This window comes from Lepisosteus platostomus, chromosome 3 (assembly GCF_059453375.1).
Source record: "Lepisosteus platostomus isolate fLepPlt1 chromosome 3, fLepPlt1.hap1, whole genome shotgun sequence".
Lineage (NCBI taxonomy): Eukaryota > Metazoa > Chordata > Actinopteri > Semionotiformes > Lepisosteidae > Lepisosteus > Lepisosteus platostomus.
In genome coordinates, this window is record NC_142613.1 from 37,386,171 (window position 1) to 37,457,580 (window position 71,410).

General features: G+C 39.8%; 5 protein-coding genes across 6 annotated transcripts in view; all 5 read left to right on the forward strand.

Annotated features, from left to right (window-relative positions):
- Positions 1-15,296: 15,296 nt before the first annotated feature.
- On the forward strand, positions 15,297-17,291 carry LOC148674833 (uncharacterized). The gene is made up of 5 exons (XM_088627180.1): positions 15,297-15,639; positions 15,884-16,035; positions 16,508-16,633; positions 16,756-16,911; positions 17,072-17,291. Exons 1-5 carry the CDS (start codon positions 15,369-15,371, stop codon positions 17,240-17,242), a joined length of 876 nt encoding a protein of 291 aa, XP_088483306.1. The 5' UTR covers positions 15,297-15,368; the 3' UTR covers positions 17,243-17,291.
- Positions 17,292-18,470: 1,179 nt separating this feature from the next.
- LOC148674834 (uncharacterized) lies at positions 18,471-20,457 on the forward strand. Its single transcript, XM_088627181.1, has 5 exons — positions 18,471-18,756; positions 19,001-19,152; positions 19,673-19,798; positions 19,922-20,077; positions 20,238-20,457. Exons 1-5 carry the CDS (start codon positions 18,486-18,488, stop codon positions 20,406-20,408), a joined length of 876 nt encoding a protein of 291 aa, XP_088483307.1. The 5' UTR covers positions 18,471-18,485; the 3' UTR covers positions 20,409-20,457.
- Positions 20,458-21,512: 1,055 nt separating this feature from the next.
- Positions 21,513-23,561, forward strand: LOC148674835 (uncharacterized). The gene is made up of 5 exons (XM_088627183.1): positions 21,513-21,912; positions 22,157-22,308; positions 22,782-22,907; positions 23,026-23,181; positions 23,342-23,561. The coding sequence occupies exons 1-5, from the start codon at positions 21,642-21,644 to the stop codon at positions 23,510-23,512; spliced, it is 876 nt and encodes a 291-aa protein (XP_088483309.1). The 5' UTR covers positions 21,513-21,641; the 3' UTR covers positions 23,513-23,561.
- Positions 23,562-34,844: 11,283 nt separating this feature from the next.
- LOC148674836 (uncharacterized) lies at positions 34,845-42,110 on the forward strand. Of its 2 annotated transcripts, XM_088625511.1 has the most exons (4): positions 34,845-40,611; positions 41,023-41,148; positions 41,291-41,446; positions 41,606-42,110. In XM_088625511.1, exons 1-4 carry the CDS (start codon positions 40,384-40,386, stop codon positions 41,822-41,824), a joined length of 729 nt encoding a protein of 242 aa, XP_088481637.1. In that variant the 5' UTR covers positions 34,845-40,383; the 3' UTR covers positions 41,825-42,110. The 2 variants fall into 2 exon arrangements, with proteins under 2 accessions (XP_088481637.1, XP_088481638.1); XM_088625512.1 differs by lacking the exon at positions 41,291-41,446 and having other exon boundaries at positions 34,848-40,611.
- A 23,609-nt stretch (positions 42,111-65,719) lies between these two features.
- The window catches only part of hsp90ab1 (heat shock protein 90, alpha (cytosolic), class B member 1), an 8,427-nt gene continuing 2,736 nt past the window's right edge, over positions 65,720-71,410 (forward strand). Inside the window, exons 1-8 of the mRNA XM_088625513.1 lie at positions 65,720-65,878; positions 67,693-67,836; positions 68,185-68,391; positions 68,531-68,690; positions 68,969-69,102; positions 69,417-69,716; positions 70,260-70,425; positions 71,203-71,393. Coding sequence (XP_088481639.1) covers positions 67,693-67,836; positions 68,185-68,391; positions 68,531-68,690; positions 68,969-69,102; positions 69,417-69,716; positions 70,260-70,425; positions 71,203-71,393 — 1,302 coding nt within the window. The 5' untranslated portion in view covers positions 65,720-65,878. The remainder of the gene's footprint in view (positions 65,879-67,692; positions 67,837-68,184; positions 68,392-68,530; positions 68,691-68,968; positions 69,103-69,416; positions 69,717-70,259; positions 70,426-71,202; positions 71,394-71,410) is intronic.

Here is a 71,410-nt window from a genome sequence, read left to right on the forward strand (position 1 = left end):
TCTGCTGCACCATTTCTTTTTGATGTATTGCACTGCTTAACGTTTGATCGATAAAAAGGTGTGAATTAGTACTTAGTCTCAGCATCACCTTCCTTATCATTGTGGAAAGGCAGTACGTTCTGCAGGCGGTGTGAGTGGGTGATTTATCTAGGGCTAGGATTGCTGGCCTGTGCGTGCTCAGCTAAAAGACAACACTACTGTGTGAGGCTCATGCGACTGTTCAGATGCTGTGTGGAAGTCAATGACTACAGATTCAAAAGTTGTTTTAAAACAATAATGAATGTACGGAATAGAACTAATGGTAGCAGTCTGTTAGTTGTATTGAAAGATGAAGATAATGATGTTAGAAATAACCCCAAAAGTGTATCCTGGCTTGCACCTGTTGCTTAAAGGGATAGACTCCAACTCCTTTGTAACCCTGCATTAGATAAAGCAGTTAGAAAAAAGAACGGATGGTGTAAACAGATAGGTCTCATTGTGACTCCCTTTCTCCTGTATGCTCTACTTATTTCAAGTAAAACTTGACATAAGGAAGCTTGTGCAAGATGAAAACTTATCTCCGAGATCTGGTCCATGTTGTAAATTATGATTTTTTAGAGCTATGCTAATAAAATATTCTGTTATAATATTGTTTCTTACAGTACAGTATATTAGGTTGTCTATTTGTGCCTTACAGGTATACAGAGTATGATCATTAAGATGAAAACAGTACATTAAGTCTTTGCTCTTGCTCTATTTGGATAGACTCCAGAAAAGCAATGTTTGTTTTTTGTATGTAGTTCATTTTTGTAGTCTTTATTTTTTTCAGACTATTAAAAACAAATATGGATAAATGGATAGTCCATTCAGGAATACATTTGAATGTGGAGCATGGAGCTTAATATATTTTAATACAGAGAACTTACAATACATTAAACTGTAAAAAACAAGTCAGCTGCAGTGCTGTGCAACAGTAATATTTGATATTCTAAAACGCACTAAAATATTATTAGAAACAGCATTTTATCTTCACTGCTAGTCAGAAAGATTAATGTACAGTATATAATTTACACAGTACTGTATAACTAATGGAAAATAATAACTTGATTAAGTTAACTTAACTAGATTTAATTATAACTAGATAACATATAATGTGTCATTGTTTTATTTAGCAGTGTTTTTTGCAATTAATGATATTCATTCCATATGGGCAGCCCTTCATAACTATCTTCACAATGGCAATGAATTTTATTGAAAAGAAAATGAATTCCCTTTGTTAAATCTGAAAGTGGGAAAATATTTATTGTCAGGCACAAAACAAACATGTGTGTGGTTACAGTACATATTGTTGGATTACTCCATTTCTTATGAAGTACCAGATAATTTTATGATAAATTATAGGTCCTCAAGCAAGGTCTTATTACATAACCTTAAAACTGAAATTTTGAATAAAAATAATAATAAGATTATTGAATTATCATTGATCAAATTATTGTTGAATTTACAAAAGATGCTGTGCATTTCAAAACAGGAAACAAATATTCTTTAATATCTTTAATATGCCACTCTTTTTGTATAAAACTGTTCTTCTGGATTGGAAGTTATGCTGTCTTTTTATTTTCCAAGAAAGTCACATTAGTATGTAGTATGTCATCCACATCCCTGTTCATACATGTATTTTCAAAGCACTTTCTGTAGACTTTGAATTAGAAAATATTAAACAGATTTCTCAAAATTAAATGCATCCAACGTCTGGTTTGTCTCCATTTATTTTGTTCTTAAAACCTGCAGGTTAACAGCTTGAATATTTTGTGAGTTTCAGTACAGTTGCAGCCCCACACACATTCACTTATATAAGCCACTTTACTCAACCTCGCATGATCTCTGTCAGAGAGTTTTTTATTGGCTTGGAAGATAAAACCCACAATGCATGTTCAACAGTATTTTATGCTGCAGTTCACTGACGATTTAAATAGGCAGTATTCAGTAGCCTACATTTATATGACCGAATGCAGACAAGTAAATACTGGCAACTGAAAAAATGCAGGCAACTAAATACTGCCTATTAGCTCCAAAACCAAAAATAAAAATATCTCAAAAACATAAAGAAGTCTGTTCATTGAGAGCAAGACTTGTATGAAGGCAGATTTATTCAAGCTCTCTCCAACTCCTTGAGGATTGCTTACAGAAAGCAGTTTTTAGGTCTTTCCTTAGTCTCAATATGATTCAAGACTGGGCTGCCCAAGGACATTCATTTTCATATTCCCAGTTACCTATTCCTTATTACTTTCTTATTCCCAGTTTTAGTTCTGAAACAGGTTTTCCTCTATGATTTCCAGACCATTGCACCATCTATGATCCCATCAGTCTTGACAAGCTCTGCAAATGAGAAGCAGAACTACTGTATAACAAAACGCTGCCAACACTTGTGCTTGACATTAGGAATAATGAGCACCACTTGGCTGCTTTGTTGCAAACCCCTACACATTCTTGTTTTTTGTTCCATCCAAACCACTTTGTGCAGTGACCAAAATATTGTAGACCCTTGGACAATGTCTTTCCCTTTGCCACAGAACTCTGTCTCCCTTTCAAAGAAACCATTGACTTCACAGTGGCATCCTTAAACCACTCTCTTCCTTGCTCAGACACAGATCTAGGTAGTGTTATTGATTGACTTCCTCATGCTCTTCTTCAAGCGATATTAAGGACCTTTGAAATGTTTTTACCCTTATCCTGATCTGTGCCTTTATTCGACTTCATTCCTGAACTGTTTTGGAAGCTCCTCGGTCTTCATTGAATCTGTGTTTGAAATAAACATCCTAATTGAGGGACCTTACAGAGACAGGTGTATTTATCATAAAAACATATAAACTACTATTGGTGCACACAGAAAGAGGCCAGCTACTAATTGTGTTAAATTAAATTAATTTGTGTACCTAAATTAAAGTTTATCATGGCAACAATTGAATACTCATGACACTTTTTCCATTTTTTTTTTAATATTAATTTGATATATACTTCTTTTGTATTTACTGTGTGTGGTGTAGGTTACGTACTGTATATAACAAATATTAAGTGCTAGTTTAATGTGTTATAACTGAACAGTTTAAAGCAACAAAATGTTAACAGTGCTGCAAAGGTCTGAATGCTTTTCAAGGCACTGTATACAACACTACATAAGTCTTAGACCATTCAAATTGTTATTCTTTTTTGCTCAGTTAGATTTGACTGGTACATGTAATGGATGAACAACAGCAACATTTCACACTGGTTGTTCATATGTGGTTTATTTTATGTTGTTGTGAACAGATTTTTTAAGATTCTAAGCAATGTGATCAAAGATTGTTAAATGACAAGTTTTGTTGCTTCTCACCCAGACTTTGCTGTATTAATAACAATGTTTTTATAATAATTCAAAATAGTAGTGGAACCTAAAACCTAAAAGTCCATTTTAAAGCTCATAACATACTCATAAAGTATTTAAAATGTACTGCATTCTGAACTTTGAATGTAAGATATTTGAGTGTTCTATGTATACTACTGTATATCCATCCTTAAATCCCTAACAAAACCCAAAATGTACCAGCTCTATATTATATTGTCAAGCAGAATCCATGCAGAATCTGTGGAAACCTTTAGTAGATAAACAGGATAACATGTAGACTCAAACCTTTAACAGGTTTTGTCATGTTTGACCGGTCTACTACCACTTAGAAGTTGTATCATACAATGATAAAAGTATAAATATCACAAACTGTTCAAAAGCTTTTAATCATGGGGTGCAGATGGAAGAAGTTTGAGACGGGAGCTGCATCACTGTGCGTCAGCTGCAAAGGGGAAAAAAGAAGGGTAATTCCATGTTGAAATGTAGAAAGAAAAAACTGTTGAGCCTTTTTCAGGGCTGAACGAGAGAAAGGAAGGCAGCCGGGAAACAAAGCATTGGAGAACGAAGGTCAGAGTCAGTGTGAATGGGAACAGAACAGAGAAAGAGTGTCCAAATGAAAGGAGATCTGGGAGAGGGATGTGAAGAGCTTTAATCTGTAATTCAATGGAAAGGATCTAAAAAGAAATCTGTTTGCAATTGAAAGGGGATAGGTGTGATCCAAGTTTGAGGATGATCCAGGGTTCTGATGTTTTTTCTGGAGTAGGATTTCTGAAATCCATATAAAACTATACTTCCAGAGAAGCCTTTTTTTTTGTCTTTGCTCCTCACTGCTCTGACATGCTCCTAGAAATGTTCAGCTAGTATTCTTCCTGTCACGCCCTCTGCAGCCAGAGGGTGCTCCTTCTCTGCCCTGTCCCTAGTTTCCGGTCTGCTGTCCTTCCTGTCCCTCTCTTTCCCTTGGGCTATATATTTCCGGGTCTTGCACTCCGTCCTTGCTCAGCATTGACGTTCGGATGTCCTGAGACCCGCCTAGCACCAGGGCGCCCCACGTCTGCTCCCTGAGGGCATAGGTTTCTATACGGCATTCCTGAACTCTTTGCACTAATGAGCCCGGGCCTTTTTCCCGTCTCGCCGCTACGCATATGGGTCTTTTTCCGCTCTCCTACTCCCCACGGTTAGTCCCTTTGGACGTCCGTGACACTTCCTGTCTTGCTGCCCAGTACATTTCTTCTTTCTCATTTTTAGCTTGGAGTTATCCTAAAGTGATTCCTAAGTCCTATGAAATATAGCTGGAAGCTGGGCATACGGGTACAGAGCAGGTGCTCAGCTTCAGGATAAACTTATCACAGACCTGCAAATGCTTTCACAGGCTAACCTGTAAGACTCTGCGTTATGAATAAGCTTTGGTCATATCCCGGATAGCACGATATGTTTTCTTCAAGGTAAAAAAGTTGATTACAGGAAGAAACAAAAGTGAAAGTCCTGGCAGAGACGTGGTCTCAGGGTGTGTGCGAGTATCTTGTCTTCACCTCTCCCAGGCTGGTACGGAATTCTGACAGTAGGTTTAACAACAAGCAATGCTTCTTTCTTTTAAGTGTAGTCTTCTGAAAATTCTGTTTACTTAGCTTGCAGCTACCAATTTTCTAATGCACACTCCATAGCCCTAGAGTTATATGTGCACATCAATCATTTTCCGCAGTCAGGCATTTCTCCTTTCATCCATCCTTCTAAAGAGGCACCTCCGAATTCCTTCTCTCACTCCTTCCGTGACAGCACGTACTACTCTCACTCTTTGCCTTTGCCCTCTGGCAAGAGGGAAAAAAAAAGTTATTTATCAGGACACAATAATTCAATTCTAAGGCTCGGACCTCATTTTTGGTTTAGGGTGGCAGAAGGAAAGATTCCAAGAGTCTGCCAGAAAAGGAACATTAACCCTGCTGCACAGAATATTTTTGCTTTTGTTGTGTTTTACTTTGAAGAAGAAGCAAAGCCCATCTGTTAAATGGAGATAAGCACTTCTGAATGGATGGAGCCAGATGGGCCACATTTTTCCTCAAATAATTCCTCCATTTAAATACAGCATTTATATATTTGATTTTTATGAAGTACAAAAGTGTACGTATATTTCAGTTTTATTCTCCACTTGTACATGATTAGTTCTCCTAAATTAATTCTTGGACTGTGATGAAAGATGTCCCACTCCTCCAGTGAAAATGCTAAACGTGCTGATTAACCACTGGGATGTTAAAGTTCCTGACTGACTGAAATTACTGACATTCCAATTTTCTTCTTCCCCATTCACCTTTATCATGGTGTTTCATCTTAATTATTAATAATATCTTTAGGCTTTTCTAAATTTGTATTATGTAACTGATCATAAATAAGTTTTGTTGTTTTTTTTCCAAATATTAACAAAAATATGTAAGTGCATACATGTCTATTTAAACTTGCAACCACTGCAAAGGAGAAAGCAGTAAAAAAGCCATTCATGATGTACTGTACCATATGATACACAGTACATGCTGATGCAATTCTCATTCTACAATATTAATTGTGTAAACAGCCATTGAGTATTTTAATGTAATTTTAACTGCTGGTATTTTAATTAAAACTATATCCTAAAATAACTGATTTACTGTATATAAATAAATGAGTAATATCAGAGCTGCACAGCAATGTTTTAGTAATGCTCTCATAGTAGTTTGGGATATCTGGGATATCACATTTTATTTTGTTGAATAATCAAATGTGTTATTGCCCACCTGTGATAATGAGCAAATAAAGTACTGTATAATGAAACCTGAAAAAAGCAAAACTGAAAGGACATCTATGAAGGGTTACCATCTGGCCAGATTTCCTTTGTACAGTACTTGCTATATTCCAATGAAGTAAATTAGGTGTTTTTTAAAGACGTTTAGAAGTGTTTTTTTTTCATGAGTTTCGATCCTACATACACAAAGACAATATCGTTCCAACATTATAATATTACAACTAATAAGTAGATTATATACTATAGGTGAAAGATATTCTCTATAAATAAAACAGTTCAGCACTTATTGCAAGTTTACTTTTGAGAAGAAATTGTATTGAAGTTACCAGAGGACGTTTGGGGTTAATACACTATTTACGACTTTCTTTTTTATTCTAAAGCATGTATTGACATGTAATTAACAATTAAGTGGTTTGCTGGCTTGGCAACAAAATTTATTTTCTATGTTTTTATTATTACATATTAATAGGTGTAAAGATTGTGGTGCAAATTGATCATCTGTAATCAATTACTGGTCATTTGTCCACACGTGTTGAAGACTCACAGACTGATGCTTCAGAGCTTGAACTTCTAACAACTATCACATGTCTGCTGAGAGAAATGGACAATAGCCATGGCAAACAGAATAAGCTCTGCCAGATTCAATTTAGCATGAAGGGTTTCAATGCCAATGATTGACTTGACAAAACCTGGCTCTTAAGTACCCTGTAGTGCTGAAAATCTTTTGGACACTTTTTAAATTCCTTTTTCTTTGACAATTTTCTTGCTTTTTGCCAGTAATGTACTGCTAGATTTGGAGAAAATAGTAACCTGTAGGGAAGTCATTCCCTGACTGAGAGCTTGATTACATCCCATTTTGCTTTTCTAGTTTTAAATGGTCTGAACCACATCATGATTTTAATTTGTAATGCATTTCGAGGCACCAAAGCATTTCTCAACTTTATTTGGAAATGCTACAAGTCTCTCTCAAATGGTAGAGTTGGGCGTTTCTCTTTGTCTTTGTCAGCATATTGGAGTCCAGAAGGTTTTGCTTTTAGTTTTCGACTGGAGTTGTTGGAGAGTAAACTATTTGATCAAATGAAGAATGGCACTCAGAAATATAAAATAATAGAATTGGGGTGATGTCACACCTTTGTTTGACTCCCATCTAGACTTTATATAGCTCTATAATGGATTCGTTACTGGGGACATATGCTGCACTAATTAGGGGTACTAATGAATTTGGATGTAAATCCATGCTTCAGAAAGATCAGAGTCAAAGTATGCCTTGGTGAGGTTGCTGTCATTTCCTAAATCTGGACTGTAAAAAGAAACACATCAACTGGATCTCTTCATGAACTCAGTTCATACTGGGATTCGGGGAGAAGCTCACCAGCAAGAGAAAAGAGACAGGTCAGGTGATTAACGATGATTAACTTGTAACGATCTTGCCCCCCCCTCCCCCACGGACAACAGAGAGAGCCCTTTGCAATTTCAATAGCTGGATTTTTCTCCTCTCTTGAAGATTATGACATTCACGACATCCCTGAAATCATTCAGGATCACCCCTGTAGAAACCAAAAAATTTGAGCCTGAAGTGTTCGTTCGTCCAGCCAAACTTTATTGTATGCATACACGGAACCACAATAAGCACTACAATAGTTATAGTACCTATCGTAGCTCAAAGTGGATATGATCCTACAGAACTTATATATACACGTTTCCCCCCCCTCCTCCTCTTCCCTCCTGTCTTTGATGTAACCGAAGGAAATAGAAACCTTCCTTTGTCATCAGGAGTTTAGTGTAAACATTCACCATTTGGGGGTAAGTACAGGGGGAGAAAGCCTCGGTGATCAAGCAGGCGTGACGGTTACAGAGCCCCTGTGATCAAGCAGGTGTGATGTTCATCATGTAAAAGCCATTAGCAGGCTCCATCAATCCCCCCTTGGAAAATAGGAACATAGCTTCATTTTTCAACAAAAATGCGGAGTCTGCTAACTTTACTTCATACTTGTGTACTGTCCTAACATTTGTATTGGTGGTGATGCGGTGACATAAAGCAGTGATCATACTCTTAATACATGTGATTATAACAATTATACACACAAACAACACTACTCCTAAAAACAAAACATAAAAATAGTCTTTATGTTGTGGATTCCACCGGAGGTTGGGCACGTCGACAGAAGGAGACATGAATCCACTGGTCCTTCCTCTGGACCTTCACAGTCTGTCATCAGCAGCATTTGGTACGGCCCCTCCCACTCAGCCTGAAGCTTCTGGGATTGTATCTTTTTAATCCATACCCACTCTCCCGGCTGTAGGTCGTGGCCTCCAGGAATGGTCTTTTCCCAGGCCACCTTCACTTGGTGGGTGGTGAGGCCATTGGTCTGTGAAAGCAAATGACAATACTGCAACACAGAATTAGTTAATTGTCTCAGATCATGCTGGTGGGCAACAAAAGTATCAGTGAGATGCATTGGCCTCCCTGTGACAACTTCAAAAAGGGTTTAGTCCTGTGGTCCGGTTGGTCCCAGCTCTCAAACTACTCAGCTCCGCGAGGAGGGAGTTCATCCAGGAGACCCCTCACACAGACTACTTGGTGAGTCTCTTCTTGAGGGTTCGATTAACCCTCTCCACTTTCCCTGAAGACTGAGGATGATGGGGGCAGTGTAGATCCCACATCACTCCCGGTGAGGCAATCACCTGACACCTTTCTAGTGAAGTGTGTCGCTTGATTAGAATCCAAGCGGCAGGGCAGTCCCCACCCGTTGGGAAAACCGGCACACCATTTGTCTCCAATTTCAGGCAACAAAAGGCATTAGGCAGTGAGGGCATGCAGGGGATTCGGTCTGCTGGCAGCGCCACACCTCATCATCCTGCAGTGACACATTTTTTCCCACCAACAGTGGTCTCAGACCTGCATTCCCAGGGCTGCTTGCCTGGCAGCCACATCTGCATGGTCGTTCCCCCGAGTTACTGGAGATATTTCTTTATTATATAATTTACACTTTATCACAGCTACTTCATTCAGCAGCTGCAAAGTTTCTAACAGTTCAGTATTCTTAACTGGAGTCCCTGCCTTGGTGAGGAAATCTCTATTCCTCCACAGCCATCCAAAATGGTGGCACACCCCAAATACATATACTGTACAGTATACAGTAGGTTTAAATTGTTACTGTTTTTCCTTTAGCATATTTACAATACAAGTTTCAATCATTCAATCATCTCAACTCGGCGTGCTGTGCTGAGGCAGTGGGGGGCATCTTTCCAGCTGTTAACACATCAAATTATGTTGTAACAGCCCAGCCTGCTCTCCATTCTCCCCTCATGCACCAGAGAGGACCCATCAGTAAACAGTTTTAAATCTTCACGGTCCCCCCACCCTTTGGCTACAGTATCTAATGGTCCCGAATAGTATCCCACGGATGGTGCCAACCTCCATGCTCCTGCGTCAGCACAGCTGCCCAGAACCCACTTTCCACAGTTACATACAAAAGAGTGGTCCTCCATCTGAGGAAACCCCAGTCTCAGCACCTGTAAAAGAGCTTTTTTTTCAACTCATTAAAGGTGGTTTCTGCCATCTACCCACATACTCTATACCACACCGCTGAGCAGTAAAATAAGACAAGCATGACAGTTGTGCTCCTGTATCCCATAACGGAGAAACAGACATCCCATAGTAGTACATTTTAGTTTTAGTTTTTACATTTTGCTCAATGGACTAGGACAGACTTAAGGAGGCTACAAGGGAACACCTTAGGTAAACAGATCTCTCAAAGGACTGTTTATCCTCCCCAGACAAATTTATTGTTATAGTGGGGAGATACTTTTTTTTCTGTTCTTCCCTATCAGATGAACCCCAGGACAGGTCCCTGCTTTTCTTCATCCTGCATGTGCTTTCTGCAGTTTCTCTTAAAATGACCTGTATTTTTTACAATAATTGTGAACCAGAGATCTCCCTGGTCTTATTTATTTTCTGAGATTCATCCAATTTCTGTGGAATACACCCCATGTGAACTGCTCCCACCTTAGTGTACACATATCTCTCCATCTGTCGGCAGAGTTTAACCAGTTCTGCAAATTTCACAGTGGTGCTATCCACCAGCCATGATTCTGAATCTACATCATGTTAGCAATTTCTGGTTTCAACCTATTAAATAAATGTGCTTAATTACCAATGAGGAATTACCCCTTTAATTAAACTTAAAGCTAAGCAATATAAAGCACAAATGCTCACCACTGCAGGTCTGTACTCTCCCCATATATTTCAACTTTGTTTCAATTAATTTTATACAAATAACATGTTTAGATAACACATTTAGGTCCACCTGTACTGTGCTGGTATTTGTACTTATATGTTTTAGATGCTTTTATATTTTCTAGTCCCTTAAGTTGCTTTTTCATTTCCTTTGGTCAAGTCTCTTTAGTTAAGTCTCTAGCCAGTCCGGCTGGGTAGACACACTCGCACCGTCAGTTACTATACCAAAACTTCACAGTTACACACTGAGGTCTTTCACACACACACACATTGTATGTGAATATGCCAACATACAGTACAAGTTCATAAGACACACATACACATTAAGAATACACCTGAAGAACACCTCTCACACCTGAAGAAGGCTCCACAGCCAAAACGTTGTGTTCTCTTTCTTCTTTTTTTCAGCATGGAATAAACCTATTACTTGTTCCTTTACACATTAAGAATATTTTTTTCCGTATTACATCCTTAAGGTCTTAGATGAGGTTTTATACTTCGTGAACATTTTAGTTATAATTTAATTATAACGCGTTATATATTTTTTTGCCTTTACATGTATCTCCTTTAACAGCAGTATTCAAACACCTTTCCACAAGCTGCAACATCCCACACACCCTCTGGCAGACCTAATTTTTTCCTCAATTTTTCTTCAGTTTCCTTCAACCTTTTTTTCTTACTCACATAATCTGATAGCTGTACTATCATCTCATCACACCACTTTTTATCCACTTTTTTTCCATTCTGAAAACAACAATGGAACAACAATGAAACAATAAAACAGTAATGAAACAATAAAAACACCGAAGTGCACCTGGGCTTTCCAACAAATAACACGGACACTTGCCGGGAGAGAACCGGAACTTACAGCACCAAACAGAAAATGCCTGCCCGGGACAGAATCGGGCCTTACAGCACTTACCCACAACTGCACCGGTGCCTCCCTTAGGCCAGGGAACTCCTGCTGGCTCGGCAAACTTACATTTAGGCTGTACTCCTTGGACAAGGGAGCCTCCCCACCACAGCACAAGAGAGTCGGGACTTTTGGAAAGAGGAGTCCTTACCTCTGATTTTGTGCACAGAATGCTGTCTCGGGTGCTGGGTGGGAAAGTCTCATGTCGTTGGAGTACTCTGCTCGCAGTGCCAAATTGCCAAATCACCCCTTCATTCCAAATGTGTAAGGTGGAGCATGGGGATGTACAGTTATGTTAGTTCCTGTTCACTATGCCTAAAACTTATAGCAGGAATTATTTCGCCTCCTGCTGTTTTGTTGCCCTTCATCTGCATGATGGCTATTATGACATTGTTAAGAGTTCCAAGATCAGATTTAATTAGGTATTCTAGGATGGAATTGAATATATTGAGATAGTGAATACTAGAAATGTATTATGAATATATTTTCATAATGCTCCTTCCAATATACCCTTCCTTATATAAGGTTCTGGATACCTTTCCACAAAATAGTATTAAACATATTTTGATCAAACTAATCCAAGTTTCTCTTTTTAGGTATTGAGGATACTTATTTTGAGGTGATCATAAGTAGAATGAAGTCTTTTCATTTGTTCATAGTTGAGTCTTGAGAGCCTTACTCCAATGCATTCTTCAGTGAATTATCTTTTGGAAGGATTCTTCAGTTCTGTGACATTGATTTTTCAAAGGCAACGTACTGGGATTAAGTTTGTAAGACAGAAATGAATTGAAATAATTAGTCCAATAACAATGAGGTCCTGGCATTGATCTGGTGATTTCAGTCACATACAATGATATAGTCATTCGGATGCGAACATTTGGTACAATGCTCTGTACATTTGATAAGCAGGAAAATGTTGTTGAAGTTGACATTTCCAGCTTCTTCCTTTCAATTTGTGAAAGGTGATTGTGTGTGGATAGTTTTTGGTATCTGTTCCATTTCTGAATTGCCAAATAGAATTGGTCTGTCCCCCTACAGGTCAGTTTGCTCTTCCTTTGTTTTGTCATGTGAATCTAGACAAAACTCAAGGAAAACATAGGTATATCAATTCCATGCTAATTTGAGAGGATTTATAAGATGCTGTTTGATTCCACCTTGGAACTCATGAAGGTGGTTGATGGTTTCATTCTTGTTAGCAATCCCAAATTCTAGAATTTGATGTTTTTCTTCTGATTTGCTCTTCCAGAATAAACTATGGTTATCTCCACCTTCCCTTCTGCAGCTTAACAGGTGCCACTCAGAGCAACAATGTTGATGTTATGTCTCTGGATTTCTCAGGCCTTTTTCAACCTCGTTTCAATGGCACGGAGACCAAGATGATTAGAGGTCTCATTCTGCTTATGGCCTCATCAAAATTTTAAAATGTTTTGGATGAAACCTCTTCTTACTACTGTTCTGGCATTAATGACTTGAGTACACAGGAAACACCCTTATATTCTTCTAAGTACCATTCTCATTTAGTGTGCATTATATACTTGTTGTATCTAGTTCCCTTTTGATTTAGTGCAAAACATAATATAATCATTGGGGCAGTGGCTCTGTGGCTAAGGTGTGCCTGTGATTGGAAGGTTGCCAGTTCAAATCCTGCAGCTGGCAAAAGAATCCTATTCCGTTGGGCCCTTGAGCAAGGCCCTTAACCCCAACTGCTCCAGGGGCGCTGTATAAATGGCTGACCCTGCACTCTGACCCCAAGCTTGATCCCTGTCTGTGTGTCTCATGGAGAGCAAGCTGGGGTATTTGAAAAGACAAATTCCTAATACAAGAAATTGTATATGGCTAATAAAGTAATCTTATCTTATCTTAATGTAATGAAAATGGGCTTGTTTACTGAAAGTACCCCATTTTGTCTCTTTTAACTCACAACTGTTTTACCTTTACTACACTTAAATATTATATAAACCAGTATAAAACTAAGATTACCTAGGTTTTTTTTCCAAGGTTAAATTTTAAAATGAAACTGAGGTTCAATTTGCACTCATATGGAAATATCTAAGTTCAATGCTTAGTCATAGCGTCAAAGAAGCTTTTCTGTGTGGGTAGTGTAGACCAGGATGTGTTTTTCTTCACTGAGTCAGACCAGAATCAAAAGATTAAAAAAGGTTCCAGGACAAGAAAGGATAGATTTTTTTAAGATTGTGGCTCTTGATAGGACCTCAGCAACTTCAAGGTGTCTTTCAGTCACAGCAAACAGGAACAAAAAAAAAACCAACAAAAATTAAATTCATAAAACAAGGGTCAGCAAAATACAAATAACAAAAGACTGGGTAACAAAAAACAAAACAAAATAATAAACCAATTGTGGGTTACCACCACTGTTCCTCCTATATTGCACAGCAAACTGTCAGTCAAATGCTCTCAAAATGCCCCTTTGCTCTGCTTCTCAGCATCTCTTTCATATGCCCTGGTTCTAAAACAGACAATAAAACATAAAAATAACACAATACATGAAACAAACCATATCCATATATGCAGAGAGCGTAAATGACATGCATACACTAACACTACAGGAGAGTAGTACAATTCATTATAGGCATTTATCAGATCAAAAATTACAAATGGCGCTCTCTTCTGTCCAGGCTTGCAGACCTATAATGGCCTCTAGTGTGGGTCCTTCTTTTACAAGGTCTTTGCAGCACCAAAAAACACTGGACTGCTACTGTAGCTGTGCAAAGGAAAGTCACAAAGCATTTACTGCTTCAAGTGTATCAGCGACTGCTCTGTCACACAGGGTGAGTGTGTGTATCTTGGGGTGTGGGAGAATCCAAGGCTTAAACCCAAGTGACCACAAGGAGAGCATTCAAACTCCACAGGAGGGCGCTAGCACTCAATACAGAATTGAACCAAGGACCCAAGAGCTGTTAGGCATCAACGTTATAGTAGCATTATAAACATATACATTTGAACACATTCTTACTACCTACATGTGTAAATCGAATCTGCTTTGAGATGTGCACTGTTGATGCCATTATAATTCCTGGCAAAAGTTTCCAAAGCCCAATACCAACAATTTCAAATTCTACTTAATGAGATAAAACATCTATTATTTTCAATATTTACCAGCTTAAGTGTAAATGTATAGATATGTTTTGTATTTGTACTCTTTAACTTTGAATTTGTATATTATGTTCATACAATTTCTAACAGCTTCTTTCCATTCAGGTAGAGCCAGAGCCTATCCAACAAGCAACAGGCGCAAGGCAGGATACACACTGGACATATTGGACAGGACATTCATTGCAAAGCATACAGACACAAACACACTCACACATGATCAACATTCCTAGAAGCCAATTAACTTACCAGTATCGTTGAACTGCAGGAGGAAATTGGAGCACTATTACACTAAACTGGATACAGTTACAATACGATGATCATGCTACAGTAATAAGTGGTCAGCTATATTATTACTGCCCTGCATCCAATACTTAATAAAAATTGAATTTCTTTATATAATCTCAATATGTGAAATATAATCAAGCTTCCATATTTATATCGTCACCTTATCAAATAGTGGTCTGACAACACAAGCAGGGCTACAGTCTAATCAGCTGTTCAGTGTAGAGCACACAGAAAAACGTGGAGCAGGAATTCAGAGACAGCCATTAACCCAGGCAGAACATGCAAACTCTACACCAAGTGTGTTCCATGCCAAACACAGGCATTGTGTCTGACAGTGCATGAATCACCACAACAAGGAGTCAAATATTATCGCTCAGTTAACAGTATGAAGCACAACTCGAAGTAATTGAAAGGCTTTTGAATATTTAATACTGAAAGGGTTGCTGCAAACAGTGAACAGTGATATAAACAGATTAATGAAGTTATGACATCACACTAATGCTTGGCAACATGAACGCATCAGAATGTTATTCCAGGTGACAGCGGAATTCTTACACTATCACAAGCCTATAAAAGGGGGTCACCCTCTTACATGTGAGGATTGGTCACATTTAATTGTGGACAGCCCTGCACTTACCTTCTTTGGATTACAAAGTAGGTCTTTCGTTAGCTTCTTTGCTCTATGGGTCAATGTCAGAGTGACCCAAGGGGGCCACAGGCCTGGAAGGCCAGAGGCCCACCAGTTACCTCCCCAGGTGACCATGAATGTGCCTGGAAAAAAAGGAAAAAGAGAAGGCGTCCAGGAAACAAGAACAAAAACTGTTTCGCTTCTTTTTTTCTTCACATCATGGCCCTGTGTGTCTGCTGCGGTGGAGTCACCCCCGGGCCTAATTCCAAAACCCGCAACCGCAAAGAGAAGACCACGGCTACTCCTGCCACCCCAGCTTCTACTGGTAAGGAGCTTTTTCTATTAGCCTGAAAGACAACAATCCTTTTACAAGACTTCTGATAACAGATCTGACTTTGATATGTTTACCAAAGGGTAACAGAAAATACAATGTGACTTAGTGTGTCATCTGCATCAATCCGTTTACATTCTGAAAAGTGGGGTTCAGGAGACAAGCCGGGTGTGAAGCACCTCACAGGAATGTATCTGAATATTTCCAGTCTGTTTCTTGATGGTCATCTGAATTACAGACTCTGATGTGAAGACACCCCCCAGCCCCCTATCAGTCTCGAACAAGCAAGCGGAACCGACTGGGATTCAGCCTAACAACTCCAGCAGCCCCACTCCAGTGACAGACCCTGTCTCTGCAGGACATAAAGACCCTGAAAAAGGACACACAACTGTGAGTCACATGGGCACTGTGTGAACATTGCGGGTGTGATCCAAGTACCCTGAGAAACTAACAGGTAGAAAAGGAGTAACAATTAGAAACTAATAGTTTTCTAGAAATAGAAAAAATACATTTTACATTCCTAGTGCTTGCAACTTCTGCAATGTTCTTAATATGTCCCTTAATGCTTTAAACTCCAGAGCCAAAATTGCTTCAGATTGTCTAAGTCAGTGGTCAAACTGAAAGGTAGAAAACTGGCAATAGCTGCCCCAATGAGGTCAATACCAGTGATGTCCTATATTATTTCAAATTGTTTAAGAAATTATCAATGAAAAGGACAAACTTTGTCTTCAACACTTGAAGCTCTTGAAAAAACAAGGGTTCATATGAACAGCTAGAGAATAAATAAAAAACATGCCTATGCTATATATATATCTATGAGATGTACACCTTACCCATGGGCCTTCTTTCATAAAACACACAGCCAGTTGAACAGTTTCCAAAGCCAGTGTCGCCAGAGGCTCCAGGAGCTAATGAGAGACCCCCGACCACGAAGTGGGCTGATGTTCCTGTCAAGAAGACCATCAGGCCAGTTACTGCACCGCCTCCAGTGAGTGAGAGAGTCACAGTGCTGCCGGGACTCCCTGCTACTGCAAGTCTGTGTATCGTTACTGTCTCTGCCAGAGAGTCTGTGTGCTTTTTTACATATGTGATTTTTTTTTTTTATCACAGACAATTGAACCATTTCAAATGTTACCAACACAACCGTTGCCTCTAGTTGGTAATGACATCCCAGCCCCAGGACTGATTGGCCTCTCAGTGTTGAGGAACGGAAACAGACCAAAATCAGAGCCTCTTCAACTACAGGACACAGGACCCTCTGCTAAAGTAAGCCCCTTTATTAAAGCTGTCGATGCCATAGGGTTCTCTTGGAAGAGAGCGGGCTGTTGAAATTGCCATGTAAAAAAGGATGTGGAAGAAAGCAGGTTTCCTATTGACATTCCCCTGTCAAGCAATGTCTTCTCTTGTCTTCCTGGTCACTTTGCAGATAGATTGGCAGCTTCCAGGAGTGCCTATTCCTTCCCCCTCCTCCTGGCAAGAGGATGGCGAGGAAGATGAGCTGCATGTCTCCCAGGAGACTTTCAGCAGCACGGACTCCTCTGAGGAGGGCTCGTACATCCTGTGGGCTGAGGTCGGCTCAGAAGAAACAGAGCTGTGAAAGAAAACACGTGCCTTGAAACCATTTAATAAAAGAATCTCAAACTAAATGTGTATTCAGTTTTTTTTTTCATTATGAAACATCTCTCTGTAACTGTGTATTCACGCTGTTATTTATGCATTTATTGTTGACTGAGAGTATCTTCAAGCTACTGAGGATCAAGTCATTTCATACAGGGACACATTTGGCTCTTCATCTCCAAGTGTTCCCTGATGATGGCGAAAACATTCTGTAGTACCTCTGTAACACAGCAGGCGTATTTGACAGAATCCACAGACAGGGCTTGTGTATTCTTGGATAATCATGTTTATAACCAATAACACAAAAAAGACAAATCCTTGTTTTCATTTGGGTTCAAAGGTCATATAATTACCTCTGGCCTTCAGAGATCCTGTCAGTTACTTACACATTGCTGCTACAGATTTTAATAGCTGACTGGACAGCACTTTGATTTAGGTATTGGGTAAGCTATATAAGAAAGGATCCTAGTTTTGTTTGAGGGGAAGTTTTTTGACTCTCTGTTTCTTTCTTTGTCATAGATCCCCTCTTCCTCACGAAGAGGAGGAAGAGTTTTCTGGCTGTACATTTCTGACTGTATTTCTTATTTTTGCTTCTAGAACATTGTACCAAGCAGAAGAATCCACATGTAAGCTTCAGGGGAGGTTATCTTTAGTATATATACTGTATATAAGTAGACATTATAACTGGAGGTTGTTTTCACCATTCTTACAGATCCAGGAATATCCTACAGCAACTGTACAAGCACATAACAATGAAGCTGAATTATAAGAACTACTGAAATAATTATCTTTGAAATTGTAGTTTGTATTTCAGGGGATTCCGCTGGCAGAAGAAAAGGCAATGATGCCTTGACACAGGAGATGATGTTTGCGGTGGAATCACCACAACAAGGAGTCGAATATTATCGCTCAGTTAACAGTGTTAAGCACAAATCGAAGTAATTGAAAGGCTTTTGAATATTTAATACTGAAAGGGTTGCTGCAAACAGTGAACAGTGATATAAACAGCTTTATGAGGTGAGTTATGACATCACACTAATGCTTGGCAATATGAACGCATCAGAATGTTATTCCAGGTGACAGCGGAATTCTTACACTATCACAAGCCTATAAAAGGGGGTCACCCTCTTACATGTGAGGATTGGTCACATTTAATTGTGGACAGCCCTGCACTTACCTACTTTTGGATTACAAAGTAGGTCTTTCGTTACCTCCTTTGCTCTATGGGTCAATGTCAGAGTGACCCAAGGGGGCCACAGGCCTGGAAGGCCAGAGACCCACCAGTTACCTCCCCAGGTGACCATGAATGTGCCTGGAAAAAAAGGAAAAAGAGAAGGCGTCCAGGAAACAAGAACAAAAACTGTTTCGCTTCTTTTTTTCTTCACATCATGGCCCTGTGTGTCTGCTGCGGTGGAGTCACCCCCGGGCCTAATTCCAAAACCCGCAACCGCAGAGAGAAGACCACGGCTACTCCTGCCACCTCAGCTTCTACTGGTAAGGAGCTCTTTCTATTAGCCTGAAAGACAACAGTCCTTTTACAAGACTGCTGATAACAGATCTGACTTTGATATGTTTACCCAGGGGTAACAGAAAATAAAATGTGACTTAGTGTGTCCTCTGCATCAACCCGTTTACTTTCTGAAAAGTGGGGTTCAGGAGACAAGCCGGGTGTGAAGCACCTCACAGGAATTTATCTGAATATTTCCAGTCTGTCTCTTGATGGTCATCTGAATTACAGACTCTGATGTGAAGACACCCCCCAGCTCCCTATCAGTCTTGAACAAGCAAGCGGAACCGACTGGGATTCAGCCTAACAACTCCAGCGGCCCCACTCCAGTGACAGAACCTGTCTCTGCAGGACATAAAGACCCTGAAAAAGGACACACAACTGTGAGTCACATGGGCACTGTGTGAACATTGCGGGTGTGATCCAAGTACCCTGAGAAACTAACAGGTAGAAAAAGGGTAACAATTAGAAACTAATAGTTTTCTAGAAATAGAAAAAATACATTTTACATTCACTTAGAATATACTGTAGGTTTCCAAACCACCAAGGCAGGCCTAACAGGCTCCTAGTGCTTGCAACTTCTGCAATGTTCTGAATATGTCCTTAATGCTTTTTACTCCAGAGCCAAAATTGCTTCAGATTTTCTAAGTCAGTGGTCAAACTGAAAGGTAGAAAACTGGCAATAGCTGCCCCAATGAGGTCAATACCAGTGATGTCCTATATTATTTCAAATTGTTTAAGAAATTAGCTATGAAAAGGACAAACTTTGTCTTCAACACTTGAAGCTCTTGAAAAAACAAGGGTTCATATGAACAGCTAGAGAATAAATAAAAAACATGCCTATGCTATATATATCTATGAGATGTACACCTTACCCATTGGCCTTCTTTCCTAAACCCACAGCCAGTTGAACAGTTTCCAAGGCCAGTGTCGCCAGAGGCTCCACGGGCTAATGAGAGACCCCCGACCACGAAGTGGGCTGATGTTCCAGTCAAGAAGCCCATCAGGCCAGTTACTGCACCGCCTCCAGTGAGTGAGAGAGTCACAGTGCTGCCGGGACTCCCTGTAACTGCAAGTCTGTGTATCGTTACTGTCTCTGCCAGAGAGTCTGTGTGCTTTTTTACATATGTGAATTTTTTTTTTTTATCACAGACAATTGAACCATTTCAAATGTTACCAACACAACCGTTGCCTCTAGTTGGTAATGACATCCCAGCCCCAAGACTGATTGGCCTCTCAGTGTTGAGGAACGGAAACAGACCAAAATCCGAGCCTCTTCAACTACAGGACACAGGAGCCTCTGCTAAAGTAAGCCCCTTAATTAAAGCTGTCGATGCCATAGGGTTCTCTTGGAAGAGAGCGGGCTGTTGAAATTGCCATGTAAAAAAGGATGTGGAAGAAAGCAGGTTTCCTATTGACATTCCCCTGTCAAGCAATGTCTTCTCTTGTCTTCCTGGTCACTTTGCAGATAGATTGGCAGCTTCCAGGAGTGCCTATTCCTTCCCCCTCCTCCTGGCAAGAGGATGGCGAGGAAGATGAGCTGCATGTCTCCCAGGAGACTTTCAGCAGCACGGACTCCTCTGAGGAGGGCTCGTACATCCTGTGGGCTGAGGTCGGCTCAGAAGAAACAGAGCTGTGAAACAAAACACGTGCCTTGAAACCATTTAATAAAAGAATCTCAAACTAAATGTGTATTCAGTTTTTTTTTTCATCTCTCTGTAACTGTGTATTCACGCTGTTATTTATGCGTTTATTGTTGACTGAGAGTATCTTCAAGCTACTGAGGATCAAGTCATTTCATACAGGGACACATTTGGCTCTCCATCTCCAAGTGTTCCCTGATGATGGCGAAAACATTCTGTAGTACCTCTGTAACACAGCAGGCGTATTTGACAGAATCCACAGACAGGGCTTGTGTATTCTTGGATAATCATGTTTATAACCAATAACACAAAAAAGACAAATCCTTGTTTTCATTTGGGTTCAAAGGTCATATAATTACCTCTGGCCTTCAGAGATCCTGTCAGTTACTTACACATTGCTGCTACAGATTTTAATAGCTGATTGGACAGCACTTTGATTTAGGTATTGGGTAAGCTATATAAGAAAGGATCCTAGTTTTGTTTGAGGGGAAGTTTTTTGACTCTCTGTTTCTTTCTTTGTCATAGATCCCCTCTTCCTCACGAAGAGGAGGAAGAGTTTTCTGGCTGTACATTTCTGACTGTATTTCTTATTTTTGCTTCTAGAACATTGTACCAAGCAGAAGAATCCACATGTAAGCTTCAGGGGAGGTTATCTTTAGTATATATACTGTATATAAGTAGACATTATAACTGGAGGTTGTTTTCACCATTCTTACAGATCCAGGAATATCCTACAGCAACTGTACAAGCACATAACAATGAAGCTGAATTATAAGAACTACTGAAATAATTATCTTTGAAATTGTAGTTTGTATTTCAGGGGATTCCGCTGGCAGAAGAAAAGGCAATGATGCCTTGACACAGGAGATGATGTTTGCGGTGGAATCACCACAACAAGGAGTCGAATATTATCACTCAGTTAACAGTGTTAAGCACAAATCGAAGTAATTGAAAGGCTTTTGAATATTTAATACTGAAAGGGTTGCTGCAAACAGTGAACAGTGATATAAACAGCTTTATGAGGTGAGTTATGACATCACACTAATGCTTGGCAATATGAACGCATCAGAATGTTATTCCAGGTGACAGCGGAATTCTTACACTATCACAAGCCTATAAAAGGGGGTCACCCTCTTACATGTGAGGATTGGTCACATTTAATTGTGGACAGCCCTGCACTTGCCTTCTTTTGGATTACAAAGTAGGTCTTTCGTTAGCTTCTTTGCTCTATGGGTCAATGTCAGAGTGACCCAAGGGGGCCACAGGCCTGGAAGGCCAGAGGCCCACCAGTTACCTCCCCAGGTGACCATGAATGTGCCTGGAAAAAAAAGAAAAAGAGAAGGCGTCCAGGAAACAAGAACAAAAACTGTTTTGCTTCTTTTTTTCTTCACATCATGGCCCTGTGTGTCTGCTGCGGTGGAGTCACCCCCGGGCCTAATTCCAAAACCCGCAACCGCAAAGAGAAGACCACGGCTACTCCTGCCACCCCAGCTTCTACTGGTAAGGAGCTTTTTCTATTAGCCTGAAAGACAACAGTCCTTTTACAAGACTGCTGATAACAGATCTGACTTTGATATGTTTACCCAGGGGTAACAGAAAATAAGATGTGACTTAGTGTGTCCTCTCCATCAACCTGTTTACTTTCTGAAAAGTGGGGTTCAGGAGACAAGCCGGGTGTGAAGCACCTCACAGGAATTTATCTGAATATTTCCAGTCTGTTTCTTGATGGTCATCTGAATTACAGACTCTGATGTGAAGACACCCCCCAGCCCCCTATCAGTCTCGAACAAGCAAGCGGAACCGACTGGGATTCAGCCTAACAACTCCAGCAGCCCCACTCCAGTGAAAGATCCTGTCTCTGCAGGACATAAAGACCCTGAAAAAGGACACACAACTGTGAGTCACATGGGCACTGTGTGAACATTGCGGGTGTGATCCAAGTACCCTGAGAAACTAACAGGTAGAAAAAGGGTAACAATTAGAAACTAATAGTTTTCTAGAAATAGAAAAAATACATTTTACATTCCTAGTGCTTACAACTTCTGCAATGTTCTTAATATGTCCCTTAATGCTTTTTACTCCAGAGCCAAAATTTCTTCAGATTGTCTAAGTTAGTGGTCAAACTGAAAGGTAGAAAACTGGCAATAGCTGCCCCAATGAGGTCAATACCAGTGATGTCCTATATTATTTCAAATTGTTTAAGAAATTATCAATGAAAAGGACAAACTTTGTCTTCAACACTTGAAGCTCTTGAAAAAACAAGGGTTCATATGAACAGCTAGAGAATAAATAAAAAACATGCCTATACTATATATATATATCTATGAGATGTACAACTTACCCATTGGCCTTCTTTCCTAAACCCACAGCCAGTTGAACAGTTTCCAAGGCCAGTGTCGCCAGAGGCTCCACGGGCTAATGAGAGACCCCCGACCACGAAGTGGGCTGATGTTCCTGTCAAGAAGACCATCAGGCCAGTTACTGCACCGCCTCCAGTGAGTGAGAGAGTCACAGTGCTGCCGGGACTCCCTGTAACTGCAAGTCTGTGTATCGTTACTGTCTCTGCCAGAGAGTCTGGGTGTTTTTTACATATGTTAATTTTTTTTATTACAGACAATTGAACCATTTCAAATGTTACCAACACAACCGATGCCTCTAGTTGGTAATGACATCCCAGCCCCAGGACTGATTGGCCTCTCAGTGTTGAGGAACGGAAACAGACCAAAATCCGAGCCTCTTCAACTACAGGACACAGGAGCCTCTGCTAAAGTAAGCCCCTTTATTAAAGCTGTCGATGCCATAGGGTTCTCTTGGAAGAGAGCGGGCTGTTGAAATTGCCATGTAAAAAAGGATGTGGAAGAAAGCAGGTTTCCTATTGACATTCCCCTGTCAAGCAATGTCTTCTCTTGTCCTCATGGTCACTTTGCAGATAGATTGGCAGCTTCCAGGAGTGCCAATTCCTTCCCCCTCCTCCTGGCAAGAGGATGGCGAGGAAGATGAGCTGCATGTCTCCCAGGAGTCTTTCAGCAGCACGGACTCCTCTGAGGAGGGCTCGTACATCCTGTGGGCTGAGGTCGGCTCAGAAGAAACAGAGCTGTGAAAGAAAACACGTGCCTTGAAACCATTCAATAAAAGAATCTCAAACTAAATGTGTATTCAGTTTTTTTTTTTCATTATGAAACATCTCTCTGTAACTGTGTATTCACGCTGTTATTTATGCGTTTATTGTTGACTGAGAGTATCTTCAAGCTACTGAGGATCAAGTCATTTCATACAGGGACACATTTGGCTCTTCATCTCCAAGTGTTCCCTGATGATGGCGAAAACATTCTGTAGTACCTCTGTAACACAGCAGGCGTATTTGACAGAATCCACAGACAGGGCTTGTGTATTCTTGGATAATCATGTTTATAACCAATAACACAAAAAAGACAAATCCTTGTTTTCATTTGGGTTCAAAGGTCATATAATTACCTCTGGCCTTCAGAGATCCTGTCAGTTACTTACACATTGCTGCTACAGATTTTAATAGCTGATTGGACAGCACTTTGATTTAGGTATTGGGTAAGCTATATAAGAAAGGATCCTAGTTTTGTTTGAGGGGAAGTTTTTTGACTCTCTTGTTTCTTTCTTTGTCATAGATCCCCTCTTCCTCACGAAGAGGAGGAAGAGTTTTCTGGCTGTACATTTCTGACTGTATTTCTTATTTTTGCTTCTAGAACATTGTACCAACCAGAAGAATCCACATGTAAGCTTCAGGGGAGGTTATCTTTAGTATATATACTGTATATAAGTAGACATTATAACTGGAGGTTGTTTTCACCATTCTTGAAGATCCAGGAATATCCTACAGCAACTGTACAAATACATAACAGTGAAGCTGAATTATAAGAACTACTGAAATAATTATCTTTGAAATTGTAGTTTGTATTTCAGGGGATTCCACTGGCAGAAGAAAAGGCAATGATGCCTTGACACAGGAGATGATGTTTGCTGTGGAAGAACAGTGAGCTTCTTCTGAACATGACAGTGGGTTACGCCATTGCTGTCACCTGTCTGACATGGCTGGTGGCTCTCAGGGAGGCCCTGGCCCTGTTGACAAGAGAGAGGGAGACATGGCCGGCTCCAGGCGTGAACGAGCTCCAGGCGTACCTGTCATTACTGGGGATGCCAGCTCATCTGGATCCATAGTTATTGCCAGAACTCTCGACGTCTCTAAAATTCCTTCAGCGAGGAGGTCATCCAGCAGGTTCTCTTACAGGTGGGAATGCAGTATAGGATTAGGAGGATAGTCTTTCAGCAGCTGAATCCAGGGAAGGAGCTAGGAATTCTTCATGGAAGTACCTTTTATATGCAATTTGTAAATTACACAGTCCCTTCTTGTACACCTTTATTTCCCACACAGCGAACTACTAAAATTCACTTTTCTCGATTGTTCTGTTTCTCTCATAGAATTCTATGAAAAATATTTCCTTGTGTGAGTCATACCTGTGATTAGATTATCTAAAATTAGTGTGATTCTTCCCAGAATGATTTGAAATTTAATCTACCAGATGAAAGCTGCATTGGGAATTTGGTACAATAAAGAGTTCAGTAAACAGATGATTTTCACATCTCACTGGCAAAGACATTGTTAAAAATCCTGGGAAGAATGTTTTTATTCTTGATTTTCACTGTCAAATTAATCATATTTCCATCATTTTTCTAAATTAATAGGGTAGGTACTTGCTTATATCAGTAACACTGATGAAAAGAAATGGAGTGTACTCCAGCATTATTGTTTCATCTCCTTGTTCCAGAATGAACTGAGACCTTTAGTCAACACCTTCAACAGGAACCTGACTAAACTTGTAATCTGCATTCTAGGTCAGCTACTTTGAATGTTTTCAGGCCAGGGCAATGGCCAAATTACTGAAAAATTTTGACTTGGACTTGGGTTGAAGTAATAGCTGGAGATGATGACTATGGGAAATATGGAATATAGATCATTTGAAATAAAGTTCAGAAGTTTGATGTCTGCACTGAATTTACTGAAATTATTCCCATGGTGTACTTTAAGAAAAAAATAATACAAATTTATCATTCACATAAAGCAGTGTACAGCAACAGTCATCATCACATTTGCCAGTGATGCAGACATCTCTTTCATTCTCATTGGCTCTGGAGGAAGTTGTGAATCAAAACACCGTTTGGCTGCTCTTTAATTCTGTCAGCGATAGAGAATGGTGCTCTCACATCTGCAGCACAGAATGATTAGATCATTCAAACTACTTATAATGATATGACTCAGTTAAGACTCGGTTAACATACAACATGTACAAAGCTGTGTACCCAGTAGCACTGGCTCTTCATCACATGCTGCTCTGCGGCCCTGGAAAAGGTCCTTTTAAGAATGGAACATGCCCAGACATCACTGAACTCCAGCCATGGCAGGTATGAATGAGGTGTGTGGAGGTGAAATTTCATTTTAACCTTCAAAATAATTTATTTGTATTGAATTACCTCCAATGAATTTGTTTTAAAGCTCGTTCACTATCTCAAAGAAATGGATGGTAACACACCTGTAGGAGAAGAGATACATTTTGACATTCAGTATGAATGATTATCAACTGGCAAAGGCAGGTGGACGGGTTGGTAAAGTTTGTGAATGTTGGTCAGTTTGATGCATCAGAGGGATCTGAGAATGAACTTAACATTGAGGAAGATGAACTGGTTTGGACTGGGGGTCAGCCAGAGGTTAGAAAATATTTTTGATGACTGAAAAATGTGTTTGTCAGTAGGAGATACATAAGCATAAGTAATTGGAGAGAGATTTATAATCATATCAAAGATGATATATGATCTAATGCTGAAATTCATGAGACTAAAAAATATTTTTGTGGGTTCTGAAGGATTATTTCAGGGACAACATGGCCAGTAAGCTTTGTACTGCATTTATTAATTTACAAGCTACATTTCAGTTGCAAAGATACAATTTGTGAGCTACATCAATAGTTCTCCCGTACAGTGATTTATCATTTTTTCCACTATTGTTAGGAGCTGATTTTTAGAGATACACAGGATTATTCATCACCTGTTATAAATTTCCTTATTCACCACCACAAGTTATTTGCATAGATTAACTGAGGCCAGGTACTGGCACCTAGTCCTAATGTATATTAAGTGTTCTAACCATAGCATCTATTACTATTATTTGAGTCCACATTTGAAACAAAGTCCATGTGTTTAATTTTTAGTGTTATTTGTTTTTTTATCATTATATAAACATATAGAGTATCTCGTATGTTGTGTTATTTTGTTTAGTGTGTCACTGTTAATAAAGGTTTATCTCAGTTTGCCTCTAATATATAACTTCTTTACCAAACATGTGCCAGAAAAAAACTTCAGTTCCCTCTAATTTTATCACCCACTCGGGTGTATTCTTGGCATAATCTTTACATTTTTTTTATTATGATTGTTTAAATTTGTCATTAACCAGCTCAATCTGTTTTCACTAATTCTCTTTTTTCTTAACCTTCTATCTGTAACAATATCATACATCAGAGAAGCACACTCTGTCGTTCTGATGAACTGTAAAGCGGACAACCAGAGAACCACAACTGTGCCACTGCCCAAGAAGATCAAGATAACTTGTTTGAACAATTACAGTGGTACTCACTTCAGTGGTCACGAAGTGTCTGGAAAGCTTAGTATTTTCATATATAAATTGCACTATCCCACGCTCCTTTGACCCACTTGAGTTTGCTTACCGCCGAATAGGTCAGTTGATGATGCAATATTTCTAGCACTACATACTGCCTAGAACATTTAAACAGGCAGGCCATCTATGTTAGGATTCTGTTAATGGATTACAGCTCGGCCTTCAACACAATTATTCTCTTTAAACTGGTCCCAAAACTCAGGAATCAGGGCTTATGCAACTCTATCTGCAACTGGATACTGGATTATCTGACAGGCAGACCTCAGGTGGTGAAAATTGGCAACAATATCTCCTCTACAGTGATCCGAAACACCAGACCATCCCAAGGCTGCTGTCTCAGTCCTAGGCTATTCTCCTTATTCATCTATGTATGTATAGCCGCTTACAGCAGCAACCAAATGTTTGCAGATGACACCACTGTTATTGGGCTGATCAACAAAAAGTCCACATACAGGAGTGAGGTGGAGCATCTTACAAGATGGTGCCTTGACAACAATCTGGCCCTGAATGTCAGCAAGACAAAAGAACTCATTGTGGACTTCAGGAGACCCAGAGGGAGTCACGCTCCAATCAGCATCGATGGCACAGAAGTGGAAACTGTCAGCTGCTTCAGGTTTGACGGCCTGCAGATCACCACTGACTTGGCTTGGCCTCACAACACTGTAGCCAGTCTGAAAAAGGCACAACAGCATCTGCACTTTCTGTAGAATTCCTCATGAACTTTTACCGCAGCACCATAGAAAGTGTCCTCACTAGTGGCATCACTGTGTGGTACAGCAATACTACAATGCACGAAATGCACTTCAAAGGGTTGTGGCAATGGCACGGAGGTTTATAGGATGTGATTTACCAATCAGTGAGACTCATGCCATCCACTGTCACAATAAAGCACAATCCTTCATTCAGGATCCCAACATTCCAGCCACAAACTGTTCTCCCCCTTGCGCTCTGACAAGTGGTACCACACTATTAAAGCAAGAAACACTAGACTCAAGACCAGCTTCTATCCCACTGCAGTACTTATCCACAACAGCTAACTACAATGCCTCCGACTCAATATACATCTGCACTATGCATTTTTTGCATGGTCTACCATGTTTTTTCTCACAAATACATATTTATGTTCCACAACATATTTATTGTTCCTGTTGTTATTATTTATTCAGTTTGTAATGTAATGTGTACATTGTGTGGTGTCGTCTGCGTATGTCCTGTGAGATCAGCGCGATTCAGAATTCCAATGTAGGTGTACATATAGCAATAAACTATTCTTATTTACGCTGTTCTTCCAATTCCATCACATTTTCCTTGCTTGTGCACTACATTCTCTCAGACACCAGTACTGATGAGGGATGAGTTTTCTCAGGTATGTTGAGGAGCTCCTGATAAATATCCCCGCAAATCTCCATCATACTGAAGTTTGATTGTTGCTTCTAGTTTACTGTAATTACAGAGCGTACAGTTATTTTATGAGACATGATTGTGCAGATCTACAATAAGCGTAGGTACAAAAGAACACAAATGATACAGTTACAATAAAAAGATCACACCAATAAATGGAGTGCTATATTATTCTTATCTTGCATACGATACTGAATAAAATTTGCATTTCTTAATATAATCTATGTGAAACAAAAATTAAGCTTTAATTTTTATATTTTCATCTTTATCATTACAGGGGTGCGCAATACAAATGGGGGTACATGATTGGCTGCTAAGTGTAGAGCACACAGAAAATAAACATGGAGCTGCGATGTAGAGACACCAGTTCGCCCAGACAGAACATGGGAGAACATGCAAACTCCACACCAAGTGTGCTCAAGGCCATTGTGAGACACTGCAGGTATCACCACAACAAGGTGCCAAACCTCATTGCTCAGTTAAGCAGTACTAAGCGCAAATCTAAGTTATTGTATTCCTAAAACAGGAAACAAGACCAAAAACTGCTTCGCTTCCTTTTTTCTGAACCTCATGGCCTTGTGTGTCTCCTGCGGTGTAATCACACCTGGGAAAAATTCCAAAACCTGGAACTGCAAAGACAAGACCTCAGCTACAGTGACCTCCCACTCCTGCCACCTCAACTTCTACAGGTAAGGAGCTTTTTCTATTAGCCTGAAAGACAACAGTCCTTTTACAAGACTGCTGATAACAGATCTGACTTTGGTATGTTTACCAAGGGGTAACAGAAAATAAAATGTGACTTAGTGTGTCATCTGCATCAACCCATTTACATTCTGAAAAGTGGGGTTCAGGAGAGAAGCCGGGTGTGAAGCACCTCACAGGACTTTATCTGAATATTGCCAGTCTGTTTCTTGATGGTCATCTGAATTACAGATTCTGATGTGATGTGAAGACACCCCCCAGCCCCCTCCCAGTTTCGGGGTCTGAAGACGAAGGTGGACGTGATTCGAACAAGCAAGTGGAACCGACTGGGACTCAGCTCAACAACTCCAGCGACCGAAATCTGGGTGAAAGCCGTGGCCCCACTCCAGTGACAGACCTTGTCTCTGCAGGACATGAAGACCCCGAGAAACGACATACAACTGTGAGTCACATGGACACTGTGTGAACATTGCGGGTGTGATCCAAGCACCCTGAGAAACTAACAGGGTAACAATTAGAAACTAAAAGGTATTTAAATTAGGAGAAAAATTCTTTATACAATGAGTTGTAGGTTCCTGATGCAGGCTCCTCAGCTACTTTGTTCATCCAGAAACCCTGCGACCTTTTAAGAAATGATTGGATTTGAAAAATTACACTTTAAATCCACTTTGAAAATAGGTTTCCGAACCACCAAAGCTCCTAGTGCTTGCAACTTTTACTATGTTCTTAATATGTCTCTTAATGCTTTTTACTCCAGACTCCAATTTGCTTATTTTCTAAGTCAGTGCTGAAACTAAAAGGTAGAAAACTGACAAGAGCTGCCCCGATGAGGTCAACACTAGTGATGTTCTATTTGATTGCACATTGCTTTAGAAATTGGCTTTGTAAAGGACAAACTTTGTCTTGAACACTTAAAGCTCTTGATGAAACAAGGGTTCATATGAACAGCTGGAGTATAAATAAAGAACATGCCTATACTATATATCTATGAGATGTACACCTTATTCATCACTCCTTATTTCCTAAACCCACAGCCAGTCGAACAGTGTCCAAGGCCAGTGTCACCAGAGACGCCAGAGGCTAAAGAGAGACCCCCGACCACGAAGTGGGTTGATGTTCCTGTCAAGAAGCCCATCAGACCAGTTACTGCACCCCCTCCAGTGAGTGAGAGAGTCACAGTGCTGCCGGAACTCCCTGTAACTGCAAGTCCTTGTATCGGCACTGTCTCTGCCGGCACTATCTGGCACTGATCCTGTAAGCTACACCGTTTGCTTTGTTACATATATTAAATACATTTACACATTTTTAAATTACAGTCAAACCCTTTAAATATTTTTAAATTACAGACAATCGAACCTTTTATATGTTACCAATGCAACAGTTGCCTCTGGTTGGTGAAGAAATTCCAGCCCCAGGACTTATTGGCCTCCCAGCTGTGAGGAACAGAAACCGACCAAATTCTGAGCCTCCTCGACTACATGATACAGGACCCTCTGCTAAAGTAAACCCATTTATTAAAGCTGTCGATGCCATAGGGTTCTCTTGGAAGAGAGCTGACTGTCTTTTTTTATACAGGAGTATGTAGGTGGTATATATCTGTGCTCTCTTGACAAGCCTAAATGTTCATCTGAGTGGCAGCACAAATTTCAATTGTTTAGTCAATATGGCCTTCACAGATCACCGTTAGAATCTGGCATTCGCAAATATATTGGCACCTACATGGAGCAATTTCCATGATATGAAATGATATGAGATGTCAACTGAAATAAGTTTTTTGTCAGTGTGGTTTCCTATGCTGGAAATACTTAACAAGGCTAGTTTCCCATTACTACTTCTCTAGGATCTTGAAAAAAGCAGGTTTCCTATTGACATTCCCATGTCAAGCGATGTCTTCTCTTGTCTTCCTGGTCACTTTGCAGATAGATTGGCAGCTTCCAGGAGTGCCCATTCCTTCCCCCTCCTCCTGGCAAGAGGATGGCGAGGAAGATGCTGACAGTGAGAAGGTGAACATGGTTTCGAGTTCTCAGACACAAGAAGAGCTGCGTGTCTCCCAGGAGTCTCTCAGCAGCACGGACTCCTCTGAGGAGGGCTCGTACATCCTGTGGGCTGAAGTCGGCTCAGAGGAAACAGAGCTGTGAAAGAAAAACACGTGCTTTGAAAACAGTCAATAAAAGCATTTCAAACTAAATCTATATTCATGTTTTTTTTTCATTATGAAGCACCTCTAAGAAACTATGTATTCACACTTTTATTTCCATGTGAATTTTTTACTGACAGTATCTTCTAGCTGATAATGATGAAGTAGGTACCATAGCTGTGTCTTATCTTTTCCTTTCAACATGGAATGAACCTTTACTTTTTAACTGTATTGTATTACTTTTATGAGAAGCATGGCTGATTACACAAATGAGTAACAAATAACATATGCTTACTTTATTTTATTCTGATATTTGTTAGTGTTTTTGTATTTTCTTTTTATTTTGCTTTTAACAGTAACAAGTCAGTTTATAGCATAACCTCATTCAAAATAAAATGCAATCATTAGCCATTAACGCAAAAGGAAATTAATTACATAATGATATGCTATGGCATATAGGTGAAAAAATTGCACAGCCCTCCAATACTAATATAATTTTAGAAGGAAAAAAAAACAATTTATAAATGACATAAGAAAGGTGATTTTCAATAGTCCAAAGTGGTGAGCAAATCTTCCAAACGTGCACAGAACTCGAGTGGAGACCATACACTGTATGTCAGTTTTTCCAGAGGCAGAAATGTAGAGACAAGAGAGCCACATTTCAACAGTTGGTACGGTGACAGACCATTGCAGAACAAGCACAAAAAATAGACATTCTGAATCTGAATGTCACGTTTGACTGTATAATCACTGTTTAGAAGATACAATTATGCAGACATTGTAAAATCTTTACCCAAGATTTTTTTAATGACAGAATGTACATTATTGCAGTTTTGTTTAATTTTATCCATTGCCAGAATAGATGAATAAAGGTACCCATCTGAGAGTGACGCTTAAAACACTGATTCGATCTACCCGAGTATATCTTTTGCAAACGGACTGGGGTTTGATAAAATTTGTTAAGACATTTAAAATTAAGCTCCTCTATGGTAAGGGAACAGCACTTTGGATAAAGCTTTTCACAAATTAATAGCCAGTCCTCCTCAGAAAATAAGTGCCTCCTGTCTCGCTCCCAGATAGTTTTCAAGGTTGTATATGAAGACATACAATTATTAACTGATATATATTATATAACTTTGATAACATTTGCCTAGGTGTACCAGGCGTTTTTTATTCAGCCTCAGCCAAGATTTTTTCAACCTCAGAGAGAACAAATCTCAATCTATTTTCTTTCATAGGAGACAAAATATAATGCCGTATTTGAAGAAATTTGTAAAACCCAGATGTGGGAATATGACATTCAGCTTTGATGTGACCAAAAGATTTCAACATTTCTTGTAAGAATAAACAGGAAAGGTCTAAAATCCAATTTCTGGTCCCGTCTAAAAGTCCTATATTTCTCATCTATGGAGTGAAATCAGGATTGAATGTGATAGGTGATAATAGAGACGGACAAGTGGGTATATTAAGTTAAAATCTGACCAGGAAAGTACTGTGTACTACAAATGTATCCGATAGATTTCTCAATAGACTAACATTGCTAATAAAGGGTAGAGATTTTATGGGCAACAGCCGACGGCAGGTGGAGCTACACGCCGGTTGGAGTATTCTCGGTCGCATTTAATGGCAACGTCAGCTCAAAGATTTGGTTCAAACCACCAAATGGCGATGGGCGTGCCGACAAGCGGACCCTGCTGATGCGGGATTAACGCTAGGATGAGAGAGAAAGATTGTATGGGCAACGGATGACACACTACTGATTCCATATTAACCCAAAGCCCATCACGCCCTTTAGAACACCAACCAAACTTATGCTTTATTTGAGCAGACTAATAATATAACTGAAATACGGGAACCCCAGCACCTCCCTTTCTCCCTGGTTTTAATAATTGTGTAAACTTGACCCTTGTTTTTTTTATTATTCCAAATAAACTGATATATGTTCATATTTAATTCTTTGAAGAAGGAATTAGGCAGGTGGCAAGGAAGAGACTGAAACAGATAAATCAACTGAGGAAGAATATTCATCCTGACCACATTTATCCTCCCAAAAAAGGAAACTGGAAGAGGGCTCAATGTGGTTAAAACATGCTTAACGTTCTTATTAGAGTGGTGTAGTTTTTACTAAAAAGACTACATAGACTTGAAGTTATAAAAATGCCAAGATATGTAAATCCATCTTTTACTAGATGGAAGGGGGATAAGATTCTGATATTAGCACTTGGGGCAATATTCATGGACAAGGCCTGTGATTTTGAGAGGTTAATTTTGTAACCAGAAACATTGCTACACTGTGAAATATATTCCAAGACTGCAGGAATTGATTGTTCTGGTTTAGTTATATATAAAAGATTATCACTGGCATAAAGGGGGGGTTTAGACAACCGTGTTCATCCTTATGGCCCCTGGCACATGGTTCTATAACCAATGCAAAAATGAGGGGTGAGAGGGCACAACCCTGTCTCCAACCCCTGCCAATCTGGAATCTGTTTGATAAAGACCATTTGTGGTCACCACATCTTAGGGATTGGAGTATAGTAGTTTGATTAAATTAATACATTTTGGGCCCAAACTAAACTTTTCTATAATAGTAAACAGAAAATTTCATTCCACTCTATCAAATACATTTTTCAGCATCACCAGAGACTAATAACGTGGGTTCTTCATTCCCATTGGCCAGATCGCTAATGTTAAATAACCGACGCAAACTGAACTATATCTGGGTTTTACAAACCCTGTCTGATCAGGTAAAATAATGTTTGGTAATATGTTTTCTAATCTCTGAGTAAGAACCCTTGCCAATATCTTACGATCAGAGCTCAATAAACGTACAGGCCTATAGGATGCACAATCATGTGCATCCTAATCCTTTTTCAAAATGCAAGCAGATAGAGGCTTAACAGATAATGAGCCTTGATCCAGTAAAGTATGGAAAACGCATCAAGATCTGGTGCAGTTCAGGCCAAATTTTGTTGTAAAATTCCAGAGGGCATCCGTCCAGCCCAAGTGACTTGCCCAAGGGCATACTGTAGATAAAATTGCATTCAGAACCTCTTCAGGGGTAAAAGATGCATTAAGAGCGTTCCTATCATCCCCAGAAACTGTAGGGAGTGATATCTTATCCAGGTATGAGACAATATCAACCTGTGACACATTATTTTGTGACTTGTAAAGTGCCTTACAGAAATCTCTATAGTATTAATTAACCTGGGATCATATGTAACCGTCTATTAACCTTACAGAAACAGTAAACGCTAATTGTATATGAGAATGATCAGATAGGACAACGGAACTACTGTAATATGACAGGATAAAACATTATGAGCATATGAACTGGGAATAAAAATATAGCCATGTCTTGAACAGGAGGCATGCGAATTAAAGTAAAAGGTATAATCTTTAACTAGAGGATTCAACTCTCTCCATATATACACAAGACCAGAGTCCCTACATATGTTTTTAAGAGTGGAAGCTAATCTAGAGTTTCAGTGATAGTTGAGGATATGTCTATAATGCGATCTAAAATACATCTGAATACCAACACCTTTGCAGTGTTGGTTAAATAACAGCACTGCATCAGCCATAAAGTTGAAAGAATCTTCATTAGGAGCAGAAATATTGAGGACAGAGGGATGTTGTCCAAATATAGAACCTGATATTGTAACAAATTTGCCTAATTAGGCCGTTAATTCAATGCTAAAAAATAAATCGGATATGTTTATTTATAAGAATGGCCGTGCTTCTTTTACGTGAATTAAAAGATGAAAAATAAACCTGCCCCACCCAATCTTTTTTTTAGTTTCAAATGCTCAATTTCAGCTAAAGGCCTTTCTTGAACTATAACCATGTGCTTTCGTTCCTTTTTTAAAAATGTCAGCATTTTCTTCCGTTTAATAACATACCCTATTCCATTAGCATAAAAAATTTAAGTGGACTGGTCATTGATCATTATAGAAAACTCAGAAATGTTAACAAGATTTATGCTATAAATTCACTTAAAGGCTCCAATGATGCTGCAACCATGAGAAGAGAATAACGTTTTAAGAAAAGAAAAATAACCCCCACCCCGAGCCCCGTCACCAGTCGACTGGGCACGCACGATATAAAAAGGTCACTAAACCCAACTAATATTGCAAACAAACATAACAGAAATGTGAACAGCGCATATTCACAGCCTGCGGGAAAACACAACGAAAAATACGGCAAAAGATCAACCCACTCCACCCCTCCCGCCATAAAAACAGACCAGGCTCCAAATAACCCTTAAATACTGAAAAAAATATTTAACGAACGTAACAGGGGTCCGAGTCTATTATTTTCCTCCGTTTACCTCAATCCACCGATTCTTGACAATGAAGAATTAAGTATTTTATATTGTCCATAAAGTCTTTCGCAGAGGCTGGCGAGGTGAATAAATGTAACTTTCCGTTATGAATACAGCGTAGTTCAGCCAGATCAGCAAATCCGCGGAACAACGGAATTCCGCGGAATTCCGGTCAACAAGAGTTTTCTTCACAGTGTCAAACTCCCGTCGTTTACTCATGACATTCGCCGAGACATCCTGGTAGAAAAGGAGCCGATTACAGCGCGACCCGGAGGACATCCTCATCAGGAAAGCGAAGAAATCGCACCAACGCCGTACCAGACCGGTTGTTGGGAAATGGAGCAGGACTGAGTTACTGTATCTGTGAGCTCGTTCAACGTCCAAACTTTTATCCGAGAGAAGGTCCAGCCATTTTAGTAGCTTGAATTGAAGAAATCGGGCAAGTGGTGTGGAGCCCCCCGACATCTCCGGTAGGCCTAGGATTTTCACGTTTTTCTGCCGTCCCGTTTTCCAGGTCGTCAATTTTGTCTTGCATCAGTTTGATTTTCTGGCTCGTGTATTTCAGTTGGCTTTCTTGGGTTCGTCCAGGATCTTCCACTGTGGAAATGCGCGCGCCTGAGCTGAGGTTTATATTTAAATGAAATATCAATTGCAGTTATTCCCGGACCTGTATGGATGGGGAATAATCCTCCAATTGAAATGTCTCCTTTTATGTATATCTGTATGTATTTTCTTAAAGATCATCTGCCCTGAAGCCAATTGGAGGTTTATTCCCTAACTCTTTAACTTATTACATTAATATGACTCAGTTAAGAGTAACTTACAACGTGTACAAAGCTGTGTACCCAATACCACTGGCTCTTCAGACATGCAGCTCTGAAGCCCTGGAAAAGGTCCTTTTAAGAATGGAACATGCCCAGACATCACTGAACTCCAGCCATGGCAGGAATGAATGAGGTGTCTGGAGCAGAAATTTCATTTGACCTTCAAAATATTTTATTTGTATTTAGTTAGCTCCAATGAATTTGTTTTAAAGCTTGTTCACTATCTCAAGGAGGTGGATTTTAACATACTGGTAGGAGAGAAGGTATATTTTGACAAAAATGGAGATCCAGCAGCAGATTTGATACATCTGAGAATGAATTTAACTTTGTGGAAGATAAACTGATTTGGACTGAAGGTCAGCGTGAGGTGAGCAGATATTTCTGATGACAGAAAAATATTTTTGTCCAATAGGAGCTTCATCAACATAAGCAACTGGAGAGATTTGTAATCATATCAAATGTAACAATTCATTAGACTGAAAAATAGTTTTGCGGGATCTCAAGGATTTTTGGAGATACGGTTTGTAAATTTCCTTATTCACCACCTAATGTTATATGGATAGATTAACTGAGGCCAGGTATTGGCACTTAGTCTTAATGTATATTAAGTGCTCTAAGCATAGCATCTATTATTATTTGAGTCCACTATTGAAACAAAGTACATTTGTTTATTAGTGTTATTTGTTTTTTTATCATTTAAACATAAAGTTTAGGGAGAGGGGAAAAGAACAGAGAAGAGAGAAAAAGGGAAACAGAGGAGACGAGAGATCCTGGTTCAAATCAACCATAAAAACTAAATTCTAGTAAAGTGCTTGACTAGTAAGATAATTCCGATTTCCTGTATAAAGAATCCCACAACCATTGTGCAGCATCCACCTGGATGATGCAACAACAGCCATAGTGCGCCAGAACGCTCACCACACATCAGCTATCAGTGGGGAGGAGAGCAGAGTAATGTAGCCAATTCGTAGAGGGAGATTATTAGGAGGCCAATGGGAAATTTGGCCATCACACCAGGGTTACACCCCTACTCTTTTCAAGAAGCGCCCTGAGATTTTTAATGACCACAGAGAGTCAGGACCTCGGTTTTACATCTCATCCGAAGGACAGCGTCTGTTTACAGTATAGTGTCCCCGTCACTATACTGGGACATTAGGACCCACACAGACCACAGGGTGAGCACTAACTCCTCTTCCAGCAGCAACCTTGGTTTTTCCCAGGAGGTCTCCCATCCAGGTACTGACCAGGCTCACACCTGCTTAACTTCAGGGGGTTGCCAGTTGTGAGTTGCAGGGTGATATGGCTGCTGGCTAAAAACACTCTCTCCTTGTCAGTAGCTGCAATGTTTTCTAGAATAGGGGGAAAGGGTCCCATTCATTTTGTAGTATCCAGATTTAGAGAGATTTAAAGATTTAAGTCTAGGCCCCTTGTAAATGTGTAGTTTAGAAGGGTTATCTCTTTTGTTGATACAGTATATGCAGGTCTTATATAGGATTATCAAATTCTTGGTAGCAGTCTGTTTTAGTTTTCTGGTGAGTCAGGATATAGGTCTCTGAGTATGTTGTGTTATTTTGTTTAGTGTGTCATTATTAATAAACGTTGATCTCAGTTTGCCTCTGATTTAATTACTGGTATCCCAAAGTTTAATATGTATTTTTTAAAATAAAATATATTAAATATTAGTTCTTCCAGTTCCATCACATTTTCCATGCTTGTGCACTACATTCTCTCAGACACCAGCGCTGTGTGCTCAGGTGTGTTGAAAAGCTTCTGCTCCTTCTGACTCTCTGCAGGGTGGAAAGATGTCAGAGGCCAGTAGGACCCAAAGAGAGGAATCTGGAGAAGTAACGATAAATATTCCCAAAAATTTCCATCACAGTTTAATTGTTGTTTCTACTTTACTGAAACTAAGGAACGTACAATGATTTTATAAGCCGTGATTTTCTGTGACCTCTTGTGCAGATCTACAATAAGTGTAAGTACAAAAGAACACGGTCGAATCAGTTACACAAAATGGTTACACTGATAAATGGACTGCTATATTATTCCTGCCTTGCATCTGATACTTCGTAAAAGTAGCATTTCTTTATATGATCTCATAATGTGAAACAAACATCAGTCGTCCATATTTATATTTTCATCTTTATCATTACAGGAGTGTGACAATACAAGTGGGGCTACAGTATGATTGTCTGCTAAGTGTAGAGCACACAGAAAAAAATATGGAGCGGCGATGTAGAGACACCAGTTCGCCCAGACAGAACATGGGAGAACATGCAAACTCCACACCAAGTGTGCTCCAGGCGATTGTGAGACACTGCACGAATCCCCACAGCAAGGTGCCAACTGTGATAGCTCAGTTAAGCAGTGTTAAGCACAGATCTAAGTTATTGAAAGGCTGTTGAATATTGTATATTGAAAGGGTTGTTGCAGACAGTGAACAGTGATAAAAACAGCTTTATGTGGTGAGTTCTGACCTCACACTAATGCTTGGCAATATTAACGGATCAGAATGTTATTCCAGGTGACAGTGGAATTCGTACACTGTCACAAGCCTATAAAAGGGGTTCACCCTCTTACATGTGAAGATTGGTCACATTTAATTGTGGACACCCCTGCATGTACTGTACCTTCATTTGCTTTGCTTAGTAGATCTTTCATTAGCTTCTTTGCTCTATGGGTCAATGTCAGAGTGATCCAAGGGGGTCACAGGCCTGGAAGGCCAGAAGCCTGTTCCTGTTCCTGTTCCTGTTCCTGTTTTTAATCGTCTCTCTCGGATGGATCACCTGGCCTTGGATTTTGCCCTGTTTTTGAATTTCTCTTTAGACTCATCCCTGGATTGTTTGCCTCGGTCACACCTCCCCCGAACACCAACACTCCTTGGACACGCCCCCCTGTTTTTATTCCTGTTTCCTGCATGCCTTTTTTCCCTGTTTCCTCACTCAACCCCAGATCGTGTCGTCTGCGTAGGGACCAGAAAGAACGCTTCGTGACAGAAAAAGGCATCCAGGAAACAGGAAACAAGAACAGAAACTGCTTTACTTGTTTCTGAACCTCCTGGCCTTTTGTGTCTGCTGCGGTGGAGTCACACCTGGGAAAAATTCCAGAACGTGCGACAGCAAAGACAAGACCTCAGCTCCAGTGACCCCCCCACTCCTGCCACCTCAACTTCTACAAGTAAGGAGCTTCTTCTATTAGCCTGAGAGACAACAGTCCTTTTACAAGTCTGCTGATAACAGATCTGACTTTGGTATGTTTACCCAAGAGTAAGAGAAAATAATATGTGCCTTAGTGTGTCATCTGCATCAACCCCTACACTCTGAAAAATGGGGTTCAGGAGACAATTTGGTTGTGAAGCACCTCACAGGAATGTATCTGAATATTTCCAGTCTGTTTCTTGATGGTCATCTGAATTACAGACTCTGATGTGAAGACACCCCCCAGCCCCCTATCAGTCTCGAACAAGCAAGCGGAACCGACTGGGATTCAGCCTAACAACTCCAGCGGCCCCACTCCAGTGACAGACCCTGTCTCTGCAGGACATAAAGACCCTGAAAAAGGACACACAACTGTGAGTCACATGGGCACTGTGTGAACATTGCGGGTGTGATCCAAGTACCCTGAGAAACTAACAGGTAGAAAAAGGGTAACAATTAGAAACTAATAGTTTTCTAGAAATAGAAAAAATACATTTTACATTCACTTAGAATATACTGTAGGTTTCCAAACCACCAAGGCAGGCCTAACAGGCTCCTAGTGCTTGCAACTTCTGCAATGTTCTTAATATGTCCCTTAATGCTTTTTACTCCAGAGCCAAAATTGCTTCAGATTTTCTAAGTCAGTGGTCAAACTGAAAGGTAGAAAACTGGCAATAGCTGCCCCAATGAGGTCAATACCAGTGATGTCCTATATTATTTCAAATCGTTATTATCTCAAATTGTCTGAGGACTGTGATTTGAATGATGGATGTGATTCGAACAACCAAGTGGAACCGACTGTGATTCAGCCTAACGATTCCAGCTGCAAAAATCTGTGGAACAGCCACAAGCCCACTCCAGTGACAGACCCTGTCTCTGCAGTACATGAAGACCCTGAAAAAGGACACACAACTGTGAGTCACATGGACACTGTGTGAACATTGTGGGTTTGATCCAAGAACCCTTAGATCCTATGGGGGTAGAAAAGGGTCAGAATTAGAAACTAAAGGTATTGTACTTAGGAGGGAGTTTAGGAAAAGCAATAAGTTGTGGGTTTCTGATGCAGGCTTCTCCACAACTGAAGCTGAAAAGATAGAAATCTGGCAAGAGCTGCCCCGATGATGTCAATACCAGTAATGTTCTATATTATTCCATATTATTTTAGAAATTGGCTATGTAAAGGATAAACCCTGCCTTGAACACTTAAAGCTCTTGAGGAAACAAGGGTTCATACGAACAGCTAAAGCATAAATAAAGAACATGTACATACTACATATCTATATGATGTACACCTTATTCATTGGCCTTCTTTCCTAAACCCACAGCCGGTTGAACAGTTTCCAGGGCCAGTGTCGCCAGAGGCTCCACAGGCTAAAGAGAGACCCCCAACCACGAAGTGGGCTGATGTTCCTGTCAAGAAGCCCATCAGACCAGTTACTGCACCCCCTCCAGTGAGTGAGAGAGTCACAGTGCTGCCTGGACTCCCTGCTACTGCAAGTCCTTATATCGGCACTGTCTCTACCAGAGATCCTGTAATCTACACCGTTTGCTTCTTTACATAGGTTAAACATATATATATATATTATATTACAGACAATCAAACCTTTTAAAATATTACCAATGCAACAGTTGCTTCTGGTTGGTGAAGAAATTCCAGCCCCAGGACTGATTGGCCTCCCAGCTGTGAGGAGCACAAAAAGACCGAGTTCCAGGCCTCCTCGACTACAGGACACAGGACCCTCTGCTAAAGTAAACCCCTTTATTAAAGCTGTCAGTGCCATAGGGTTCTCTTGGAAGAGAGCAGACTTTTGAAAATGCCATGTAAAAAAGATGCGGGAGAAAGCAGGTTTCCTATTGACATTCCCCTGTCAAGCAATGTCTTCTCTTGTCTTCCTGGTCACTTTGCAGATAGACTGGCAGCTTCAAGGAGTGCCCATTCCTTCCCCCTCCTCCTGGCAAGAGGATGGCAAGGAAGATGCTGACAGTGAGAAGGTGAACATGGTTTCGAGTTCTCAGACACAAGAAGAGCTGCGTGTCTCCCAGGAGTCTCTCAGCAGCACAGACTCCTCTGAGGAGGGCTCGTACATCCTGTGGGCTGATGTCAACTCAGAGGAAACAGAGCTGTGAAAGAAACACGTGCTTTAAAAACGGTCAATAAAAGCATCTCAAAAGAAATGCGGATTCACTTTTTTTTCCCATTATGAAATATCTCTAAGAAACTATGTATTCACACTTATTTCCATGTGAATTTTCTACTGACAGTATCTTCTAGCTGATGTTGATCAAGTATGTACAGTACTATAGCTGTGTCTTATCTTTTCCTTTCAGCATGGAATGAACCTTTACTTTTTAATCGTATTTTATTACTTCATGAGAAGCATTGCTGAATACACATATTGGGAACAAATAACATGCTTTCATCATTTTAGTATGATTTTTGTTGGAGTGTTCTCTTAATAGTATCATTTCATACAGGGACACATTTGGCTCTTCATCTCCAAGTGTTCCCTGATGACAGAGACAGCATTTTGTAGTACCCCTGTAACACAGCAGGCGTATTTGACAGAATCCACAGACAGAGCTTGTGTATACTTTTTTAAATCAAGTTTACAACCAATAACACAAAAAAGACAAATCTTTGTTTTTGTTTGGGTTCAACGGACAAAAAATTACCTCTGACCTTCAGAGATCCTGTCAGTTACTTACACATTGCTGCTACAGATTTTAATTGCTGATTAGACTGCATTTTGATTTAGGTTGAAGGTAAGCTATATAAAAAAGGATCCTAGTTTTGTTTGAAGAGAAAGCTCTTTTTCTTTTGTGTCTGTTTTTGACCCTCCATCTCTTTGTCACAGATCCCCTCTTCCTCACAAACATGAGGAAGGGTTTTCTGGCTATACATTTCTGGCTGTATTTCTCATTTTTGTTTTAAGAACATTGTATTAAGCAAAAGAATCCACATGTAAGCTACAGGGGAGATTATCTTTAAAATGTATAAAAAGTAGAAAATACAACTGGAGGTTTATTCCCCATCCATTGAGATCCAGGAACAACTGCACTTGATATTTCACTTGAATGTATACCTCAGTTCTATAAATGTGAAAGTTAAGTTGTGCCTAAGATTGTATATATTAATATCTCTGGGTGCATAAAGCTATTTAAAATTAAAATTAGAAAAACAAGTCAAACATAAAAATTTATGTTTTACAGGTTAATTTAAGGCACTGCATAATTTCCAAAGAAAAATAAATGCATAAATTAAAAGAGGCTATAACTTTGTAAGAATGTGATCTGTAAAATTACATATATGTGAACTCAAAAACCAGTGTGATATCCAGGGAAGGAGCTATGAATTATTCAAGGAAGTCACCTTTGTTAAGTTTGTAAGTTACACAGTTCCTTCTTTTTTCACCTTTATTTATAAACCAGCAAATTTTACTGAAATTTACTTTTCTTTATTATATTGTTTCTCTCATAGAATTCTATGAAAATGATTTCCTTATGTGATGTATTACTGTGATTAGTTGTTCTAAAATTAATGTGATTTGAAATTCAATCTACTAGATGGAAACTGCACTAGGAATTTGGTATGATAAAGAGTTAAGTAAGGAGATGATTTTCGCAGCTCACATAGATAAAAATCCTGTAACAAATATGTTTTAATTTTTGTTTTTCATTGCCAAATTAAGCATATTTCCATCATTTTTCTAAATTAATTCAGTAGGTCCCTGCTTATATGAGTAAAACCGATTACAAGGTAATCAGTTCCAACGTTATTGTTTCTCTTCTTGAGAGAGACAAAGTCAACACTTTTAACAAGTGACTAAACAAAGTGACTAAATTCTTTATCTGTATTACAGGTTAGCTACTTTGGTTAGAGTGCAAGTCTTAGTTACAAAAACAAATTCCCAACACAAACAGTTCCAAGTGATTATTTTCAGGCCAGGGCAATGACCAAATTACTAAAACAGTTTTGGTTGGAAATATTGAATAGAGATCATTTGAAATGAAGTTTAAAGGTTTGATATCTGGATTGAATTTACTGAAATTATTCCCATGGTGCACTTTAAGAAAAAAAACATGCAAATTTATCATTCGCATAAAGCAGTGTACAGCAACAGTCGTCATCTCTTTTGCCAGTGATGCAGATATCTCTTTCATTCTCATTGGTTCTGGAGGAAGTTGTGAATCACATCACTGATCTTGCCACAGAAATGTGGATTACATCTTCACTGGTTACAACCCCAAGGAATTTACACTCCTTGGAAGGGACTATAGGTTTTTCCCTGCACAGTGCTCAGATCAAAAGACTCAAGTCCTCCCTGGAAAGATTTCATCCTGTTTCATCCTACTGATCCATTCATTGCTGAATTTGGAAAACAACATTTGGCTGCTCTTTAGGTCCATTGGCAATAGAGAATGATGCTCTCACATCTCCTGCACAGAATGATTATGATTATATATGATTAGATAACTAACTAATCATATATATTAGTATATATATAGTATATATATACATAGTATATATATTAGTACATATATACCAGCAGCCATATCACCCTGCAACTCACAACTGGCAACCCATTGAAGCTAAGCAGGTGTGAGCCTGGTGTGAGCCTGGTCAGTACCTGGATGGGAGACCTCCTGGGAAAAACTAAGGTTGCTGCTGGAAGAGGTGTTAGTGGGGCCAGCAGGGGGCGCTCACCCTGTGGTCCATGTGGGTCCTAATGCCCCAGTATAGTGATGGGGACACTATACTGTAAACAGGCGCCATCCTTCGGATGAGATGTAAAACCGAGGTCCTGACTCTCTGTGGTCATTAAAAATCCCAGGGCGATTCTCGAAAAGAGTAGGGGTGTAACCCCGGTGTCCTGGCCAAATTTCCAATTGGCCCTTACCAATCATGGCCTCCTAATACTCCCCCTCTATGAATTGGCTACATTACTGTGCTCTCCTCCCCACTGATAGCTGATGTGTGGTGAGCATTCTGGCGCACTATGGCTGCCGTCGCATCATCCAGGTGGATGCTACACATTGGTGGTGGTGAAGGGGAGTCCCCATTACCTGTAAAGCGCTTTGAGTGGAGTGTCCAGAAAAGCGCTATATAAGTGTAAGCAATTATTATTATTATTATTATTAACTACTTACAATTATATGACTCAGTTATCACATCACTGATTTCCAGCCATGGCTGGAGGTATGAATGAGGTGTATGGAGTAGAAATTTCATGTTAAGCTTCAAAATACTTTATTTGTATTTAATATGCTCCAAACGATTTGTTTTAAAGCTTGTTCACTATCTCAAGGATGTGGACGGTAACACACCTGTAGGAGAGAAGATATTTTGACAAAAATGGAGATCCGCAGCATCATATGATAATGCTGAAATTCATGAGACTGAAAAATATTTTTACATTCCTTTTAAGATATGAAATGTAAATTAAATAAGAATGAAAAGGGCAGTGTTTCTCATACAGTTTATGAGTACTTCCCCCTATAATGTAGCAGATAGCAGATAAATGCATAAGATGAGTCACTATTTTAAAAAAGTGACTCTATATTAAGGCTTCTTAATTGATATCAATCCTGTGGAAACAAAATTAAGATTTACTCCTTTTATAATGCTGGTATTACAGTAACAGCATGTAGATAACAGTGAAAATCTCTGCCTGAGTTTAAAAAGACTTTGGCTTCTCCTCACAGGTTCCTCAGTCAGTGTGTTTCTGAGTAACCTGTCTCCCAGGAACATGGGAAGTTGCTTAGAAATATTAAAATTCTATGATGTTATAGTGATCCTCCCTTTTTCCCCATAAGACTGTGTTGACAGGAGCAGGAGACAGCAGGGTTGTAAGGTTACTAGGTATCTTTGCCCTTAACAATGAACTGGTGTGTGCTCATCACCGAGAGATAGAGGGGCGGGAAGTGAGTGTGTGGGGGTAAAAAAGGGGAAATGGTCAAAGAACAGTCCTGGCCTTCCATCACTTGGGGGACAAAACAATGCAATTTTACTGTCATGTTGTTGATTAAATTCAATAATCATGCTGTGTGCGATCGGAAGATGAAACGACATTCCAGACCAGAATCTTTTTGTGATGGCGTTGTACTAAGGGCTGCTGGGGGTTGATGCTATCCATCGTGATATAAGCATCATGATATGAAAATCGTACTGGCATATATTTTTATCATAAAAAGAGATTTTTCTGCTGCTCAGAAGTTTGGTGCTGGTGGCTGGGGAAAAGGGAGAGATTTTGAATGCTACTGCTCATGAGGTGAAAGTCTTAATGTGTGGTACTTTTAAATTTCTTTTGGGGATCCCTTGGTTTAACTTAAAAGAGGGATATCATCAATAGTAGGGGGAATATTGTTGTCTGTGTGAAGCCCTATCATATTAACTTTGTGATACAGACAGTTTATGATGTTCTACCTTGTCCATCTAACTTAAAGGTGATTCACCAGCATGATTGTTGTGCTCATGATGAGGAACACGGGAACACATCCTCAGCTCTTGCCGAAAAACCCTTGGAGAAGGCACATATTAAACTGACAGGTGCAAAGGCCTTAGTGGACACCATTAGCAGAAGGATAACTAACAGCAGTGAAAACCAGCGTTTGCATTCGTCAAAGCTGGGCAGCAACAACAGACGCAGTCCAAAGTGTCAGTGGATCTTCTGGTAACGCTGTAAGACTTTCAGCTCAAGGTCAACCTAGAGATGCAGCTTACTGACAGCTCCTTGACACTATTACAGTGACCTCGCTCAGGCCAGACATTGAGACATCAAGCAAGTTGTCATGCTAGAGCTAACAGTTCCATGAGAGGAAAATACCAAGACCTGGTTACTCAGTGCCATGGGAGTGGGTGGAGAGTATACTGTAGTGTGAGCCCTTCAAGGTGGGGTACAGAGGATTTGCTGTGGAGCTTACAGTCTTTTTGGTCATAACAGTGGGGAGCAAGAGGAAAGCCATGACAACCACCATAGAGGTTGCAGGAAGAGCCTCAGGATGGCTATGGAGGAGTGATTTGTGGGTAACAACCCCACCCACCACCTGGACACAAGCCGTGGCTTGATCAACCCTGGCTGGGCCTCTTAGGCTAGAGTGTCTGATGTTGAAAGACCTGAAAACACCCAGTGAACCAAGATCACATCTCTGATGACGTATCCAAGTGCATCTGGATGTATTTTTTCCAACATCTAAAAACTTAATTCAGGTCCTTTCAGCAATTTGAAAGTGTGAGTTCACAACTCTTGAACATAAGACATACAGTATGTACAGTACATAAGAAAAAATGACAAATGAGAGGAGATCATTGCTAGTAACTAATTGATTTGAGGACCTAATCCAACTAAGCCAACCGGAGCATCTGCATAAACAACACAGTTGCATAACTTGTTCTAGCATCCCACAACCCTTCTTGTAAAAAGGTGGTTCTGTCCTGTTTCTCTCCCATTTTCCTCTGATTCATGTTTCACTGCTGATTCCACAGAAATCCACTAGATTGAATTGTATTATTTTCTATTTCAGTTTTAAAAAAACATTTTATTTTTACCTTTTAAGGGGAAACAATAAAAAGAATGGCAGGACATATCTTGAAATTAAAAGTATGGAATTCAAATCAAGGTGTTCTGCAGAATTGTACAAGCCACTGGTAGAATATTGTGCACAGTTGTGGTCACCACTTTGCAGAAAAGATATCACAGCTTTGGGGTCAGATTAGAAAAGAATTACTTTTTTTTTGCTATGAAAACCATTTTCAATTCTCTTCTGTTCGCTTCTGAGTGTCCTTTAGTGAACTGATACACAGCATACCTTGTTGGTATTCCGACAATTAATCAAGTCGGCTTCCCAGATATACCTTTTAAGAAAGTGCACCACATGCGTTTTTCTTCAGAAGAGATTTATTTTTTCATTTGTCCTTGTAGACAATAAATGAAAAGTTTAAGTAACTGGACTTCCTTTTGCATTGTTAAATAGATGATAATTTGCTACATGGAGCATGATTAATGCACTTATTAGTATTACCGTAATAAATACCTTGAATGCGGGCCCTGTATTTTAAGTTTAAAAGTTAGATTTGTTCAGTCTCTTCACAGAAATAATCTGTTGTTACAGCTGTAGTAGGACCTTGTCTGAATTTCTATTTTTAATAAGAAGTACAGGTATTTACTAATATGATGTGCAGGGATTTCATTTCTTGGTTGCAATGCCAATTCTGTTTTCACCCATGCAATTGTGTATATGCATTTTAAATATGAAATTGGAGAATAATAATTTCTCTTTTTATTTCTGTTTCAATCAAAAACATACAATTGATGCCAGATATTACAGCACATGCATGCACAAGCAGTACAACATGTTTCACATAAAGACATTTCTTGTAGAAATGCACATACTTCTTCAGGCTTCCCAGGCTCCAACTATATAGCTTACGTAGAAAAATGCTAAAATGTGAGACTCAGTTCATGCACTGCTTCATAAGGAAACCCTGAGTGACAAACATATCATTTTGTTATTTTGGTGATTTATACATTTTATGCACTGCAATGAAATCCATTTGTCACATTAGAACTGGTGACAAAGGAAAAGCATTCAATCATGACATTCTGAATTCCTGAATTGCACATGCAGAGGAAAGACTGAATGTAATCACTGGACCATATGCAGTAACTGTGTAACATTTCAGAAGCTACTTCAAGCAACAATACGTTTCTAATAAGAACCACAAATACAGTGATGCCATGAATATCCAGTGATGAATACAATCAGGCTCTGGAATTACTTCAAGCTAGAATAGCCCAACATCAGGTAGCAGTGTACAATATCTTATAAATGTAACAACATTTATTGACCATTCGGTTTTAAAATTTTGCGGGTTTTTTTCTGTTTCCTTTTTGGTAATGAAGATGAATCAATCAACTTTTAACTTCTAACATTTTCTAAAAAACTCTGGTTGCAGAGTAACTGACTAGAGCTGTAAAATGATTTGTAGCATGACTTTATTTGACTTGCTGTTGCTAAATAATGAATGTTCTTAAATATCAAAAGGTATCCAAAGACCATGCACAAAATTGTTTAAAATGAAAGAAAACTATGACAGATGTGCCAGCAAGGCTGTGATGAATGGGCTTCCTTTGTTTATAGACAAGGCATTATACAGTAGTTCATGTGCCGACATCCGTTTGTCTCATATTAATTATGAGGGTGCGAGAAGGAAATTGGGCCAGCTCACTCTGTCCTCACCCATATCCCACAATGCCACCATATCCACACGTATCTCACAGTGCCAGCATGTCACTCTGATTATTTGTCTGCTTTTATTGTGTTACAGGGTAGGCTATTGTTTACCTCCATCTACTGCCATCTGTCTTTTCATTAACCTAATTTTATTTCGTGCAAAACTAAATTACTGACTGCCCATGCCACATCTGCCTGTTGTTTGGTTGTGTCATTATGTGCTTTTTTTCCCCCTCTTTCCTCCGGCCCCTAATCTCCAGCTCCATTTAATATTATCCACTAAAGTTCAACACCCACCTGCACCAACTGAGTGCCAGCAGCGCAGTTGGAACTGCTTCACCAGTTGAATTAAGGAGCAGGCATCAGTCAGATCAGATTGAGTTAGACCATATTGCACCAGTCCCGCCCAAAAAGCAGTAGCAAACCACTTCAGATGATGCATAAAATCATATCAACTCTATTCATAACATCACTGATGGGCACAACAAATGCCTTCCAGCCATCAGTGCTAACGATATGCATGCAAGGTAACTCTGTGACTTGCATCAGCACCTCTTGTGATGTTACAGGGATCCCAATGTAGAATGTTACTTAATTTTTCATCTTATTTCTCAGCAGTATCTGGACTTGGCATTTTATTCATCGTCTTCTTTGTGGGGCTGTACACTTACATGTTTCATAATTAATTTAAAAGTAGTCAAAAATTAGCAGAGTTCTCCAAAAACATTAACTATGTTAATTTTCTTACGTGTCTGAAGGGAAAACTATTAACAGTCCTTTTTTTGCATTTCTAACATAAAATAAAATGATTTTCTCTCTATTTCTAAAATACTGTATTGTCTGGATTGCTCATTACTGTCGAGAAACAGTAAAGATACAAGATATCCCTCCCTTGCATTAGATAATATTTTCAGTTATATGAAGAGAAGACTTTCCTAAGTCTTCAATTGTATTATGAGCTCCCCCCAGTGGTCCTCTGTTTGAATTTATGAAATGCACTCACTGCTGTTATTTGAGCTCATAAATGATTTGTTGACAAGTGCACTATTGCCTGGATGTCAGAGGTATCATTAGGCCGGTCTCCAGGCATGGTCATTTTGTCACAAAGTGGCAGCGTACTTATGAGAGTGTTATTTATAGAATAAAAGGCCTAGGTAAATGTCATTGGCTTATTTTTCACTCAGGCCTGCAGTCAGATGTTTTGGATCCTAGACCTAGAAAAGGATTTGAACTATATCAGAGGGCATACACAGAAATGTAAATTGATCCAAAGATTATAATCAGTTTTAACACAAATACAATTGACACATGCAATGCTATTCCATCCATATTCATTTTCTATTCCATTTTATCCAGTACATGGGGTAGCCGGAACCCATCCTGGCAGGCAACAGACACAAAGCAAAATAAACCCTGGATAGGACGCCAATCCGTCACAGGGCTCACACAGACACAAACACACTCACACCAGGGTCAATTTCGCCAGAAGCCAATTAGCCTGCCAGCATGTCTTTGGACTGTGGAAAGAAACAGGAGCACTCAGAGGAAGCCCGAGAAAACATGACAGTGAAATTATTAGGATCAAATAAAATTCTGACTATTTTCAACGTATTACTCTACCAATAAGCATGCCCAAACTCCAGTGCTCCTCTATTATGTTGTCCAAGGGAACAAAAACTGATACAGAGATTACCTCCTTCCCCCTAAACTAGAAACGAAAAAGAAAAGAACCCCAGGAGTGTTATTACAGTTGAAAAACCCTTTTGTTGTAGTCATATTGTGAAGAGTGTTAAACGTTATGTTGGGAAATTAGTGTAGGAAACAAACAACATTCTCATCCATATTCTAATATTTATGGTCATGAGCCCACTGGAGTACTACTGTGGTAATGCGAATGATCAATTAAAAATGCCTGACTTTATGCCAAGATGCCCAGAAGGACTTGATTTTACTTGGGCTTGTCACCACTACTGCAAACATCCTACTTTGTCCAACTTCTTTGGGCAAAGTGTGCCATTCTAATAACACATAATATAATAATTCATAATATAATGAACTTGTGTTTTGTTTCCGCTTTCTTTAATATGTGCAGGGTTTAAAATACTATATCAACCATCCATCCATTTTCGAACCGCTTCATCCAATTCAGGGTCACAGGGGAGCTGGAAGAAAGTCCATGTTAACAGAGGGAGAACATACAAACTCCAGACAGATAGCACCCCAGGACCCCAGAATTGAACCCAGGGCCACACTGCTGCAATGCAGTAATGCTAATCAAAGTGCCACTGTACCGCCAAAGAGACAATCAAGGGTAACCATACACATGCATCTCTACAATGAAAAGTAATACATAAAAACAATACAGTTAATTAAATCTGAGTCATTGCTAACACTATTTGCTGTTTACAGCTGTTTACTGTTTCCTGAGGCGACACCATGCCGAGTCCAATTTGTAAAATAAACCTGGGCTGCCGAGAAGAGATATATGAGTGTAGCACAGCTTAAAAGAATGTTTTATACTGTCAAGCTAAAGGAACTAAAGTCCTGACTAAAGTCCATGAGCTGATCAACATATTTGTATTCTCTCGAATTGACTACTGCAATGCTCTGCTCCCTGGGGTATCTAAATCTACTCTGAACAAGCTGCAATATGTCCAAAATTCAGCAGCCAGAATCCTGACCAGGTCTAGTGCAAGTGTTCACATTACTCCTATCCTGGAGTCCTTGCACTGGCTTCCGGTCAAATTCCGCGTAGACTTTAAAATCCTCATGCTCACCTACAAGGCTTTACATGGCTTGGCACCTCAGTACCTGTCTGAACTTTTATCGCCCTACTCCCCACCTCGCAACCTCCGCTCTTCAAATTCTGCCCTCCTTACTGTCCCCCAAGCCCGTCTACATTGTATGGGCGACAGGGCCTTCTCCTGCTATGCCCCCAAGCTCTGGAACTCTTTGCCCAAGGATATTAGAGAGTCACCTTCTCTAAACTCCTTCAAATCCAGACTCAAAACCCTCCTTTTCAGAAAAGCCTTTACTTAACTGGTTCCATTCTTCACCCCTCTGCTCTTCTTAATACCATCTTCCACGGTCTCCTCTATTGTTATTGTTGTATTGTTGTAATTATAATTGTGTCCTGTCTTGTGAAATTTTCTTATTTATTGTTGTAGTCTTCTTATTTATTGTTATTGTCATCCTGTAAAGTGCTTTGAGAAGCCACCTTTAAAGGCGCTAAATAAAATAAAGTTTATTATTATTATTATTATATTACTGTAGGAGAACTTCTATCTACTCATCCATTTTCTAATTGCTTTACAGCAGGCAAACACAGGGAAAACGTACAAAATCCATGCGTTGTAGGACTCAAAAGCAGGGTCCCAGAGCTGTGATCCCAGACAGCCCTGTAGGACCCTGCCGCTGTATAAAAGAACTTAATTTAAGTATTTAGAATCTTAAGAAGTACTGACTACAGTAGCTCCCAATATGCTTCTTTAGGATCAACAGTGACACATGAAAATAAGTGGAACCGGATTCAGCTGAACAGGAGGTACTCCTCCACACCAGGAGGACTTGTGGAGGTCCTGAATAAGGACCTCAGGCAACCTACAAGAAATGCCTGTGTGCAATTTGACTAATTTCCTAGGAAGCAAACAAGGCAGATGGGCTGGTTAGATGCCACTCTTTTGTATCCTCTTATATTCTTTCCTTGTTAGAAAGGGTGTCATAATAATTGATGTTTCAGTTATTAATCATGTGACAATTTGTATGGTATGAATTCAAGTGTGAATCAAAGCAGACATTATAAATATATAACAATACTGTACTGTATTAGTGTAACACCATAGCACACACAAAACAATTCTGCCATCTAGTGGAAAAGTTTCATTATAGCTATAGCTGCATTACTTGGGTGTTAAGTTTTGAAGATCTCATTTTGTTTACGATTTCTGTGCAACTGTTTTACATTAATGTTTTGTAACACGTTTTATTGTTATGTATTATTATAGATATAATTAACTTTATGTCTGTCTAAAACACAGAAATGCATCATATATTGATAATTAATATAGTTATATTAAGATCATTAATAGTTATATCTTAGTATCATTAAGATACTGTAATATCTACAGTATACAACCATAGTAATGAACAATAAAATATATGTTTTTGTTGTATGTGCTTTAATTTTTAAAAACTAACATCAGGTTAATTTTTTTTATTGTCTATAACATTAAATAAGCTGCTTTGAAAACAGGACAATAGTGTTACAATAAACAAGACACAATAAAGACATTTCAGAATACAGTATGTTCAGAATACAAGACCAGATGCTGGTTCACAAAGCTGATGTTTATGTGCTGAGGGAAGATGAGATAACTTTCACCAGGTCATTTTCAATTCAATTTCATAAGAACAGTTGAGAGCGATACACTTTACTGTTCAAGAACCTATCTCCTCACGATGATACTGAACTGCAGGAGACAAATCATATCTATTCAATTTAATCCAGCATCATAGCTACTTACGCAGCAATATAAATTGAAGAGTTAGTCATACCTTATCCTTCCTTTCACTTTGTAAACCAATTAATCTCATACAGGGCCTCATGGGAACAGGAGTTTATCTCAGTAAGCAATGGGCACAAGTCTATAACAAAGCACACTGTTACATCACACCCTCGGAGAACTCACCACCCTTAATCAACCCCTTCACATTCCAGTGCAGTTTCCAATTAACTAACCTGACACACCTGCCTACTTAAACCACCCTTACAAACCACTTCGTATTATTGGGTTTCACATAGCTAGGGTTGTATTGTTCCTTGTTTCACAAGATTTCTAGGTTTTTGTCTTCTGGATTTTGATTTGGTTATTGTGGATTTACTGGTTTTTGACCCTGGCCTGACCTCCTGACCCAGGTTCTTGGATAAACTCTGAAAGGATTCTGCTTAGGGTCCTTTTCTCTCTCTCTCTCATTCGATTCGATTCGATTCGATTCGATTCAATTCAATTCAATTCCAGGTGCTTTATTAGCATGACCGATGGGTACAATCAGTGTTGCCAAAGCAAATAAAAATAATACAATTAACATGGAACAAAACAAAAAATAGAAGTAAAATAAAATCTACAGACATATTACAGACATTTACAACAACCACATATTATAAAATATTGACATATACTGTAGGCGGCTGGAGCATTATTGGGAGACAGACTCACTGTTCCTCAGGCTGTGACAGGAGATCACATACTGGGCTGCCAGATCAACTGAGTTCCCTCCTCCCTCTCCCAGTAGGATTGGGACCCGTTGTGACTCTGGCAGGTGTGGGAACTCTGGGATTAGATTTCTGAATTTCGGGAAGAATGTTTCTCTAATCCCAGAGTATCTGTCACAGTGCAGTAGGAAGTGCACCTCTGTCTCTATTTCTCCCCACTGGCAGTGGGAGCACAGCCTGTCCTCTCTGGGCAGCCAGGTCTGCCTGTGTCGCCCAGTTTCTATGGCCAGGTTGTGGTCACTGAGCCTGTACTTCGTCAGGGTCTGTTTATGTTTGTTATTTTTTATTTTGGTCAAATATTCAGCTAGTGTGTATTGTCTGTTTAGGGTTCTGTAGCATTCCAGTTTATGTTGTGTTTGTGTGTGTGTGTCCCAGTGTGTGAGATATTGCTGTTTGATCTGTGCTGTGATGTGGTTGAGTCTGGGTTGTGGTGCTCTAGCAGTGCTGTCCTGAGGCTGGTTAGTGTCGGTGTGGCTCAGGTCAGTGAGCCTCAGGACCAGCTGGCTCAGAGGGCTCTGTTTTGGGCTCAGCTCTTGGCTCAGCAGGGCTTTGTGGTGGTAGGAATTTTGGTCGCTGTTTTTTAGGTGTAGCCAATACTTTAATATTCTTTTCTGTATGTTTATCAATAGTGGGTACTGGCCTAATTCGGCCCTGCACCCGTTGTTAGGAGTTTTTCTCTGCACACGGAGGATGTTTCTACAGATCTCCATGTGCAGAGTTTCTGTGGGGTGTTTGTCCCATTGGATGTAATCCTGGTCTGTGAGGGGACCCCACACTTCACTGCCGTATAGGGCAATGGGTTGGATTATACTTTCAAATATTTGGAGCCAGATTCTTGTTGGTGGGTTGATGTTGAAGAGCCTCCTTCTTATTGCGTAGAAAGCCCTGAGTGCCTTCTCCCTCAGTGCCTTCACTGCCAGGTCAAAACTCCCGGAAGAGCTGATGGTGAGACCGAGATATGTGTAGCTGGATGTGTGCTCCAATGTGTTGTTGTTCAGTGTACCTGTTTCCCTGAGGTCTGGCTTTCTTCTGGAAAACCATAACTCTGGTCTTGTCCAGATTGACTGTCAGTGCCCAGGTCTGACAGTACTGCTCCAGCAGTGCCAGGTTCTGCTGCAGCCCCTGTTCTGTGGGCGACAGCAGGACCAGGTCATCTGCGTAGAGCAGGAACTTGATTTCTGTGTCAAGTAGTGTGAGACCAGGAGCTGCAGACTGCTCCAACATTCCTGCTAATTCGTTGATATAGATATTGAACAGTGTTGGGCTCAGGCAGCAGCCCTGTCTCACCCCGCGGCCTTGGGTGAAGAATTTAGTCCTTTTGTTTCCAATTTTCACTGCACATTTGCTCTCTGAATACATTGATTTAATGATGTCGTACACTTTGCCCCCTATGCCACTTTGGAGTAGTTTGTAAAACAATCTCTCATGCCAAATCGAGTCAAATGCTTTTTTGAAATCGACAAAACAGGCAAAAATTTTTCCTTTGTGTTTTTGGTGGACGTGTTTGTCTATCAGTGTGTGTAGGGTGTAAATGTGATCAGATGTGCGGTGATCTGGCAAGAAGCCAATCTGACTTTTACTCAGGACATTGTGTTCGGTAAGGAAGGCCAGTATTCGTGTATTTAGGATACTGCAGAATACCTTCCCCAGGTTACTGTTCACACAGATGCCACGGTAGTTGTTGGGATCCAGTTTATCGCCACTCTTATAGATGGGCGTGATCAGTCCTTGGTTCCAGGCCTCGGGGAAACAACCAGCTGTCATGATGAGATTGAGGAGTTTGAGCAGGGCTTGTTGCAACTTTGGGCTGCTGTATCTCATTTATGACTCCATCATGGCCACAGGCTTTGCGTGGTCTGAGGGCCTGGAGTTTGTCAAGTAGCTCCTGCTCAGTGATTGGGGAGTCTAAGGGGTTTTGGTTGTCTTTGATAGCCAATTCCAAAATTTTGAGTTTTTCATAAATGGTGTTTTGGTCTGATTGATTTGTATTTGGGAGCTTTTCATAGAGATTTTCAAAGTATGTTTGCCAGATTGTTCCATTTTGGATGGCCAATTCTTCTGGTTTTGATATGTTTAAGTTGTTCCACTTCTCCCAGAAACAGTTCTGATTTAGTGACTCCTCAATTTCTGCAAGTTGTTTGTTTATGTATGTGTTTCTTTTCTTTTTCAGCGTGTGTTTGTAAAGTTTTACCATGTCACAGTACCTGAGGCGCAGATCTGTGTTGTGTGGTTGTCTGTGTTTTTCATTTGAGACTTTTCGTAGTGCATTTCTGATGTTTTTGCACTCCGTATCAAACCACTTTTCTTTTGCTTTTGTTTTTTGGTAGTTTTTTTATTTAGTTGTTTTTAGCTTAGATTTTGATGCTAGCTTGTGGAATAGGTGATTTAGTTTTTGTGTGGCCAAGTTTATGCCTAATTTGTTGGTTTGATACGGAGTGTTTAGGAATGTGTCCATCAGTGTCTGAATTTCGTCATCGCCCAGTGCAGTTTGGTGTCTGTCTAGGCTGTCTGTGTCCCATCTGTATGCCTGGTTGAGGTCATACAGCTGGCTGGGCTGTGTCAGTGTGTCTCTGTGCTGGTGTGCTCTCTTCATGTAGAGTGTGATCTGGCTGTGGTCAGAGAGGGGAGTTTGTGGCCTGACAGTGAAGGCACTGATACAGGAGGGGTCCAGGTCAGTGATGCGTAGTCCACCACACTGCTGCCCAGAGCTGAGCTGTAGGTGAACCTGCCTAGAGAGTCCCCTCTAGTCCTGCCGTTGACGATGTACAGGCCCAGCCCTTGACAGAGCTGGAGCATCTCGCGCCCGGTGCTGTTGACCGTGGTGTCATGGCTGCACCTGTGTGAGGTGACCGGTGTGTGGTACAGAGGGGATTGTCCGAATATGTGAGTGTTTCCCTGTGTGCTGGTGTAGTCTGCCAGTGTGCCTGTTCGTGCATTGAGGTCACCACAGAGCAGCAGGTTTCCCTGGCCCTGGAAGTGACCGATCTCCGTGTGGAGACTGGGGAGAATTCCCTCACTGTAGTAGGGGGATTCTGAGGGCGGGATGTAGACAGCACACAGGAAGACTTCATTTTCTGTACAGATGGTATTTCTTTTTATTTTAAGCCAAACTCGTGACTCTTCTTTCTTTACTAATTGTATGGAGTGACTGAGCTCCGCTCTGTACCACACAATGATCCCCCCAGAGTCTCTGCCTCGGGTGATTTGGGTTTTTTTGACAGAGGGCACCATGATCTCCTTGTAGCCTGGGGGACAGTGGGTAGCCAAGTCTCCCCGACACCATGTCTCCTGTAGGATCATGATGTCTGTCTCCTTTACATCCTTGATAAATTCAGGATCAGTGCTCTTCAGCCCAAATGCTGACGAGCCCAGACCCTGAATGTTCCACATACTTATCGTTACAGATCTCATTGTTATCGTTTGAGTTATCTTTGCAATTTGTTATTGTTTTTCTGGAACTGTCTCTCTCTCTCTCTCTCTCTCTCTCTCTCTCTCTCTCTCTCTCTCTCTCTCTCTCTCTCTCCAATTTCCCCAGAAGCCAATTAACCTACCAGTATGTCTTTGGACTGTGGGAGGACACCAGAACACCTAGAGGAAAGCAACATGAACAGAGGGGAAACATATGAACTCTACTCAGATAGCACCTCAGATCCAGACTTGGACCCAGGGCCCTAGCACAGCAAGGCAGCAACTCTAACCACTGCACCATTATGCAGCCTGCAATACCTTATTTCTCTCTAAAGATACTTTTAAATCTCGCTTGAATCATTTGTTCATCCTAAAACATTTGAATATTTGAATTTAATTTTCCCATCTGTGAAATCAGACAATTCTTTGATGGCAGACTTTGTTGGCGTGGTGAACAATATGCCATTTTAGAACACTCGCACTTCTTCTGATCTAGAAAGAAAGAGCTGCAACAACTAATTATCATTTCACTAAATTTTTTCTGGATGCCATGAAAAAGATACATAGTATTATTGAAACGGCTCAGAAACATTCAAGTGGGCTACTGTAAATGGAAACTTGTGAATTTGCTGTCTTGCCCTGACAGCTGTGTTTTCTAGGATGCCCTCATGCTCCAGTCACAAGCTTGTCTGCCCTTGCATGGTGCAGTACAGTGCATACACTTGTTCAGTATGAATAACATTGACATTTAATTTTAAAATGCCAATAATGCCACTACTGCATGAGAAAGCTGACAGGCTAAAATGGAAATATGATGAATTGCATCTACTTTAACTGGTTTACACTAGACAGCAGAATTACAGCTCTTTTTCCTGATCTTGTCAAATCAACAGGTTGCTGCTATAAGTGATATTGGTTGACCAGTAAGTGGCTTTCTGTATATCTGCATTTCTCTTGAGCAATATAGTGTCTGGGAAGATCACTTTCACATTATAGGAGGTGCCGTCTTTAGATAAGATGTTTAACTGAGTCCTGGCATGGTAATTGATTCTAAAAACTGAAGTTTACTGTTATTATTAGATGGCTTGGCTCCCATTTGGAGTTCTGGATTCAGCTCAGGCCTTGGGTTTCTTCTTAGTGGAGTTTGCATGTCCTCCCCTTGTTTACATGTGTTTTTATTCGGTGTTCCAAATGCTTCGGACTGTGCAAAAACATGCTGCCTTGTCCCCATTCTCTACAGGTTAGGCTACAACATACTGAGACCTTATATGGGACTAAGTGTTTATTGAAAATGGATTATCATCTTTTCTGTGACTTGGACACTTAAAATTCCCCAAGACCATCTGTCAAAGCAGACGTGTTCCTGGTTAATTCCTACCTTTCTACAGGGTTTGCTCACCATGGCCTATTGGAATGTGTCTTATTTCAGTTAGTGAAGTATTTTCTCCCTTTGCCCCCTGATCTGTTGTACAGGTGGAGCTGCTGATGCACAATGGTTGGCACACATCAGAGAGGTGTGGATGAAGTGGGTCCTCTGCTGTACGTGAAGCACTTTGCAATGCAAAATGCTATATAGATGCAAGCAATTTTTCTTATTATTGCTAACTCAAAGGCAATTGTCTCCACTTCCTTTCTATCAAGGTGTCAAACTACTGTCTACCTGGTGATACATTCTGACTCATAATTGTAATAATAATTGTTTGGGTTAGGGAGCTAGAAGGAAGTACAGTGGTTTGAAGTCAGACTTCTATAAAAGTATTTTATTCTCATTGCAGATTGTAATACCATTGTATGTCCTTATGCTCCAGGGGTCTTTTTTAATAAGTTATGTTATATAAAATAATTAAAGATGTCCAAGTCCCTGAGGGCAACATTTGCCCTAGCAAGTGGTTAGACAGGAAGAGAACCTGTCTGGGTAACAGCAATCTCATCAGACAGAGCTCCTACTGCAGCAGTAGCACCAGGTACAACAAGAACTTCACTCACAACTTGCTAACAGTGAGTCAAATAACAGACACTAGTATACAGTATGCAGTACACAAACAGTGAAGTTTAACAGGATAGAAAGTTAACCATTTTAAAGACAAAAGAATACATTTGGATAGGATATTAAGAAGATATTAAGATATTTCTTCCTTTGCAGATAGAAAAAAAAGCTGCAATGCACACAGAATAGAAAAAATGATTACAAGAAAGAATGTAATCAATTAATTGAATTTTGTGTTTTTTCTGGACATTACTAGAACCAATTCAGCAAAAATCACGGATGAATTTAGTAAGGAAGATATTTATAATGGAATAAAAGTATGTCAAGATAGAGGCAAAAGAGGCAATGCAGATGCAGTTATAAAAACAAAATTAAAAAAAGAACGGAAAAATCAGATGAGACCTGAGACCTGTGAAATTGATTCAGCCTGCATGAATTGATTCACTTACAGAATAAAGATTAAACTTTACTGGCCTGCCACACTGAATTGAAAGCAGACTGAGAAAGGGATATCCTCAGCAAAAAAGTGGTGCATACAGTGATAAAAGCCACTCAGTCTTAGATGTAACTTAGAAGGAAAACTGGATTTGTCCCTGCCTAAAGTGAGGAGGATTTTCAGATCCTACTGTCAAGAAAAATGAAGAGAATTATATCAGGAGCTAAGAAGTGCATCCCAGGGGCTCAGAGAGAAAGCACAAGAACTCTTAGAATACTTGGATGGAGGAAAAATGCTGTTTTATTCCAAAGCACTTTTTTCAGTCAGTGCCTACAGGATTACAGACTTATAGCATGCACACTGTAATGCAACCCTACATATAAGACAGTGTATAAGATGAAATCACTTTATTGGCCATATACAATTTCTTATATTAGGAATTTGTCTTTTTCACATACCCCTACTTGCTCTCTATGAGACCCAGACAGAGAAAAGCTTGGGATCAGAGGGCAGGGGCAACCATTTATACAGTACGTCACCCCTGGAGCTGTTGGGGTTAAGGGTCTTGCTCAGGGGCCCAATGAAGTAGGATTCCTCTGCTGGCCGAGGGATACAAACCGGCAACCTTCCAGCCACAGCTGCAGATCCTTAGCCACAGAGCCACCACACCATCCCTGTCATTTCCCATGAAATGAGGTTTTGTCTAAATCCTGTAGTCAGCCTTGAGACAGAAAATTTTGAAGATAAAAACTGGCAATGCCTGTAACAACTCAACCAGAGAATCCTAAGGACACACCTCTTCATACACATCCTTATTCTCATAAATCAAGAAAGATGGTTACAAAGGTAACCTAACAAAATGAAAGTAAATATTTAAACGTTTTTTTTTAAAGAACCAAAAACAAAACTGTTAACAATTAAACATGCTTTAGTGTTTAGTTTAAAGACCACTAACCTGCATTTTAAAAGGAGTTAAAACGTAAAACTAAAAAAGACTGTTTTAACTGCATGAAGGAAGGGAAATGTGACCAATCTAATCACTGCTTTAGGTGCAGGAGTGGAAAGCATTACCTGAAAGGGTGTAGTGTGACATGTGTGAGAAAAAATGCACCAGCTGTCAGCTTGGGACTGGAGGAGGTCACACTGACAGGACTAAAGTGTGCCATCCTTACAGAGCCACAGAACACCAGAAATCTAGATTAAGCCATAATGTTATAGAGAGGAAAGCTGAAAACAAGCAGAAGCAATCAGTAGGTGTCAGTAGTATGCCAGTTAACACTGAGGCAGTGTTCCATGGCAAATAACCTGGTTGGAAAAATAATGCATAATGCAGAGTCTTCTGCACTGAAACAAAAGAGTTGTGGGATACGGGAGCTCATGTCTGAAAACCTCTGGTGTGTCACACTTGATGTTTCTTTCAGATTGTCTGCTGGGCCCACTACACTTGGAATACACACTTTGTACGTAGGTGGAATCAACAGATTAAATAAACCAAAGGTTTTGCTATGAAATTTATGGAGTAGTTATCTGACCTCAATCAACCTATGCTTAAAAAGTATAAAATACTGTAGTTATGTCTAGTGGCTTCATATTGGATAAAGAATCTTGTTGTGTAATAGAATCGTGAATGTGGTGAAACGGAGATCACGCTGGGAAGATAAGAAAAATGAGCGAGTGAGCTCAATAGTGCATGTAAAAGCATGGAAAGGGCAATCACAGAATACTGCACTGAAATCTGCTGCTCTCTTAAGACAGTATGTCCTTAGAATCTCCAATGCAGAATTAAGAACCAAGGAAAAAACAAAGTCCAACAGCAGACGGCAAATAATGGCTCAGAAACCAGTTGAACCCCGTGACAGACAATGAAGATGAGTGTGTACAGTTGTAACTTCTCAATATTGTGGTCCAGTCTGCAACACCAAATGTGAACCTGGTAACCTGATAGATGAGTGTTATGATCTAAATAAATTTTTCTATCCACAAGTTTATCTTGATGTCACTTGCACTTCTGCAATAAGCCTTATCCTGCTCTGGTGAGAGCTGCTGACAGCAAGGTTGCAAAAGTCAGATCCAGCACTTGTAATAAAACAGTGTTTCTTACTCTCTTTTGTAATATTGTTGGCTTTTACAGTAGTTCCTCAATGTTTAGCAAGAACATTGACTTTCAGTACCTAATCTGTGAGCAGAGAGAAAGATAGCCCAGCACTGTTTAGTGTGCAACTAGTGTTGGTACCAATCCATCTGTTAGCCTAATGATTTGTGGTGAATTAGTGGCTATACTTGTATTTGTGAAATTTCTATACTTGAAAAGGAGGCTTTAGTTTTTCTCATTTGAATTCCACATTCAGGACACAAAAGCTACAGGTCATTCTTTTTTAGTCTCAACTGCATCAGACCTATCACTGCACCCAAACCAGAAGGTAATGCATCACAGGATAATAAATTAATAAAGGTATCCAGGTCTTTGAGGGAAGCAATATTCATCCCAAGGTGATGCCAATCTGGCATGATGTGACGTGGAAAATTAACAAAGGACTCTAAAGAGCTGCACAGATTAAATCAAGAGATGCTAAGCAGGACACTTGAGAGAAATGACATTGAGACCAAGGCGAGGAAATAACTTGTTTTAACTAAAAGCAAAAGAGAGACATAAAAGGTAGAGCTGTAGATCGGGAAATTGGCTCCAAAGGACAAGTATATCATGAAAATAAGAAAAATCAATGAAGCACAGAACACAGTCCTGTAAACGAAAAACAAAATGCTAGTTTTCAGTAGATATTCAAATAGACGTCAACACACACTACAGGGGAAAAGAGGTAATGTTATAAAGCATTTATGTTGTTGACAAACATGGACAAAAACTATGTGACCTGAATGAAGTACTGAAGTACTGTAAACTAGAGCAAAATTCAAAGGACATTCTATGTCTGAAGGACAATACTAGCTTTTATTTTTTCTAAAAGGTCGGCCTATCTAAACTAATATGTATGAAATGTCCCATACGATCAGTAATCGTATGGATACTGAAAGAAAATCTTGTTTTCATTCACAATTCTCAGGTGAACTGAAATCTAGTAGATATTATGGCCAGCAGCCATATCACCCTGCAACTCACAACTGGCAACCCACTGAAGCTAAGCAGGTGTGAGCCTGTGTGAGCCTGCTTAGCTGGACCTGGATGGGAGACCTCCTGGGAAAAACCAAGGTTGCTGCTGGAAGAGGTGTTAGTGGGGCCAGCAGGGGGTGCTCACCCTGTGGTCTGTGTGGGTCCTAATGCCCCATTATAGTGATGGGGACACTACACTGTAAACAGGCGCCATCCTTCGGATAAGACATAAAACCGAGGTCCTGATTCTCTGTGGTCGTTAAAAATCCCGGGGCGCTTCTAAAAAAGAGTAGGGGTGTAATCCTGGCATCCTGGCCCTTACCAATCATGGCCTCCTAATAATTCCCCTCTATGAATTGGCTACATTACTCTGCTCTCCTCCCCACTGATAGCTGATGTGTGGTGAGCGTTCTGGCGCACTATGGCTGCCGTTGCATCATCCAGGTGGATGCTGCACATTGGTTGGTGGTGGAGGGGAGTCCCCATTACCTGTAAAGCGCTTTGAGTGGAGTGTCCAGAAAAGTGCTATATAAGTGTAAGCTATTATTATTATGATGGTATAAATGCACAGCTGATAAAGGTGCCGGTGTTGTACATGAAATTAGCCTTAAAATTATATTAAATATAAAAATATGTTGAACATACCTACCATATTTAATATTCTCAAAATGTTGACCGTATTTCAGTGTTAACAAACTCTGACATACCGTATTTACGATACGTAACATCAGACTGAAGGATCTGTGAGTACATTTTAACCAGTCCTTATCTTATTGTATGGGTAGCAACAACCCAATAAAAAATAGTATTAAAAGCAAACCAGAACTAGATAGTTAAAACTAAACAGACATTGTGACAATAAATTATTTATTGTATAATAACAATTTATGTTATTGTATAATAAAAAGGGGTGGTAATAATAACCCCTTTATTATCGTTTTTTGTTATTAAAACAGTACTTTAAATATTTTTGTTCATACTCTCCTAAATTTTATAACCACATATTAACCACATAAGACAATATTTAATCATAAATTCAAAATTAAGAATGTTCTGGATTGTACACATATTCTAATACAGCTCAAGAAAATATATTTAACTACGGAGGCAGTTGCGCAGTTGCTATGGAAGCAGCTTGTTGCACGACAACCGAAAACGAAGACCGGCAAGAACACCGCATTTAACATCCTGTGACGTCAGGAACCCGGGCGGGGTTTATGCAGAAATTTCTGGAAAAACCTAAGCACGCTCTCGTGGGTATGTCTGTATCCTTCCGTTGGAGTAAGGAGTTCCATAATGAACCACACGTGAGAAGTAGAAATGTAGCGCATATCAATTCAGCCATGAAGAATTTGGTATTATAGAAAAAATTCATTTTGGAGTTAAAGATGGGAAGGGGATATTAACAAAATATCACACGTAAAATATAACCAAACGTTCACGTAAAAGTGATATTTGGTATATTATGTATTAAGATTCATACCATAGCATTCAGATATACACCGTATGTACTGTTCTTTACACCCCTTCTCGTAACGTCCCTTCTGAAAAATGAAATACAGTAAATTTGTACCGTATTCTGCACGGTATTATCCATTATCTTTTCTATTTTTTAAAGAATTTACCACAATTCACGCATTTAGTATGTTTCCAAGGTTTCTAATGGTGCCTTGCAATATTTCTCCATGTTCACCGTGATGTGTTCATGGTTTATACACTTCTACTTTTCCTGCCTTAAAGATACAATAGAAAAGTTATGATATTTTTTTAATTTGCCTCTTAAAAGCTATAGGACAATTTACTGTTGTTGTTTCATCTGTCATTTTATTAACAGTCATCATTAGTATCACCAGACAGTTCTGAAAATAGGCTCGGGGTAAGTGTTTTGCCAACAGGCAGATTTCTGTACAGTATCATATAGCAATGTTGACGTTTTGATATTCATGATAATTTTGATTTGGAAGTAGCAGCTACTGCCAGATACTAGTGCTAGATCCCCAACCTCATTTCAAAGCCACACTACATTTATGTATATTTTCACATAGATTTCCAACACAATGGTGTTATTGAGATTTTTTGGATATATGTAATAATACAACAAAAATATTTTCCTTGCGACGAAAAAGCGATTATATATATAACATGGAAAAGTACCACATCTCACGTTTGTTTTTTGTTTCATGTACAATGCCCTCAAATTTGAGTATCACGTTATCATCTTTTTAACCCTACAAGGCTGTCCCGTGCAAATCTTCGAGGGTTGGTGTGTTTGCAGGTTGTCATAGTCTCTATAAATCATCAGTACCCGACAAGATGGGGAAAGTTTTGAACTGGTGCAATAAAACCCATAATAGACTGACAAAGAGCCAAGCAAGAGCAATAACCTTAAGACAAGAGACTGCAGCCTTAAACACAGTGGTGCTGTGTTTATGATTGGTTTTAGAAAACCCTATACAATGATTTAAAGGCTAATACTGTATTTACTTATTTCTAATTACGTACAGTATTACGCACTACACAGCACAGACCTGAATACCTTTTCCAGTTTCTCATTGGGAGGCTGCAAGAACAGGGAAATAGCGCTTGTTTACGCGGATGGATACATCGGCAAGCGCAGAGGGTATAAAGATACTGTCTTTTAAAAGGAAATCCCTTTCAGTTTCTCAGCGTCAGAGTGCTTGGGGATCAGCCTGTGTGGTTGCATTTATTTCAAGAAAAGAACAACAGCTAAAACGTTAAAGGTATGTTTCTTTCCCCTTTATGAGTGTTAGATGTGGTATTTATAGGTGAGCATAATAATTTTGTAAAAAAAACGTACATTGATGAGAGATGAGGTTTCGAAAGAGTGGTCCAAGGTACAAGGCTGCCTCCTGATCGCTGGATTGAATGAGAAGAAACATAAAACATGGGAGAAAAGAAATATCCAGTTCCCCGAAGCCGGGAATGTTCCAGCTTATTAGTGATCAGAGTAAATTTCTCTCAAAGGTAGATATGCGTCTAAAACGTTGTTTAGTACAATGGTTTCTGATGGAATCGTGATGATTAACTATTTAATTCTATAGATACATTTCCAGCACCTCCGATTGACATTAGTTTGCTGTAAGAGATCTAAAACTTACAGACGTTCCCGATTTGTTCCATGAAATAAGTACATCGCTAGCTCTGACGTGAATAACATGCTGTATCACGCTTTGTCTTCCTGTATGTGAACGATTTATCCGTGGACATAAGCAGTAAAAAATGTGTAATCGACTGGATAGCGTTATGTTTTTTTTTAGATAACCCGAAGTGAAAAAGATGTGCTATTCTTTCACTTGCAGCATAGTTATTATTTATTCTTGTTAGAATGTTAAACCCACGTGTTCTACGTTAAACTGCATAGCAGGTGCCGCCATATTGTTCGGCTCCGGCGTCACTTCCGTCTCGAATGTATTGAATGATTGTGCGGAAAATAAAATGGAGTCTGTCCCTTCCCTTTCTTTAAATTACCGTTGAAGATCGTGTTATTTTTAACACGATCTTCGCTCCTTTGTTGCTTTGGAGGTATGTTTAACTTGGATTCCCCAGCTATGATTGGGTGCCACTGTGCTGCCAAAAGCTGGCACACTGCAGGTGAAGGCTGGAGAATGCTGCATTGCGCCACACTGTTCATTTTTCTCTTGCTGCACTCGATAACGCAGCTCGAAATTCAAAGTAAGGTTTCATTTTACCCCGAGACTCGCGAGTCTGTTTTTGGTTGAGGTTCAGTTAAGGTGTCTCATGTATTCACAATAGCTCATTTATCAGCAGTTATCTTTGGATTTAGGTTTGCTTTATTTAATGGCTTATTGTGTGAAGCTCAGTTGTTGGAGTAATTTGCTGCTGGTCAAAATTTACATTTGAAAAATGTAGTTGATTTATTGTTAAACAATAGAATTTTCCTTAATTAATCTTCCAGAGTACAAAATCAAGACGTGCTGTATGTAATCTAGGGATAGGCAAGTCAAAGCAGTTGTCAGTTACTGCTCAGGGCTGCACAAATACCCTTTCCCATCAGTGTCTTATGTGATGTTGGCACACCCTGTAGTCCCAAGGTGCCATTGTTTTGGAACACATGTTACCACCTTAGCACCTGATCTTGGAATATAAACAAGGCTGGGAATGATCAGTATGGGCACTGGAAGACCTGCAGCTGAAAACCAGGTTGCTGTTATAAGCAGTGGACCACTAGGTAGCACTCTTACCTGTGCACCAGAATTTGGCAAAAACAGAAGCCCGGGGTGGTGATCAGGGACACTATTGTAAGAGGTGTCATCTTTTGGCCGAGATGTTAAGCTGAAAGTACTGATTTGCTAACCCTGATATCCTGTCTGAATTCCACACTGGAAAATGTTCTGTACTTAATCTGCTGTGTAGTGGGGCTGCAGGCCGCTGTATGTCACTCAGTTGGGTGCTGCACTCCAGGGTGGCTGAACAGGGCCCTTTATTTAGTCTCCGCTGTTCCTTAACCCCTGTATGTATTTGTGTAAAATAAGTGAGTGTTTCTCATCCTTTTTTTTTATTTTTTATTTTTAAGATGCCTGAAGAAATGCGCCAAGAAGAGGAGGCTGAGACTTTCGCCTTCCAGGCGGAGATTGCTCAGCTGATGTCTCTGATCATCAACACTTTCTATTCCAACAAAGAGATCTTCCTCAGGGAGCTGATCTCCAATGCTTCTGATGTGAGTCCCCTGTGTCTCAGGATTTACTTAAAATGGTGCTCATCAGTTCTGAACCTTTCCCTGGTTTTTGTTGTATTTTCATATTCATGTTCAATGTACCTGCATGTACAAACATCTGTTAGATCTTTTTTTGGTCACATGTGATTGAACTTTTATTTAATGAACCCTACCTCCATCGAGCTTGGTTCAATGTTGCTTTATTTAAAAATGGCTGTGGCTGTTTTGTAATATACCTCTTGCTTACATTTTAAAAGTATTGTAAAAATATTTTTATTTGTCTCTTGATTACCTAAACACCTCTCAATCCTGTCTGTGCTTTATTAAAATGTAAATGTTATGGATTTTTAGGCACTGGACAAAATCAGATATGAAAGCTTGACCGATCCCTCCAAACTGGAAAGTGGCAAGGACCTCAAGATTGATGTCATTCCAAACAAGAATGAGCGCACCCTGACTCTTATTGACACTGGAATTGGGATGACAAAGGCAGACCTCATCAATAACTTGGGAACCATTGCCAAATCTGGCACAAAGGCTTTTATGGAGGCTTTGCAGGTATTGCATCACAATATGAGAAATGCATTAAAATAATTTACATTAATAATGTAACATCTTAGTGGTGCCATTGCACAAACAGTTTAATAGTAAATGGCTTTTGTTGGTTAAACTCTTATCTCAATGTTTGCTCTTCCAGGCTGGTGCTGACATCTCCATGATTGGGCAGTTTGGTGTGGGGTTCTACTCTGCTTATCTAGTAGCCGAGAAAGTTGTGGTCATCACAAAGCACAATGATGATGAACAGTATGCCTGGGAGTCATCTGCTGGAGGATCCTTCACGGTCAAGGTTGACCATGGTATGTGGCTTTGTTAGATGACAAATTAACCTTTTTTTTTTATTACCTTAAATTCAACAGCTTTTGGATTTTCATCCTGCAAAGTGGTCAGGCCATAAAACTGGTGGCAGAGCATTGTATTTTCAAAATCATTCAGATTTGGGGTGGTACCTGTTGCCAGGTGAAACCCTTTTCTCCAGAACGCTTTACTTTTTGCCAAAGACTTACTAAAAAGCAGGACAACACTCGTGAAGTTGGAGAAAACAAGAACCTTTAACTAATAAAACTTTTTTTTGAAGGTGAGCCCATTGGTAGAGGCACCAAAGTCATCTTGCACCTGAAGGAGGACCAGACTGAGTACATTGAGGAAAAGAGAGTCAAGGAAGTTGTGAAGAAGCATTCACAGTTCATTGGGTATCCGATCACCCTGTTTGTAAGTATTTTGAAAATTGGCCTTTTCTCTGTACAGTGCTTGTGTTCATAGCAAATGATTTTTTCCCCTTGCTTTTAAGCTCACAAAAGAGACTTTACTCACTTTGTTCCAGAACATGTAATGTTTTAAAAACAACTGTCCACCAGGAATAATAATGCAGCATGCAAGTTTTAAATGAATTGCTCAGTAGTTTTTATGATATTGTTTATAGTTACAGGCAAAACAGTGAAAATTGGTACAACTTGCTTTTAAAAGCAGAATTTTGGGAAAAGCCTTCAGCCTTTCTCCCATGATCACGTTTCACCCCATTACAGGTTGAAAAGGAGCGGGAGAAGGAAATCAGTGATGATGAGGCAGAAGAAGAAAAAACTGAGAAGGAAGAGGAGAAGGAAGATGCCGACAAGCCCAAGATTGAAGATGTAGGCTCTGATGATGAAGAGGAATCTGCAGACAAGAAGAAGAAGAAGAAGATCAAGGAAAAGTACATTGACCAGGAGGAGCTGAACAAGACCAAGCCCATTTGGACAAGAAACCCTGATGATATCACCACTGAGGAATACGGAGAGTTCTACAAGAGCCTTACCAATGATTGGGAGGATCACTTGGCTGTGAAGGTATAACAATAGCCGCCTTACAGAGTAGAGATGTACTAGTACAGACAACTGTGGTGTTGAACATTCTTTGCTATTTTAGCAGTAGAGCATTCTTGTATTGAGGGAGCTTATGACTAAGCTGTGACTTGGCAACACCAATCTACAATCTGTTTATTTTATCAAGCAAACGTATTTTATAAGGGAGTTTCAGACTTCAACTGGTGTTTTGTTTGAGTAGGTTGGCTCGTGTTCAGCTTTGTGCTCACTGATATGGTAGTGGACTAATTTTCCAAGATGGTTATCATATAATATCCCCTTATTTGAGTGAGAAAATTACGCTGCGTTTCTAATTGATTAGTTATTTTTTAAGAGATTGTTAGAAATAGAGCCAAAATACAACTGTTCTTTAATATTCAGTCCATGATTGGCAATGGGATGTAAAGTTGGCAAACGAAAGCATTAGTGCATTAAATTTAATTCCTGAATATGATACAAAGATACATGCCGTTATTTTGATAATGGCCATGCATTTACTGTGTGTAAATTATCCGTTTTCTTTTTTAGCACTTTTCAGTGGAGGGTCAGCTAGAGTTCAGGGCTCTGCTTTTCGTTCCCCGTCGTGCGCCCTTTGACCTCTTTGAGAACAAGAAGAAGAAGAACAATATCAAGCTGTATGTGAGGAGAGTGTTTATCATGGACAGCTGTGAGGAACTCATCCCTGAATATCTGAGTAAGGAACTCTTCTGCTTTTATACAATCTGTATGCAGCCCATCATGCTTTGCATTTTGGGGGTTTACACGATTTGCCTCCTGTCTTATAGAAACCAGCAGCAATTCTAAAAAATGAGCTTAACTTCCAAAGTTCATCCAAACAACACATGAAAAGACATAAGTTACATAATGAAAGGCATTAAGTAACTTGGTTCCTAAAAATTGCTTCCATCAAAAAAAAAACTTTTGGTCTACATCTCTTTCTGGCAATAAGGAGGACAGACATTTTGCTCCTTTGGTAGCACATCCCAGTCTGCCTCCGTTTCCTGTGCTGCAGCACTCCAGAATATACTAGAACCCCAGAACATTGGCTGTTGCTAAAAGTTCTTGTTTTCTGGGTCCTGTTCTCCATCATCTGACCACTTTCAGGTGGAGCATCTTGGTTGCCAGGGTGATACGGCTGCCAGAGTCTGCCCGAAATAGCCGGAGCACTTAATATGCTGTAAGCAGTGCTTTTGTCGTTGGCATTTATGTAAATGGTAAATGTCTTGGTTAATTGCCGGTATAAACAGGTGCCTGCCATAACTGTGTGGTATCTTACCAAATTTTCTAAATGATTATTTGAAAAGACCCAAGCACTGTAATTAGTGGCTGACGAGCTTACTCTGTCAGTTAAGTACACTGGCCTAAATCTCTGAGTAATACAAAAGCATTAGTAAAGGTATGTGATTTCTAGGTCTCCTGCTAGTTTTGTGTTGTGAGTTTTGGTTTTAAAATGTATTGCTCCCTCTTCTAGACTTTGTACGTGGTGTGGTGGATTCTGAAGACCTTCCTCTCAACATTTCAAGAGAAATGCTCCAACAGAGCAAAATCCTCAAGGTGATTCGCAAAAATATTGTGAAGAAATGCCTTGAACTCTTTGCAGAGCTGGCAGAAGACAAGGAAAACTACAAGAAATTTTATGATGCTTTCTCAAAGAACCTCAAGGTAATTCATTCCTGCTT

Coding starts and splice junctions, on each gene's coding strand:
- LOC148674833 (XM_088627180.1), top strand. CDS start 15,369: ATGGGTCAATGTCAGAGTGACCCAAGGGGGCCACAGGCCTGGAAGGCC. Junction 16,036..16,507: donor CTGAAAAAGGACACACAACT/GTGAGTCACATG, acceptor TAAAACACACAG/CCAGTTGAACAGTTTCCAAA. Junction 16,912..17,071: donor ACACAGGACCCTCTGCTAAA/GTAAGCCCCTTT, acceptor GTCACTTTGCAG/ATAGATTGGCAGCTTCCAGG.
- LOC148674836 (XM_088625511.1), top strand. CDS start 40,384: ATGAGGTCAATACCAGTGATGTCCTATATTATTTCAAATCGTTATTAT. Junction 40,612..41,022: donor CTGAAAAAGGACACACAACT/GTGAGTCACATG, acceptor CTAAACCCACAG/CCGGTTGAACAGTTTCCAGG. Junction 41,149..41,290: donor CAGTTACTGCACCCCCTCCA/GTGAGTGAGAGA, acceptor ATTATATTACAG/ACAATCAAACCTTTTAAAAT.
- LOC148674834 (XM_088627181.1), top strand. CDS start 18,486: ATGGGTCAATGTCAGAGTGACCCAAGGGGGCCACAGGCCTGGAAGGCC. Junction 18,757..19,000: donor TGCCACCTCAGCTTCTACTG/GTAAGGAGCTCT, acceptor TCTGAATTACAG/ACTCTGATGTGAAGACACCC. Junction 19,799..19,921: donor CAGTTACTGCACCGCCTCCA/GTGAGTGAGAGA, acceptor TTTTTATCACAG/ACAATTGAACCATTTCAAAT.
- LOC148674835 (XM_088627183.1), top strand. CDS start 21,642: ATGGGTCAATGTCAGAGTGACCCAAGGGGGCCACAGGCCTGGAAGGCC. Junction 22,309..22,781: donor CTGAAAAAGGACACACAACT/GTGAGTCACATG, acceptor CTAAACCCACAG/CCAGTTGAACAGTTTCCAAG. Junction 23,182..23,341: donor ACACAGGAGCCTCTGCTAAA/GTAAGCCCCTTT, acceptor GTCACTTTGCAG/ATAGATTGGCAGCTTCCAGG.